The following is a 72,089-nucleotide window of genomic DNA, read 5'->3' as shown; positions in this document are numbered from 1 at the left end:
GTGTGAAAGAAGCTATCATATGAGACCGGAAGTGACATTCATTTAACCGGAAGTAGCATATTATCTCCCTTATATCACTCAAAAAAATAATTAAACCATTGTTTATCGCATCAGTATGAAAAAACTATCTTTCTATTTCTTTGATGTGGAAAGACTTTCAATTGTTCTCTGAACAATTGGTTTTTAATTATTATTATTATTATTATTATTATTATTATTATTATTATTATTATTGGTAGTATCATTATATATATTAAAAACGACCAACCAGCAAAGGAGTAGGTCCAGTAAATTTCAGGTTCATCTTACGAAAGATTTTGACCACTTTTTAAACACTTAAGTGTCTATTTCATTTGAATCAATTAGTTTACGTGAAAGATGTTAACTGATTTAGTCATTAAAAACGATCCGATTCAAGCTCAAATATGAAAAATCTACTAAATATGCCGAAAAATGTCACTTTTCAGATGGTTTTTGTCAAAAATGAAAGTGGCCGCATCCGTGTTCATCCTCAACCTTTATATATGTTATGTATTATCATAAAATACAACTTACATTTCAATTTCAAGGATGAACACGAATGCGGCCACTTTCGTTTCACACGAAAACCGTCTAAAATTTAACTAAAATGCTAGAATTGTGAAGATTTCAGCAATTTAGCATGACTTAATGGTGCTGGTAACCGATATATTTGCATTGTATTGTCAAAAAACAGCCCATATTTATGTAGCAGAAGCATTCTACTGTCCAATAAATAACTAAAACTTCACATGTTAACAATTTTGTAAAACTGCTATATTTTGGGGCCAAAAAGGGGTCTTACTGGACCTATTCCTTTACTATGTACCGGATCGTTTAGAATAGGCGATACTATGCAGATAAGGAAAAAATTATATCAGTCTAATGATTTGCACAACGGTACTGATATAAGATGTTATAATACGAAAATGTTGTTATTAAATCGTGTTGACAAATATTTCGGCTCAATTAATGGCCTTCTTCAAGTGTCACAAGTTTTAACAGCTGATCTGTAACAATAACATCTTCATGCCTTATATATCATGTACTGCAGTACGCCGCTAGATTAAAACTGACGTGGAAAGGTAACACACGGCCAGTAAAAGCTCTATTTATAAGAGCCTAGGTGGTCGTGTGGTCTAGCGGGACGGCTGCAGTGCAGGCGATTTGGTGTCACGATATCACAGTAGCATGGGTTCGAATCCCGGCGAGGGAAGAACCAAAAATTTGCGAAAGCAAATTTACAGATCTAACATTGTTGGGTTGATGTTTAGACGAGTTATATATATATATATCATCATTATTGGTATTATTATTATAATTATAATCAGTATCAGTAATATTAATATTAATTATCATGACAAGACTTACTAAAAAAATGGGACTTTTGTGGTTTTAATGCCATCGACCCAACTCTCAACAAGAGACCAAATGGCACTTAAATGAAAAACTATTTTTGAATTATTACTTATTTTGGGGTTACGCAAACAACGGTTTAAGTACATGGCTTAAATTGGCAAATTTGAGGTTCTTTCAAGCTTCCCCCTGTTTCGTGCCAAATTTTTACGTTGTTATTATGCCAAGTCAATGCACTCCTATTGTCCTAATAATACAATCTATGGGATTTTATTGTTATTGTTTTGTTTTTCAAAATCTGTTTTAAACTATGTTTGCAGGTTTATTTCTTATTTAAGCTATACTTCTAGGGAACAATAATGTTTCAAAATATGACCTGTTGAAATCTGTCCTATCATGAATTAATACAGCTGATTACGAACTAAAATGTCAACTAAAACCAATAAAAGTAGCATTTTTTTTAAATTATCAATTTTTGTTTTGTTTTAGCTATTATAATCTCAGCTGTTTTCCGCCTCGCAGAAATTGTTACATTTCATTTGACTAAAACATGAGTAGCTTGTCTCAGCGAAACCCAGGGTTAAATGCTTTATAATATCACTGGCTGTATCTCACACAAATGTTTGTAGTCAATCACGCTGATAGCTCTAAAAGATCGATTGAAATATACAATGTAACCAGTGTATAACGTCAAATTCGGTCAAAGTTCTTAACAGGGATAAATGTTTCTCTACTTTAATTTGGACGAACATTCGGAATGCACAAAAATATCTCAAGTTAAAAAAAAAATGATTTAACAAAATAAAAGGTTAAATGCCATTCCCTTCCAATCTACAAGCATGATTATAAGTATCTCACACAAATGTTTGTAGTCAATCACGCCTATAGCTCTAAAAGATCGATTGAAATATACAATGTAACCAGTGTATAACGTCAAATTCGGTCAATGTTCTTAACAGGGATAAATGTTTCTCTATTTTAATTTGGACGAACATCGGAATGCACAAAAATATCTCAAGTAAAAAAAAAAAAAATGATTTAACAAAATAAAAGGTTAAATGCCATTCCCTTCCAATCTACAAGCATGATTATAATTAACGAGAGATGCCGTATGATTCCAAAATAAGAAAGTATCCACCATAATTAAAATTAATTAGTTTTGACAATAAACTCATTATAGATACCAGGACAACTTTTAATATATACGCCAGACGCGCGTTTCGTCTACAAAAGACTCACGAGTGACGCTCGAATCCCAAAAAATTAAAAAGGCCAAATAAAGCACGAAGTTGAAGATCATTGCAATGTATGTCACCTTTAACAAAATGAAAATACGTAATACTGTTAAGTCAACAATAAAAGGCTTCACATGAAAAATATCAAAATACTCAAACGCATAAACCTAAAATACCAAATTTAGAATAATTTACGATAAACAAAGGGTAAGTTTGAATTGCAAAATGTGTTGTATTCATGAAACATTTGTCTTTTTTTAATGCTGTTTATCAGCTTAATACAAGTTAGTTATATGCTATGTTGTTGTGTTGCTAATATCGATTTGAAGTAAATTCTAAAAGTTTCAATTTATATAAAAAAGGTCCTAAACCATGTTTATTTGAATTTCTGTAGTTTCTGTTTTGATTGTGCTTGTTCCAACTTTCAGTAAACTGCAATATTTTTCACAATTTAATCATTAGATAGCTGGATTTCTGAACTTAAGCAATCAGCCAGAGGAAGTTCGAGTATCATAATTGTCATGACCGAAAAATCTTAATAATCATAATTTATATCTTTATTTTTAAACGTGTATGAGTTAATGGCGACAGCAACCTAACAGTGAGATAATAAAAGGACATATAATGGTTAATAAAGGCAACAGTAGAAATCTGTTGTTCGAAAGTAATAAATCGATTGAGAGAAAATGAATCCAAGCTACAAATTAAAACCGAGGGAGATACGGTAACACGTATTTCTTCAGATAAATTATTCATGTATACATGTAATGCCCCAACCTTTGCCTGACGTACTTTCACTGATATTTAGTCCAAAGAATATGTGAATATTTAGCTAGAAATGATGGTATTTTATATTTTATATTTTAATATTTATGTAAAAAAAAAATGCATTAATGACACATTTAGTAATTAACTCGTTTTGAACTCATTTCAACTGTTATTTGTTTTTTGAGTCAATTGTTTTGATAAATTAATAAAGATATATATCCAACAATTTTGTGAACACACTTTTTGTCATTTACTCAGTTGATGTACAAAAATAAAATGTAATAGTGTAAATATTGAAAAAAAGAAAATGTGATATGACTGTCAATACGACAGTGAGAAAAATACTAAGCTCGTCAGTTAAATACAAATAGAGATACATCTAAAATAAACACACATAGTAGACGGGGCCAAGTAATTGTACATCCTAACAACATAAAGACACAAGGTTCAGAACTGAGAATGTTTACAGATACTGACAAGCATTTTTCATACGCGAGTTCAAGTCTAAGAAGTTCATATGCAAGCTAAGGATAGTACATCAACCTATAATTATATGTGCACCTAAGAAAGCTTACCTGGCTTATAGGCAAGTGTAGAGCATTTTTGAAGAAGCAGTTAGGGCACTATCAGAAACTGTTGATCAGGAGGTCCTTCCATGTTCATGCAAAGGGTGTGCACCACTTATAAAATGTAAATATAAATATAAAAAGATGTTCACCTGCTCAAACAAACGATACTGGATTTGATTTTTTTAAATAAGGTGTCGTATTTAGTAACTATAATAAAATGTTTTTAAAGCTTTTTAAACCAAGTGCATATCATAAATTATTTTCAAAGTTATCTTAAATAAAAGTTTGGACAAATTACTTTGTACAAAGTCAAAATACAAATTATAATGTCCACAATTGTTAGGAACGTATTATAATTTGCACAAAATGATAACTTGCCAACAACATATACAAATATAATGTACATGTACCTGACAAAATTAGTGATCGATATGAGAACATAACTTGACAAGACTAGAAAGTCGTTAATTCAGCATTAACTAGTCTTATGATTTTGACGAATATTGTCATATTTTGACATAATACAATATGTAGGTTCCTGAACCAGTCAACTAATTAAAACATAAGTTAGTGATGATAATAAATAACTTACTTTTTCAATTCAATATCGTGTACACAATCATAATGGCGTGTATGGACATTACAGTAGTGCGTTTTGTTGATACTGTTTCCAATGAATAATTATTCGGGTATTGATATATGAATTTTCAATGAATTGACTGGTTTTACCCACACTAGTTTTAGTATACATTTTATTCAATTTTGAAAAAATCTATTTCAAAACAAATATAAACTTCCTCTTACGTTACCTGTATTGTCGACTTTTAAGTATTGATATTCACGTAAGTAACTCTTACTATAGAATATGTTCGTGCTGGAGTGTAAGTACGATTTAATACATTTTTCTTGACGATATCACTATGTGTATAACTATTACGACAGTTATGCAAATATAGTTTGATGTGACATATTTCCATATTATCGTAATGAAAACCCATATATCATTAGACAAGCATAAACAACTGAAGGACAGGTGATTGCATAACGACAGAAAAGTGATAATTATCTAATAGAAAAAAAAACTGAATTGTGTGCTGTGTTTATAACGTTCATAAAATTTAACATGATAAAAGTAAAACAAGGTGTGACATGATTCGTAAATGTGTTGTGGTTAAAATATACATGTAGTACAAATAATAAATCATAGATCAAAACTATATATTAGATTTTTTTGTAAAGTTGTTCAAAATATACATCGCTTCTTTTAAATATACAATGAATATTTGTGAAAAGTAAAATAACAAAAATACTTAACTCCATGGAAAATTCACATTTGAAAGTCCCTTATCAAATTGCAAACTCAATACTTCAAACAAATCAAAAGAATGGAAAACAGACTTGCTATTTTACATTAAGTCAAGGTATGTTGCTCATGATAGACTGGTTTGTATAACGTTCTATTGTAATTCAACAGCACCGGATGATGCTCTACCAATGTCGAAATTGTTCAATAATATACTTCTTGTATAGTAAACAAACTCATAATAGATACCAGGACTAAATTTTGTATATACGCCAGACGTCTACGAAAGACTCATCAGTGACGCTCGAATCTAAAAAAGTAAAAAAGGCCAAATAAAATACGAAGTTGAAGAGCATTGAGGACCAAAATTCCTAAAAGTTTTGCCAAATCTAGCTAAGGTAATCCATGCCAGAGGTAGTAAAGCCTTAGTATTTCAAAAAATCAAAATTTTGTAAACAGTTAATTTATAAATATAACCCTATCAATGATAATTCATGTCAGCGTACACAAAGTGCTAACTAGTTGTAGCAGTATCGTAAATTGGTGCTTATTCAGAATTATTACCTAACATAAAGTTATTGTTATAACAAAAGCACTATCTAAATGAAACATGTTCCATCTTTTCGATGCAAAATTATATATTGAAAAATTATCTGCTTTATAAATTGATGGTGGTTTACACTTTCAAAATTTTTCAATGTTCGTATAAAGGAAGAATTCTGATCACATACTGTTATTTCCTTGTGGTTTGGTACTTTTTTTTATTCCTAAAAAAAAGATTAAAATAAATTTGTCTTTTTTTTCTTAGATTTCATTTTACTTAAAGGACAATTAAACACATAACTTTTGAAGTTCGGATTTATTAGACGTGTAACGTATATACTCGATGCTAAGGTTGACAAATAAAATGTGGATACTGTGGCAAAACTTTTATTATCGATCTAAACCGGCAAAATGTAAATCATTTGCGTGTTTTTGACAGCTATTCTACACCTTACTTATATTAATTAAAAATATCTTGTTTAACACCGAACATATTCATTCTTTTATGATAACATTGATCGTGAAAGAATGACGGGAAATTGTGTATGTTTGTGTGTGTTAGGTTGGGGATTGATTGAGGGATTTATAATACAACTATTCACTTCAAAATTGATCAAATTCCCAAAGTAAGACAGTTTGAAATTTTTAATTACAGTTTTGGGAAAAGTTCAATTTGTCACTCATAGAAAAACAGTCTGATCGACTTTTACTTGGTCGCCCTTTTTTCCACAGGCTTCGAATGACTTTGACAATCTTTGAGGGCCTACATGTTCCCGACACTCTGATATTTGCAAGTTCATTTCCGTTTGTAATTAATCTTCCTGCTCTTAGCTAAGCTCTGTGTTTTTGAATATAAAAATTATTTTCTTTAGTCTTAATGTTATTTGTTATATTTGTGTTCTATTTATTGCTTTGTCATGACCATTTCTTTTTTTTCATTTGCCCTTTTCTTGTATATCGGAGCCTTTAATAACCTTTATTGTAGAACGTTGAAGATTAAACGGTGACCTTCAACTGATTCTGTTGAACATTTGTCTCATTTGCAATTATTACAGATCTCTTACATGTCTAAATCGTATTTTGTTACATCAAAGAATGATGGAGTAACTATTGCAGCATTATTGGCATATTTATACCGAGTTCCTAGTTATGTTATTCCTCTCTTGTTTTCGCCTGTTGATATACCGTAATTTAATCAATATTTGTAAATTTTAATTCATAATAAAGTGGATAAATAATTTTATATTTGGAACAACAAATGAGTCTACATTTAACCCAACAGAAAATGAAAAAAAGTACTAGCACTCAAGGTATGTGGAACATAAAAGATAGTTATTTATATCTGACGTGGCACAGGTATATTCGTTATGTTTACAAATTCGCGACATTTATATTACACTTCTGTAGAAAGAGAGACAACTTTCCTTCTCTAATTCACTTCTTACGTATAAAATAAGTTGCTAAATGGTTAACGAGTGTAATTTTTCTTCTCCGATATACCTTACGAAATGGTGAAAACATAGTATAGATTCTGGCCAGTATTTGTCACTATTTAGTCTTGATTTATATTTCGATGTTTCTAGTCTCATAGTCTTTATTTTAATAACCACAGACAATGCCTTTTTCAATTTTGATTAGGGACTTTCCGTTTTGATTTAAACTCAGAGTTCAGTATTTTTTTGATTTTACTTATTTTTTATGCATATATTGTTTAATTTGGTGATATATCTGATATGATTTCTAACGATTTTACACTACTTTGTATCAAAGATCATCATAAAGCATGTAAAAACATCATATCATTGTGATATTGTGCTATGGTAAGTTTTTGTATTCTTGTCTTTCATTTCTGCTAATGTGTTTTGTCATTAAGTAGTTTTGTTTTTCATTGTAACATATTTGTTAGTTTTTAAAGTTGTTAAGATTATAACACAATACTGACAGCTGTACCCAAATATTTTACATTTTTTTATGTTTGTTTGTTTCGTTGTCAAAAAAAGGAATTGTATGCGATTGTCATGCCTGTGAGATGTTTAGCTAGCTGTTAAACCAGGTTTTATCTACTATTTTCTACATAAAAAAGTGCATGTACCAAGTCGGCAATATGACAGTTGTTACCCATTCGTTTGGTGTATTTGAGCTTTTGATATTGTCATTTGATTAGGAACTATCCGTTTTGAATTTCCCTCGGAGTTCAGTGTTTTTGTAAATTCCTTTTTTTTGTATCTACTATTTAATCTGGTGATATACCTGATTATAGTTTCTAACGTATTTACATGTATTTGAACACCAATTTATATCAAATATTTAGGTTTCAGAGTTTGTGATGATGAGCAAACTAAAACATGAAAAAACATTTTGAACTGTTTAAATCGAACAGTTTATTAATTAGCTAAATGATTGTTTTAAAAAACTGAATGAGCAAAACAAACGTTTTTATTTAAGCGTGTTTTAATACACACTTAGTGTAAATTATATTTCAAATGTATATGTTTAGTGTATCTTGATTATACGACACTTTAAGAAATTTGTCTATTGTATCACAGCATGCTCACTTTTTGATTATCTTTAATTGTTCTGTTGAAACAAGTTGATCAATGTAACTGTTAGTTTATAATGATTCCGTGAGGGAATTTCATTTATTTAATCATTGGAGACAATTTATACACCTTTTGTAACAATTAAGGATATTTTCTCCTTTGGTTTTTGAATTTTTGCCAGATATCAGAATCCTCTAGGTTTATCCATGTAGTGCAATTAAAAATATTTCTCCGCTTACCAATACTTTTATTTTCATTATTTCATTAAATGCAGTTTAAATAGCCATAATTAAAATTCCTATAAAATCCTTGATTTTTTTCACATTTAAAAGAAAAAGGGTGTAAATAAAGGCAACAGTAGTATACCGCTGTTCAAAACTCATAAATGATAAATATACGAAAAGTCTACAGAGAATTAATTTATACCAAATTTTTAATGGTCTATACCTCGAAAACAAGCACACAAACCCTTCATTTTTTCTGTTGTTTAGTTCCTTTATCTATATTCTATCAAAACACGCTATAATTGTCTTTTAAATGGCTTGCTATTTTGAAACAGACTCGTTGCCATCCTTCACTCAACCAATCTCTGACAAAAGGTTAATGTAGGAGTTCTGTCAGTTATGGTGATTGACCAGACTTGAATTGTCTCTCTTTTCTCATTCCAAAGCTATAAACTCATTCGATAGACCTTTAAACAATATATATCACCCCTCAATAGGTTTTATTTGCAACATAACAATGAAAATATACCAAAGAGACATTCAAACTCCTAAGTCAAAACTAAACTGACAGCGTTATGGCTATAAAAAAAGAGAAGAAAAACATACCAAAAGACAACCAATAGTACGTAATACACAACTCAGAAAAAGACTCAGTAACACGAACCCAGACTATGGGAGACATCAGGAGCTCCGAAGTGTTAAGTAGATCAAGTCTAATTCGGTAGGTTTTGTTACAACATAAGGAATATATCCGCTAACATCTTTGAAACGGATATTACATAAAGAAAAACAAAAATATGGATTGCGCCAGTATTCACGAACGAATTATTTCAATTTCTACTGGGAACTCCTGGTTATGTTGTTATCGTATAGTTGTTATCTTAAAGTTCGTTTCTGTATGTGGTATTGTCGTTTTGGGGTTTTGTTGCACTTCAGTATTTCTGTTGTTTCGTTGTTTTCCTCTTATAGTTGATGTGTGCAAAAATCCTCTTTCAAAGAAATCATGACAGGAAATAAAAGTCCTGGGGTACCATATGGCCTGAAAAAAATATATATACTCCATATGCAGACATCGCTGGAATGTTGCTATATCAAATGGAAAGTTGGTCAGCTGAACATATCTGTTAACGTTATGTTTTCAGCCCACCACCATTTTCCATTTCTAGATGTAGGTCAAAATATGAAGCAGACTCTATTTTAACTGTATCTATTGTATCCTTTATCTCTAGTTCAAATAGATGCAGTCAACATAGTCACCAAGTTTTGAATTATTAGGTGAGAGAACATCATCTTCATCTATATGACGTCAGCTTCATATGAATACAGTAGCAAGTCAGCAAGAAGAAGGGCACAGTTGGTTTCCATGGAAATGCCTATTGTTTGTGAAAAAAACACGTCATTAAAACGTAACGAATATATTGTCAATCAAGACATCAAGCATCTTGATAGTGACAGCTTCGGATTTTTGTGGGGGTCAAAACCAGAGTATTTTTTTACAAAGAAGTATTTATCTCTTCTTAAGACAAGCTACTTGAATCTACGTCGGTCATTCTTTATGTATGAAACAAAGCAGGGCTTACTTTTTCAATTTTTTTTTAATTGCAATGGGGAATACTTGTATAAATTGTAGAAAAATCAAATGTTTTAGAACAATTGAAAAATGAATGAGTCTTACATTGACGTCTGGCATGCATCACTCGCTATTCGAATCACATTCAGTCAAAATTTTACATTCGGTAAAATTGCAATTAGGATGTTTTTTCTGTGATTCGAGCGTCTGGCATACACAAATTCAATCATGATATCTGTAATGCGTATACTTAATACTGACAAATAAGAAGTTGGAAAAAAAGAAGTATTCAATGTTGTTATAGATTCTAATTTGGACAGTTCTGTATGTGTTCATTTCGAGGACAAGATAAAAATGTAAAGGTTTCATTTCCGTAAATATTGACAATGCATTTTCCCATAGGAACTCTCTTGACGGCTTAAACTGTACCACTTTTACTATGAAGTTTTGAAAAAAATCATGTCTTTGAATAGAAAGTTCATATGCATTAAATTTTTTACAAAGGTCAAAATATAGGGCAGTGCGGCATATTTTCATTGTTTATATGCCCCGAACATCTAAGAGTTAAAACTATCACTAAATTTCTTAACTACCCCTACCTCGACTATAGAGTTACCCCAGATTTCAATATAAACTATTATTACATGTACATTTACTGGTAACATTCCCAAGTTATGTCTCTATGAGATGCAACTTACAGATTAGAACTAGGAACCATTATGTTAACAAAATTATTTATCTATGAAGATTCTATTTCTCCCCAAAAGAGGCGTGGTTTGAGAAACAGCTGAATTTACAAAGTTCAACCTATAGTAGATCTTTTGGTTTTATAAGGTGTACTGCGATATATGAGATACAATCGCTAATAAAATGTGGTTTATTAGGGTTGCACAATTGATACTAAATGGAATAACAATGTCTATTGAAATACCAATCCACAAAGAAATAAAACAACGTTGTCAAGGAATAGTCTAGCATGTTGATGATATCATCCTTTCACAAAGTTAGATTTTGATTACCGTTCATAGTATTTATTTAATCTTTCAATTGAACATAAGTAATAATTGTCTAAAGCGCAGAAATAGCAAATGTTTACAGTAGACTGTATATTTTTACAGAATCCACATCTGATTGACACCGCTGATGAGACTTAATAATTCGAAACATTCTTGTCGGTCAATTTTGACTGTGGAAAGAATGGTGATTATAAATTTGAAACGATGTGTACTCGATTATATTGACGACCCAGCCGCAATGTATTCTATTTTGTTCTTTTTTGTGAAAGTTTGGTTTATATATAAAAAAAAAGAGAAAATGAATATAAGAAGATGTGGCATGAGTGCCAACAAACCAAATCACAATCTAAGTTAAAATTGGTAAAAGAAAATCATTACGATAACGGGATGTCTTTCGTCTTCCATTTTAGTTTGTATACCTGAGAGAAGCGACTTTCTTAAAATTTTAACTATGAGCGATTCTAAATTAACATAACATTCCTCATCCTAATAAGGAAGAGAAAAAAGGATAGAACTAAAAATGCACTACTTTTAGAAAGGTTCTAATGTTGATACAGGCGCGTTCATTTTTAACCCTATGCCATACATCATATAACTTTAAAGTTGCAAATGTGAGTACGTTGTTTAAATTTCAATATATCAACAAAATATCGTGTTTTTCAAATATGTGATTCAAGAACTGTTGATAAAATCAATGCATATATATGAATAAGATGATATTACTGTATACCTCGATAGATGCAATGACCATACTCTAATGAAAATTAAAACCATTTACGCCAGAGCGGTCCAACATTTCTGTCCGTCGTACGATCTCCGTCTAAGTATGTCATAAAAACTTCAGGATTTAATCAGGGGTACATTTTCCTCTAATGATGATATATAAGATTAAAAGTAAAATTCATTGGTCATTGTGATGTGATGTCATGCATTGTGAAGTATTAATCTCGAGGGACTATCAATCTCCAATCAACGACTATAACATCTCGAAATAAATCGCATCAAATATCATTAACGTTGATTGACAGTCACATTACACCTTAATGCGGTATTTGATATTTTAGGAACTACAAGATTGCGGACGGAAACAATTCATTCGAGGGAATGTGTATTGATGTGACAGTAGTTTATTAACTAAAAAACATTTTAGATGACATTACATTCCAATTCTGTTGTCCATAAAATGGCATAGCTTAGAATTCACTAGATTAAATATTTATAGTGCATTGCATGATTATGTTAAGGCAATTATTCTATCATTACAGAACAACATTTAGCTGAATTAAAACCGACATAAATGCATTAAGCTATTCCATAAGTATCTCAAATTACTCAATTCTAATGACAATTTACAATTTACAATTTGTATTGAAGAATAGCTTTTAAAAATTTAAAGACTAGCTCTAAAATAACAGGTTGAATTTGGCATCACTACAGAAATAAGGTGAGTTGGTATGATAGCTACTGAGGTAGCTGTTCATTATAAGAGGGACGACAGATACATAAGGGAAACAGACAAATTTATGGCTAAAAAAGAAAACGACTAATACAAACAAAAAAAGGAACATAACATAGAAAACTAAAGAGGGGTCAACACAACCCGACCAAACACTGGTGTTGATCACAAGTGCTCCTGAAAGGGTAAGCAGATCCTGCTCCACATGAGGCACCCGTCGTAATCATGTGATTACAAACCCGGTTATCATTCAAATTCGGTACGTCACATTCGAGAAAAGGTTACAGGATGTTAGTTGCGACATGAGGAATATATCTGTTTACATCAGTTAAACGTAAATTCAATAACGTCAAATCATCATCACTTCCAACACCACTAGCACCACCGTCAATACTCCTCTTCCTCATTTTCCTCCATGAGCGGCAGCGGCAGCTGCATTATTTCAATCATAACATATTGTCAATTTATTATTAAAACCAACTGGAGGGAAATGAGTCTCTCTAGATTTCTATTTTACATATATAATTGATAATTTTCTTGTTAATACAATAATTTTATAAGAAACATGGCTTTTTTTTAAAAACTATACGAATTAAAACTGTGGAAGAAAATTAGCGGTCATTATTATGTCATATTTGTTTTAGTTGATTATTTTGTACACCAATCAGGCCGTTAGTCTTATCGTTTGAATAGTTTAACATCTGTCATTTCGGTGCCTTGTAGAGCTGACTGTGCGGGTTTTTTCTTATTGTTGAAGGTGATATATAGTTGTGAACTCTTGTTGGAAGTTTTCTAAGTGGCAATTATACCACATCTTTTTTGTTTTAAAAAAATGTTAATTTGGATAAAATTAGAGGATTCCAGAATTCGCTCAAAAAGTTAAAAGCAAGATAAGTTAATGTCAATAATATTCATTAATTTACTACATTTTGTCGTTTGTTTTTCGTACTTTATCATTAAAGTATTGCTTTTCGAATTGTTAACTGGTTTTTCCTTTTCATATAGTTTGGGATTTAAGTCAACTAACGGTCAAATTTAGAACATGTCAACTTACGGAAACCAAATATGACATATATGAACCAACAGAATCACTGATTTTCTATATCGTTTTTCTCTGTTTAGTTTTGGCGTGGATAACAATTAATATGGTCTACATTTCAGAACAAATTTCCTCTGCATACGTGTTCAGAAGTTTTTGTGTATTGTCTGTTTTGATATTTTACTTGTACACAGCTACTTTAGTACAAGTAATCTTGATGTACAGTTCTAAAGATGCATATCAAATGTACATATTTGAAGCTGTATATAAACTGTTCATCTGTAAAGCTGTATATAAATTGTATAAAAATTATCTATTTAGCTGTATATTAACTGTACATCTGTAAAACTGTATATAAACTGTACATTTATAAAGCTGTATATAAACTGCAACAATGTACATTAACTACATTTTTTAAAAAATCTGTGTAAGCTAAAAATATAGATTCTGCCACTGCATATTTTGTTAAACGAAATCTATCCACACTTTATATACAGCTTTACAGAGTTGCAGTTTATATACAGCTTGACAGCTGTACTGTTGATATACAGCTTTACATATGTACAGTTTATATACAGCTTTACAGAGGTACAGTTTATATACAGCTTTACAGTTGATATACAGCTTTACAGATGTACAGTGTATATACAGCTATAAAAATGCACATTTGATATGCATCTTTACAACTGTACATCAAGATTATTTGTACTAAAGTAGCTGTGTATGTTATTAAAATTAAGACAAAAACATAGAAGTCTAAGCTTTATTTTTAAATGATATATAACTTCAGATTTTTAAATTAAACACAGTAAAGTACCAGTTGATATATCACGTATTTCAGATGATCTTTAAACGATCATCAAATATCTTAAAATTTGATATGTACTTCAATTTCCAATCCAATCAGTAATTTCATTCTTGTGATCACTTCACTTTCCATCTGCAAAGATACATGTTTATGATATAAACAACAAATAATACATGAAGCTTTTTTAAATGGATTTGTTCTAAGATATTGATGCTTCCTCCTTTTCACAGAGTGTTTTTTCATGATAGTTGTCATATTACAGCATGACTTGATGAAGGTCAAATTTCACATGTACGCGGACAGTAGAGAAATGAGTTTAAGCTATCGAAACAGTGTATTTGTATAAGTGCAGATGACCTTTGATAAAAAGTTGTTTGACGGTTTTATCGGATTTTTAACGAGGTGGTCATAATGCATTTGTTTAGTGTATGTTCAATGCAATTCATAATACCAAACCTTAATAATATTCTGCAATATTTAAGCAAATATTGCCAGTTAAATGTTGGTGGTGTTTAAGCTTTGGCCGACTATATATATATATATATATATATATATATATAAGTCTTAAAATTACACCAAACAGTGTTAGAGTTAGATTTTTATATTGACAAATTTTTGTCCGTCCCTCAGCGGGATTCGAACTCACACCTTTGATACACTACAGCACCAATCGCTTAGCCTCATGTCCAGCGCTCTAGACCACTCGACCACATCCGCTATATTAAAATATAACTTCAATAGTCGTAGTGTTACCTTGTCACGGAAGGTGAATCTAGAGATAGACATGAGACACGTGTTTTTTAAGCGTGTGTAGATGTTATATTATTATTTTCATACACAATGTATTCATTATTTGTCAGCAATCTAACTCAACAATTTTTATATATCATATAGGATCATGATTCATTTCATTATACAGTCACTAAAACATGTACTTGCATTTAGCCCGTTTAGCTGTCATTTGTTTTAAAATTCGTAAAAAAGACATAAACATTTATTTGGTAGGCTCCGACGAAACAATCAAGAGCATGTCTGACACTAGAGCAGACTCAGTGATTGATATACACTTGGGAGGTAGGGCTTATTCATCGATGAAATTGTACGATTTCGATTACCCAAATTTTTGGGTCATGCATTCCTAACATTTACATATCATTTACGTATATCGCTATATATCAACTGTAGTATTTGCTTCATTTGTTTTAATATTTTGCAGATGGTGATATATCTTTAAGGACCAACTGTTAAAATAATATGTCTATGAAGAAATATCATAAAAATTGTGGTGAACACTGAATTATTGAAGAGCGGGATATTTGAAAGTGTGCACCAAATTTTTTAAGTTATTTAGAAGAGACGGTAAAAATACTGCGGCCGTTCCATACATTTTAATTGTAAACTCATTATTTAAGGAGTAAATCGTGAACAAAACGTTGATAACGTCACGGTCAAATAACAAACGTATGTCTTTGAGCTGCTCAACAAAAAACTGTCAGCCTATAAGAAGACGTGTTTCATCCAATGTTAAATTATTTTTCAAGATACATGTAATTCTAATTTGTTTGTCTACCTGAATTACAACGTCCCATAACTTGTTGAATTATCTGTAATTAGTGTTGTAACGTCTCCACTTGATTTGTAACTGACCAGCGTATTGATACTATGTCTCGAATCTATAAAAAGGAAAGGCTTGGATAAAGTTGTTCAAATTGTCAAATTTGGAGTTAACTAATAACTATGTAGTTAGATAATTAACTTTACAGTGCATTGCTTTTATTGATTAATCATTTTTGTAAACTTGCTCGAACTACTCAAGTTATTTCGCAATCTAGACTTCATTTGATGAAATGCATCAAAAACATGTAGTTCGTTACTGTTTCCATAAATTGTCATAGCAGTTTTAAGAATTTTCACTGGTAGTTAGTAATATAAACATTGCCATTTGTTATATAATATAGTGTAAAAATTTGCATGACAAAAGTATCTGTTTAAAATTGAGATGCTAGCTAAAAAAAAAACAACAAGAAAAAACCCATTTGAATGCATGAATGTTGTTTTTCGATTGCTGTTGCATTGACGTATACCCTAAGTAAATTTGCTTACAATATTATTTTGTTTGAACTTTTTTTGGTTATAAAACGAAATTCGTTGAATATGAACTTTGGAGTATTTCAATGTATTTCTGTTGTTTCTTATATTTATTTTTCGTTTATTATTTTGCTTTGTTTTTTCTTATGTTAAGCTGTTACACCAATGACCTAATCAAGGATGAAGGGAGGTGGTATGGCACAAACATACTACCGCTACATTCTTTATGTGCCTATCCCTAGTCAGGAGCATGACAATCAGTGGTTGTTGTTTGTTGCTGTATATCATATTTGTTTGTCATTCATTATTTTATTATTTTGTACTTAAATCGGGCCGTTAGTTTTCTCTTTTTAATTGTTTAACATTTGTATCTGAATCTGCCATATGAATGTATCTCATTGTTCAAGGCCGATTAGTCACCAATAGTTGTTAATTTCTGTGTCATTTGGTATCTTGTGGAATGTTATCACATTGGCAATCATAAATGAACTCACAAAAGTACACATCAGTGATGCTCGAATCAAAAAATTAAAAGGGACCAAATAATGTGCGAAATTGAAGAGCATTTGGGATCAAAAGTACCACATTTTTTTTTAAATTACCAACATTGCCGCTTACCACTTTGTCCTAACATATGACCATAACCCCTGTACGGTGACGTGTCAGCAATCAAACTGTATCGAGTATCTTTACAGCTAAGCTTTCTGTGTAACTAAAAAAGAAAGTTCGATATAAACAATAATTCTGATTCAAATAAAGTATGCACTATTCATATAACAATAAGTATGTTCATAAACTCATCAATGAGGTGTCCAGTTATTCGTCCCATATCATACACTCGGTTCTTTTGTATATCCGTTTAGGGACAATGATAGGTGATTAGAAATCAATAATAATTTTAACAGGAATCATCCTAATCGCACACATCTTCAAATAGACTATCCTTATTCAAATTAAAACGTAAGCTCCGCCCGATCAGTTGAAATAACACTAGTAATACTCGTACGCATGCTTGTACTCAAAAATAAAACAATACGCACACTTGGTTTGATGTTCCGAGCAAACAATTTTGATCTGAGTTCTGAGTAAAGTTTCATGACTGAAAGGCCTGTTATGTATATAAATAAAAGAGGGACAAAAGATACCAAAGGGACAGTCAAACTCGTAAATCTAAAACAAACTGACAACGCCATGGCTAAAAATGAAAAAGACAAACAGAAAAACAATAGTACACATGACACAACATAGAAAACTAAAGAATAAACAACACGAACCCTACCAAAAACTAGGGGGATCTCAGGTGCTCCGGAAGGGTAAGCAGATCCTGCTCCACATGTGGCACCCGTCGTGTTGCTTATGTGATTACAAATCCGGTAAATAGTCTAATTCGGTAGGTCACATTCATGAAAGGGAAGGGGATTGTAGTTACGACGTAAGGAACATATCCGATATCATTTGTGAAACGGTTATTCCATAACGGTCAACCAACTCGTGATGATATTATCACATATGTTAGAATTTTATATCATTGAAAAAGTATAAAATTATGCCTTTAATTTGTTTATCAAACGTAATAGTCTGTGTATTAAATAACTTTGAATAAGGAATTAAATACCAATTTTTGAAAATATTTCAGATGATTGTTATCATACAAATCGGAAACGTATGACAGAATCAATAATTCTTTTTCAGTAAACAACATAAAAAAGTAAAATCACAAAACAGTTTATATAAATGTGAAAATAAATATTTTTACACTTTTCGGTCAAAATATTTAAAGTCCTAAAATAAAATGGATGTGTCTGTTGTAACGGGTGAATGTGATACGGATATACTTTTAGAATATTCTACACATAATCCCTTTAAAAAAAGAACAACTTTAGGTACTTTCACACATAGTTTGGAAGTACCTCTAGTATATTTTGAAAACAACGAAGTTATGATCCGAAATAAGTACTTACGAAATACCAAGGAGCAGACAGTAACCAACATGGTCCGAAAAACAACCACCATCTCGGACTACAGTCAAAACAATGCATATATGGTTTATAATTTGTTAATGTTATTCTACAGTTTTTTGTTTTAGTTGTTTGAAAATCATCACAACCGGAGAGAACTTCATTGTGCTGTAAATACCAGGCTTCTACTATATCTGATAGGTCAATCTGTGAAGAAGAAAAAACTAGTTAAAATTTGAGAAATAACCATACACGAAAATGTTGCCATATGTCACAACGAGATAGCAATCAAAAGCCAAAATACGGATCACAATGTTCGTTCATGACGTTGCTTTCATGATCCTGACATATGTGAACTATTGTTACTGTAGTGATTGTTCTGTCCTAAGTATTTTTACTTTCTTAAGTGTGTCGTTTTCTTTTTAGATTTGATGGTGCGATAATTAGACTGATGTTTTCTAACCTTTTTATTGTTTTATATATAGTGTTTACATGAAAAGAGGTAATTAAGTGGTCAACATTTGTTCACTGGACATAGTTATACCTGTGTTCGGTACTTTTCTGGCCTTGTTATTTCTTTCCTGGGTTTAACCCTAAAATTGTAAGATGTGTGGTGCATCTTTAGCCGGTGATGTTAATCACATCGTCCCCTTAGTGCGTTTTAGGCTCATGCGATTCATTACATATTGTGATCGCTCTTAGGATTGTCGTCAGCTAGATTTCGATTATGACATTTTATTAGACAGAGATATATCTATATTGGTAATTGCATGATTATAGAGTAACTGATTTCGATAGATTATATTTTTATCAAATTTTTTTTTAGCAATTATAATCAAATGCATGTAATTGCATAACCCTAGGCTTTTTATATTATATTCCAATACAGTTAATTCTAACGCCTGAGGGATATCCGGATTAAAGATTGCTAATCACTTGTACCTAAGTTTGTACAGGTAGATCAACAAATCAGACAGGAGAATACTATCTGAAGATCGACGATTGATTCGTCGAATTATTCAACTAAGTTTCCACAAATGCTAATGATAATTTGGATTAAATAACTAGATGAATAATCCAGTTATAAAGAAAACAGTTCAACAAGTCAAACACGTGCTTTTATTTTGACTTATGCAATCAACATCCCCCTTTTAAGAAGTACAGAATATTAAAGACGTAAAACAGTTATTATTATTTCATCGCAAATAACTCGAGTTCTGCAGTAAGGGTACTATAGAATTACTTTAAAAGTTAAAGATTGAAAACTTGATATTTCCTTAAAGAAATTTCGTATCGTTATTCGGAATTCATTTCGTAGTTTACAATCGAAATGATACATCCGCGTTTCCGGTTTTTATTCAAACTGGAAAGATGCATGTTGCATAGCATCAATTTGCTAGATAAAGTCATTAAAAACCTTTTCATTTGTCAACGTTTGCTTTACAAATCTCTTTAATCTTTTACATAACCCGTACGAATCGTTTTGTTGTTGCTGCAAATGAGCCATACCGGTAATGCCTAATGGGTTCATGACTTCTGAATTTGACAGTGTCCGTGAAAAATAAGCTCCACATGATTTTTAATCCCCATAACAATTACCAAAATTAGCAAGAAAACTACATAGGGACCTTCATGACAGCTTTTGGCCATTATCTACTCAAAAGGGGAGGGGGGCATAACGGCTTGGCAGTTACGGTTACAAACGGCAATTATTGAAAATTCAAATAAATATAATTAGAATAAGCAATGAATAAGCATATTCACCATTCCTGATATGGAGGGATGAAATACTTTCGATCTCGCTGCGCTGTATGGCGTATACACGGTTTGTGATGGTGAAAGTCCCTCCATCGTTCAATTTTCATCCATGGAGATCCCTGTTTTAAAAGTAAGTCAATGTCTTGCAATTTTAAGAAACGAAAACAACTATAACGAAATCTTTCAAACAGAAGACGTAAATGAATGATACGAATTTTACCAGTAACCTCTACACTGTAGTTCCATCCAGTGTCGATGTTAATTCTGGCATCGGTGAACACTTTATCAAACTGGTTCTGGACCTTGGAATTCTTTGTGTTTATAATAACTGCATAGTCGCCTGCAAAATGATAAAGACAAATTGTGTGGAAACCAATTATGAATTCTAATGAATAATCAAAATATACTGCAATTGCATTTATGTTTTCAATATAGAAGTGTATATAGTATAAGGATACGATTATACGCAATAATTTACAAAGAACACTAGTCCAATAAATGCATCTTATTGTTACGGTACTTCATCACAGGTACATATAAATAAGTATCAATTATTAAGTAGGTTTTTTTCTAACAAATTAGTTCCGTACAACTATCAGCTGCCATTCACAATATGAAGCTTTTGCGCCAAGCAGCATTTATTGAATATGAAGAAAATTATTTATTTCGAAGTCATATATCATGTTTTTCACTATAGAAACAGTATTATTTTCCAACTCAAACATAATGAAAATAACCAGGTCATGGATAATAAGGCCGGGTCAAAAGCAATGAGGCCGTACCAAGCGTATTTGACGCAAAAAAGCCGGAATAAATAATTAGTTTTATGAAGAACTCAGCAAAGTCATAAAGGCAAATTGATGACGAATAATTATAAAGATCATATTTAAGATCAGACTTCACAGGAAATGAGACCATTAAACGTTTTAACCGTGAAATGAATATAGTAAAATGATATATAAGTACGAAGTACAGCTCTGTTACTTCGATAGCCTTAAAAGTTTTTTTTAAATCAAGGTCCAGGGTTATGCTTTAGTTTTTGAACAGTTCACTTGCTTGCATTTTCTATCGCTTTCATTTCCTAGCTAGAGAGTTTCTGCTTACAAATAGTCACAAGCGGGACATTCCCTTTCGAAAATTTGACAGACACCTTTAAAGAATTGGTTGACCGTTATGGAATATCTGTTGCACAAATAACAAATGATATGTTACTAACCGGGTCCGAATAAGACTTATCAACGGGTTTGTACTTAGAGTAGCAACACGACGTGTGGAACAGGACAAGATTACCTTTCCAGAGCACCTGAGATCAACCAAGGTTTCAAAAGGAGTTCGTATGACCCCGTTTTCAGTTTGTTTTCTGTGTTGTGTTTGTGTTATGAGTATTATTGTATGTCTTTTCTTTTTTTATTCGATATTTGCGTTGGCATTTTCACGCAGTTTGTTTTCTACTTATTAATTCAAAGATCAATTTTGTATCGTTTGCTACTTTTCACTTCAAGAACGAGAACATGTGTTTTGTTTACGTGGAATCGACAGAAAGTGGACTCAAACAAAATTTGATTAATTATTTCATCGACAAAATGAGTGTTTCAAGATATGGGGGAACAAGCCACATAGATATTCAAACACAAAGTCGAAGATAATCTGACAACTGGAAATAAAAAAGAACGAGAGAAAAACAACAATCTACAAAATACAACACGGAAAACTGAAACCCGAGCAACGCAAACCCCACAAAATTTCAGAGTGATGTCAAGTGTTCCTAGTCAAATGTAATTTTTTTTATTGATTGCGAGATATTGTCTGTTTTTGTTAAACTATTGAATGTATGTATCTCCCAATCAATAGAAAAACAATCACACATGACTAGGATGGGTTTGTGTTGGTATGTTGTTTTGTTAGTTTTCTATGTTGCGATTTGTATGTTATTGTTTTCTGTTCGCTGAATTTTATTTTCAGCGTTAAATTGTCTTTGTATTGCTGTCTTCATTTGTGTTGAATAGTTGTATTTTCCATGATAATTGGGTTTTTAAGTCTTTTATTGGCTCACTGCTTAATTAATTAATTTGTTCGGGTTTTGAGTCAAATGTCACTTTCAATTCCCTGTCATAACGTTATGCTCATACACATATAATAAAACTAACTACAAATGTATTAAAATATAAACATTATTGTTGAACATCAAATCCATTGTCTAGCAACACTTGTTAAATTTTAGCTTGCCGATTTCCTAGATTCCATTACCGTTCACTGTTTCTCTAACACCAAAGTAACGGCTGTATTCAGGAAATACACTTTTTCAATTAGTATAAATTGACAGAGAAGATGCTACTTGTTGTCTATACTACATTACTAAAGTACGTCTGTATTTGTAGTTCCATTAGATTTATTACGTTTTGTCATTTCCACATTTATAGGGAGATATATTTATTATTCAATTACTTTGGTCTCGAAAAGGATTACTTCAAGTCTGCTTTTGTGTGATAATCACATATTCTCGTATGATAGAAATACGAATTATTTACTATGTGGAAATAATTCATTATCCTTTGTTTATTCAACTGACAATCAAAATTTAATCTCCGCATGATTTATACAGAGTCTCGAACGTAAGTCCTAGGATAATTGGCAGCCTAATTTAAGTGGAACATCTCGTCAATGAGAAAATCGTTTAACAATGTTTAATATTGTGCTAGTATTAATAAACCCTTAAATAGAGATTAAACAAAATTTATCAAGTTTTGTATGCACTGGTTAATACATGACAATATAAAAGCAATCAAGCTTCTATAAAAAGCAATAATCATATGAATTAAAGATGACGTGGTGTATACGTCAATGAAACAGCAACCTAACGGAACAAAAATCATAAAAAAAAAATCATATACATATACATATGTCTAAACAATATGTCAAACTCTAAATCACCACAGTTTTCTTAAAGTCGAAATAAAAAAAAACGAGAAACAGTTCACGATCTACCATCAAGCCTTCTTTAAATTACGACGAAAGAAACATCAAGATAAACCGTACAGCAACTACATGTATTTAAGAGATGCATGACTCAGGAATATGAAAATGCAACTTTGAATTTCTTTATGTTTATGAACTAATAAAGCTTAATTTATAATTGTTGACTATATTAAAAGAGATCGATACTGGTAAGATGATATCTTAAATAAAAAAAAGAAGAAACTATCATTCATTATATAGATTGCAATCATCATGTGACTTTATTTCTAGATTTCAAATTGATTGTTTTATTTCATAGCAGCTTAAAACATATATTCTACTAATTATAGAATATTTATGGTTTTGAAGACAAGAGTGAGTATGTTGGTTTTAATCTTATCGAAGTGCGATATTTGAAGAAGAAAAAAAAACATTATCTTTCGAGTCACTTGAAATGGAAAATAATGTATTTAAAAAAGCTATATTTTAATAAATATTGCGATTACTTAAGATTACACTTGGGCCAAATAGAATACGATTAGATAAAAAGAGAATATTTCACCGAAATCATTTCGAAGGCAGGTAAAAAATATATAACGCAATTGTAAGTTTTTAATAATAAAACGAAAACAATCTGAAAATAATGTGACATCCATAATTTAATTAAATGTTCATTTTATATATTAAAATTTACATTTTTAAGTTGATACAAATAGTGTTGTTCTAGAAACATTCTCATCTTTTTTTCCTTTAATTAGTACACATAGCCATGTTCACATTTCATCATTATATGTGTTATTCGTGCTTGGATATACAATTGAATGTTAACCCCAGTTGACTCTGTGAACAACGTCGACGCCGTTTTACGGCTTTTGATGTTGCTATTTGATTAGGGAATCTACATTTTGAATTTTCCCCGATATTCGGTATTTTAGTGATTTTACTTTTTGCAAAACATTATTTTCTTTGTAATGTAAAAAATAGTAGCGTTTATGGTCTCCCTGTATATATAAGACTCGTCAAATCAATTATAAAGTAAAGTTAATAAACATTTCAAATATGATTTGAAAAACAGAAAGCATAACATCAGACCAAGGCATTTCATGCTGGTAAACATCAAGTTATTTTACATTTAGGCAGTTATTAACTTATTCTATAAACGCCTTTGACCGTTTGTGCGCCTTTAAAATTGTAGACTTATAATTGGCAGGCTTATTAAAAGTCGTCGTTTTTTTCGCTTAGTAGTAAAATTTCAAGCGCATGTGTATATTGTTAACTTTTCTATATTTTCTTTCGATAACCAAGATTTATATAACTATACTGCCGAAAGATAATCCGAAATATAAGTATTGTCACTTTATAACGTAGATATTTGGAATGCCGAAGGGAAACTCTATTAATAATTAGAGGCACCAGTAGATAGCCGATGTTAAAATCTCATCAATTCAATAAGAAGATATAAATCAATGCTAAAACATCAACATATATAATCGCACGACGCCTGACGGCGCAAGATCGGGTTCGTATACACGGTAAGCGTTTTCTATACCGCATTTATTAATCAAACAACAATTAGGAATAGGATAAAAGTCGCTAAATTTACAGATTAGAAGATGATTCTGGTATCTGAAGATAGCGAAAATATGTTTAGAATGATTTCAGTTGGAGACATCGTATCGGTGAACAAATTCATAATTATAATGGGTTAAAGTTTTTTTTAGTCATAATATTCGCATTCCTAAATCTGTAAGGAGCACTCTCTATGACAGAGATACAACCCGATTTATGAAGTCCGTAAAGTATCAACAGTCATAAGGGTAACGTGTTATTAGTTACATACCATCCAATGAAGCGGGGTTATTTAACTGGTTAAACATTAAGAATTTTGACTATTAGAAAGACGAAGTTCAAATTCTTCAATTTGTGTCAATATCGAGGGAAACACAAGATATGAAGCAGACCATTTTTCTTTCAGAAGTGTCCTCAATTACTGCATCGTATTCACTGGGATATATCAGATGCAAGCATCCACTGAATTATTGATCATGAGAAGCCACTGTAAGAAGACAGTTGTCTTAAAAGAATAGTTCTAAGTTGACAAGAAGGTGAGGGCACAGCTAGCACAGGTGGTCTATGTCAGTTGAGACAAACATCTACCAAAATGGGAGAAAATAAAGTGTTTTCAAAAAACCAATTAGGCATCATAATGATGTCAGATGCAGAAAACATTTAGCAACAACTTTGGCTACCTTTTCCTGAATAAAACAACGTAAATATGCAAATGTAATTTGTACGAAGAAAAATTGTTGTACTGGTTATTCAAATCCGTCTTTTATTGAGCATTGGTATTAATTTTTTGTCTTATGCCTGCACCGCTAACAAATTTTCTTAGTATCTGATTACATTTTAACTTAAATGATTTCAGCCATACCACGATTGAATTCTTCATTCATTGAGAGCAGAGATTATAATTATTATTTGAAGAGGCACACATGCAAATGGAGCACCAGACAGAAAATATAACATTAATATATGATGTAATATTCATATGGCGAGTATTGATTCACCAAATCTAGGACAAAACTTCACAAAACACATGTATTCGCCTGTTGCAAGTTATGAACCCCAAGTTTTTGTTAGTCTTGTGCATTTTTTGTATTCAAGTTCATTTTTGCGTGTTTTGCCAATTATGCTGAACTAATATATAGCACATATATAAATGTGAGTACAAAAAAATTTATCCTTACCGTTGTTAGAAGATATTAACTACTACGTAAACACCAAACAACACATAAACCATTACAATATGAATGTATCGTAGCTGTGATAATTATTATATGTACCTTCCCATATGGTAACACTATCACTAGCGTATCTGCTGCCCACTTGTGTATGAATGAGAGTCACCCTCAAAATAATATATTTACTAAGGAGTAAACTACTAATGTCTTCTAAATCAGATTTTGAGGAGACTCGAAATACAGCACCATTTCTATAATTATATAAAATAGTAGATATTCATTAGATTTATATCCCTGTATTAAATAAGTTCAAATTACATGACCAATGATATACATGTTCTTGTCATATACTTAGACTAAATAACATATGATTTTTACTGTATCATAATAGCATTGAATTAATGTAAATTCCATATTTTTTCGAATTGGTGCTTAGCGGGCTGATATGACAATTTATCACGTTCTTCGATTGTTATCACATGCCTTTCCATAACGTTATCGCATGGCATTCCGTTGATACTCGGCAAATTCCGGAAAATACACCTCAATGCTACGTTTTCAGTGAAAAATCATTACAAAGTAGTGTACAAAACAATTAATTGGACATTGAAAAGTATATTGTTTCAACATCAATAAATAAATGCACTTTTTAAAAGTTTCAAACATAATTTAGAAAGTTACTTTAAAAAAAGTTGACTTTTCCAAACAGTGTTCATTATGTCTATTGTTAAATGTTATTTTTGTCGTTTCGTCCATATTCAAATGTTTTTTTCTTCTGTTGAGGCATATGGTAGAAAAATTTCATATCAAATGTAATAAATTTAAAGTCCGACGTCCGTGAACGTTTCACTCTTTGAACTTCTATTCGGAAACCACGTAAAATGATCAATATATGAATCTGTTATGTTTCTCCATTGTTGAAGCATATGATAAAAAGATCATAACATGTCATTTTTCATATCGCATGTATTATCAGCCCTCAGTCAATATCAGCCCTCGAGCCATGGGCTGATATTGAACCTAGGGCTGATAGTACATGCGATATGAAAAATACCATGTAATAATCTGATAACATCAACATCTATACAAGTTAAAGGAAATCTCACTGACTAAGAGAAGTCAAATTGTTTACAATTGATATGGACATTCGCATCACGTTTTTCTGCAAAAATAAGTATACTTTTTGTAGTAATAAACCAGATGACAGAAAATAAAAAAAAAAATAACCAAAAATGACCAAAGTAAATCAGTCAGAACAAACATTCTCATAATCCAACATTGCAATTTACCATAAACGGAAAATAATTAACAAATGCAATGTATAATTTGAATAAACACAAATATAGTAAAAAGCAAAGTCACCATTATGCATCAAGTTAAATCTAAATCTAAAAACTTCAGATAGAGTCGATGACAAAATTATGTTTTAAATTTTGAACGTCTGTAGTCTAGTAGTGACATTTTATATTGATACATTTTATTATTATTATTTTGCTTTAAAGCAAATACAATAAGATGTGATTGAAGTTATTATCACGAAATGTGATTTCCATCATGTACTTTGAAATAATATAGGGTTATTGCATGAATATTAGGAAATATTGTCCCGAGTAGAATTTTATATTGCGCGAGTTTGCGAGTGCAATATATGTTCTACGAGAGACAATAATCCCCAATATTCATGCAAAAACCCTTTTATTGTATAGCAATATAATATTTGAATGTAAAAATTGGTTTAAACTAAGATTTTGTCGTTGATGACGTCATAAATATTGAAGCTTTATTGCACTAGTGCAATATTAGTATTTATTGCACGCTAACTGTTGGTTACTTTCTTTGGGAAATATTGTATTGTTATGCAATAATACTTTTTATTGATACAAAATTTCATATAAGATGGTATTTATAAACTTACACAAATAAAGTCAGGAAAATAAGCAATTGAAATTGTTTCTTTATTGTATATGTATTAATTCGGCAATTGCAATAATTAGACGTGCTTCGGTGTATACAATTATAAAGCAGAACGAAACCATGAAAGAGGGACGAAAGATACCAGAGGAACAGTCAAACTCATAGATTGAAAATAAAACTGACAACGCCATGGCCAAAAATAAAAAGACAAACAGACAAAAAATAGGACAGTAGACTGTCGAATGTTTGGATTTGAGCGTTCCTGATGAAGTTTATTCAAATAAAGAGCTTTGATCAAATTCGTTTTGTGTACTATTATTTTAATTCATTTGCTTATGAAATGATTTACAATTTACAATGCTTGAGCAACAATTCATACAAACAAGATAAGTAAGCCAACCAAACCTTCAAACTACAAGCATTATGAAAATAGCTCTCAAACAATAATTTTATTTTGCGACTTTTATAAGACAAAAAAAAAAAGATTCGAAAAATTGTCAGTGGAAGAGAATCATCCTTTTCAACAGGCAAATAAATACCTAAAATGTAGATGATAGGAGATGATGAGAAAACTCATCCCTACATCGCAATAATAGCACACAAAAAACTAAACATTAAAAGGTCAATGTTTTTGAAAACGTAAAATTAACGCTTTCACTTCATTCCAAAATTTAGTCCTACTGAGTTACAAAAATATTAGTCAGAATTATATATTGTAGATCTCGTGTCAAGATCTTTATTCTAGAAAGAAAACACTTAAGATATAGTAGAGACAACATGTTTATGATTACGAACGTTGAAAAGTATTGACAACATTATTGTAATATTTTTCAAGTAATTCTTAAATATATCTTCTTCTTAAACGATGTTAGGTCGAGACATATAACACCTTGTACAATTATGTTTTTGACTGCTTTAAAAAATTAAAAAAAAAGCAAACAATTTAAAATTCTTAATCCTTAATTTCAATCAGTAGATGCAGCCGGAATAACAATCATTTTGTAATTACTATTGATTTATGTGAAGAAGAAAAAAAAAATAAATGATGTAAATAATCAGCTGTCAGTTCATATAAATTATTGTTCAATTATTATTCATTTTTCTCGTTTTCTTATATCTAATCTAAGATTATATCAAATCATAATATGAAAATTATAAAAATAAGTCAGTGATAGGAATTATATGTTTCAAAATAATTTTTCGTTATATTTAAAATCCGATTATTGCTTTAAGTTTCTAAAAATATGTCGCATTAAGGTGTCTTCAACTGAGCGCAATATGGTTTAATTCCGGATAAAAAAAAAACAAAAATAAAACAAACATATATGCACGCCAAAATGTAATCGACGTGATTTAAGGATGTTCGCTACTCTGTAGAAAAATAACAAGCTTTTTAAAAGACTATTATGAATTGATAGTATATAAATAAAGAAACTTAAAATGTAGAAAAAAATGGAGGGTCCGTGTGCTCTTTTTCGAGATATAAGCCATTGAAAATTTGGCGGGAAATAATTCTCTCTGGATTTTCTATATGGTTAACATTGACACCTTATTTGTTTTAAAAACTATGAAAAAATAACAAGAATTTTATAAAATTTTGAAATATGGCTTTTTAAACTTCATGTAATAAAATTATGAAAAGAAAAGTAGGGGTTAGTGGGCAAATTGTTTTAATGACAATACATGGATAAAACCAGAGGATTCCGAAAATCTGCCAAAAATCAAAAAATGGAGGAGCAAACATCCTTAATCTCTGGACGATACATGCTTTATTAACAATTATATCACAAGACATTCTTCATTTATATGCATAGTTAGAAATATATGGGACAATGCACGAATGTGAAGCTGTACTAAAATACATTATGTGCAGGCTATAGATTCATTATGTTACTGACAAATATTTAATTCGTAGTATTTCAAACTTATTAACATACCGGACCTGCATATTGGGAACGAATGGCTCGTGTTTTGTTTAAATGATACTAATCAATGGCGCCCGCATTATAATGGTTGGAAGGCAAATACATACGAAGTTGAACAGCATTTAAAACAAAAATTCAAAACAAATATTCTAATAAAATGCCACTATGGAGATATAATCCAAGATATCGAACCGTTGTGTTTTATATGTCAACTTTTTCTAAACATTAATTAATGGAATATTAGCATTTCAATTGTATTTCACGTCAACAAAAATAACCCAATTTTGGGCTAATGATACCAGTCGGGATGAAAGTTTCACCAGCAGTGGCGTATACTCAGTGGTTGTTAAAACTCATCAAAATATAAGGATCTTAATTTTGAACGCTCAACACAAATTCGTCGTCATCAGACTCATCATGTGCATCGCACCACGATTTATGAGAACTTGAAACACCAGATTAGTCGGATGATCTTTGATTTGAGAATTGTGTGCTTTTGAAATATATTTAATAACGTTTCGATCCGTTAAAGATGATACAATTATTCAATGGACGCACCCATTTTTAAGTGTTTGTAGTTTACTTGTTTTTCTCATTGCCTATATTTTAAATAGAATACTAAGATTAAAAAACAAAACACAACCAGTATGAAGCAATGGTTGAAATTCATTAGGCAATATATAATCTCTTACTTTTCGCTGTTTTTTTTCGCGTAGTTTTAAGTTGATATTCCATTTTATATTAAATCTTTTGTCACATGTATGCAAAAACGAATTTGCTGTTTATTAACGTCTCGAGCATAGCAGAATTTAATCATATTGTCGTGATTGTGATGTGCGTGTTATAAAATTTTAAAATCGTAGTCCTACTGTTATGAAACACATTTTTTTTATTAAACATAATTAGAATATAATTTTGTTTTTTAATTTCTAAGGACTTTGAATCTTGATTTCTGAAATACAATAACTACATCGAAATGCTGCAGTGTTAATGTTCTTTCAGTTCGCCTAAGATGTCATGTTCTGCTGAAAGTCTATCTGCTATTTATTTAACACAACCAGGAAACATGGCTGGAAAATTGATATTCAGTTTCCTCGTTATTGTCCAAATAATTAACTTGTTCAACATTTACGATGTTTGAAATTAATGCATGGGTAAATAAAACTTTAAAATGCATGTAATTGATTAACTAATAGCACGACAGTTTTGCTTGTTTATGCTAAAGTAACGTACTTATCTGATTTTATCCTGTGTTTTATGTCCGGAGTTTCTTTTGATAAATCTAGTCTACCGTCGCGATCACACCAGGCCCTAGTTGTATTGCACGTTAGGTAATCACACCATGGAATTATTTCTATAGCATGTTCCATTCTGAAAATGAAGAAGTTATGTTTTCAAGATAAGTTATGCAATATATAGTACACATTGATAATGCAGATCGGCTGATAACTTAACTCAGTAACAAACAAAGTGACAGAAACTTCCAAGTTAATATATTCAGTTCAACAGCGCCTGCTTATGCATGATCTTTCTTAAAAGGGTCAAACAGGAAACAATATAAGCATTCCTTTTGTTGATCGTAAATGTATTTCGTTGTGCAAAAGGACCATGAATAAAGTTCAAATACCGTATCCATAATCCCGTCCTCTTTCCTTCGATTTTGAAATAACTAAATGCGACTTTTAACTTACATTTTAACTGCCATTACCAACATAACTGTTTTAATTACTGACAAGGTAACATAACCGTTCCAAAGGCACTTGCAATTGTCCAGATTTGGTTATGAGGTTTGTGTTGATCAAGTTTTTAATGTATATTTTTTTATACTTTTTGGTAGATTGTTTGGGGCTTTCCAGCACTTGTGTTATAGGTGTTGAAATCAACTGTGCTTTCTTTGAATTTTAGGAAAACAACACAAAATAAAAAAACAGCCTTGTACAAAAATACATATTATTTATATAAGACGTTACAATATGCAGCAAATTAATGTTCAGTGTACTATTGCATTTCATATATATAGCTATATATAATGACAAAAGTTGTTTGCAGTTGTTTTTTTATTATGAAATGCAAGACACTATATGCACTCAATCACATGTATAAGGCTTTACTTCTAAGAAAAAATTAATCACTATTATCTGACAAACCATTGTCTTGTGAACATCTCGGGACGGTTTGGTAAATTTTAAATACGTTTAATCAATCAAAAGGGCTCAATTGAAAGTAGTGACTTTACCTTACATTCTTTTATTTGCTTGTAGCATGTTGATTTTTGTTTTGTATGTATTAAACCTAGTAAGAATCGACACCGAGTGCTATCAAGATAAAGGAAAGAATACTAGCTCGACAACATGACCATACTTGCTAAAGAAATTTATATCTACGCTGTTATTCTGGATGTTGGTCGTTCTCTATATCATAGAAAAGAAATTATAATATGTTAACGTAATAATTATTGACACAAATTCAAACCTGCAAATAAGACAAGCGAGAAGAAAGGAAAAATTCATTAACTGTTGTTCAGTAACACGTGTTTCTTGCCAGTAGCATTGATACATGTAGAAATAACATGATTTGGTTAACTTGCGAATTAGACAATTATCCATCTAAATAAACACTAATCAAAAGTAAACAATTATAGGTAAAAGTACGGCCTTCAACAAAGAGCCTTGGCTCACACCGTTCATACTTATATGATTAAAATATGACAACTGCATACTTTGTGACAAAATGATAATCTATGTTGTCACTGCGAATAAATAGATTAGACAATTGAATCATATAGCGGTTAAGATTATAACACAATGTCAATTACAGTTCCCCTATTTTCTACATGTTTACCTATTATGTCTGTTTGTTGTGTTACACATTATTGTCATTATAAAAGAAATTTTATGGAACTATCATACAAGTCAGACGTTGGGCTAGCTATAAAACCAGGTTTAATCCACTATTTTTTTTACATAAAATGTCTGTACCAAGTCGGGAATATGACAGTTTGATTCCATTCGTTTGAGGTGTTTGAACTTTTGATTTTGTCTTTTCTTTAGGGATTTCCGTTTACAATTTTTTTTCATAGTTCGGTTTATGTGTTATTTTACTTTTTGGAAGTATGTATATGTTTTACAATTATTTGTAACGAAAACTAAGTACGATACAAGATAAAAAACGATTTACGTAGGAACCACCATCTAGCTAGTAATATTATCGGTGTGTACAGCTTTTCGTTCTTAGTTTTATGTCAGAATACAATAGAAAAAAGTCTTCTTACTAGGTACATTTAAAAATAATTTCTAAAATAAATATATTACAACAAGGAAACATGATTCATGAACGTATTTGAAACCATATTTAGTTTACCAGCATGAGACATGTACTCTTGGGAAATTAAAACCTATCTTATTAAAACAACAATTAACATTAAAGCTTCCTTTAAATATTATTTGTCAAAAGTTCACTGATAAATAATCGCAATCTACAATCATCAAATGTCATGTTATGAAGAAAACGAGCTGCTGTAAATTTTCAATGGTATGCTATTTTAGAACATTTCTCTCATTTAAACGTACGAGGTTTCTGCAGCAACGCAATATGTGCAGTTTTATTTAAAAATCAAAACAGAGATGATGAATGTCATTGAGACAGCATAACGACAAAAGATATATAAATAATTTTAAAGTAGAAGAAAAGTGAAAAGTGAAAAGATTTTTCAAAAGGAATAAATTGAAAATATCGAGCGTTAAGTATAATCTGAAGTTTGAAATTGTGCACAGCGCTATGGAAACATTATAATAAACCGTATTATGACAAATATACATATGTATTAGATATTGTTAACCGCATCTTCTAAATTAAAGATGAATTATAAACCTATATGTAACTACGGTCGGTCTTTCATTTGACCAATCCCTGACAACCCTCGGTGTGTTATACGAAAAGAAAAAAACTTAAAATATGCATTACATAACTTGAAAATGAAAATTAAAATTGTAAGTTACAAACGAATATAGATTAATAAGATAAAAGATTCTCTATCAAAATAGGCTGAACTTGTGGGTCGAGTAAATACGTTTTCGTTATATATAAAAAAGAAGATGTGGTATGATTGCCTATGCGAAAACTGTCCACCAGAGACCAAATGACACAGTCATTAACAACTATAGGTCACCGTACGGCCTTCAACAATGAGCAACACCAGTACCGCATAGTCAGCTATAAAAGGCCCCGATAAGACAATGTAAAACATTTTAATGTCGGTATGACTTAATCTCGAAAATAAAGTACAATTAAAACATCAAACCGATAAAAACCCTAATATATGCTTCAAATGAATGGTTATGTGTTTAATAACCGTATGTTCTTTATTTGTCTGTCTTTAGGTATCTAAATTTAGTTGTAATGTGGCCCTTTTTTATTTTGTTTCTTGACTTAAAATCTATAGAGATTGCTTGAAGGTTCCCACCTAAAATTCTTTTCCTTAATTGCCTCATTCGACTTAGGCATTATTGCTCAGACATATAACGTCAAATCGCACAAAGAATATAGGTATTTTATGAATGTTATGTGCTTTGAACAATGTATTCTATATGTATTTCAGTTGTCATATATACTTGAACACAAGTAAGACCGTTTCCTTACACATTCAAATGTGTTTGTTGACGATGCTACCTCATTGAAGTACACACCATACCTATTATTATGCACAGCCTTTATTGGTAGTAACTTGTCATCGGACTTGCTCTGCTAGCAAAAAGGTTGGATATACTGATACATAGTTGCGTCAAACCGAAGGGCTGAAAATGATAATATTTGAAGCATCTGTGAATATCAGGATTTTAAGCATTTGTTGATTCAGTAAATGCTAGGGCTTGTTTTTAATTTCTATACACCGGTTAGACTATATTTGTATTGTTTATTCATCTATAATCGAAACATAACGGCGAGATATACTTTTATAAATAATACCAAACAAGACGTTTTATTATACTACGTCATTGACACGCGTGTAACGTCATTGTCAATAAGTTGGGTTTGTAATTATTAGTCTACAGAAATTAAAGACAACCCGGCTGTATTTCACTTCTATAAGAAAGTTAAAACCAAATCATTTCAACTTCCGATAATTGGTGTGTCCGAAGTGTAACTGATAATTACATACATGTGTATAACGTTATTGCAGTTGATAGTAAACTTGACAGCTGCGCAGAGACACAAATACAAAAAGAGTTTATACAAGTTTATTGCAATAGAATGTCAAACTTGGTTATACTTTCTCGATAAAGTACAATTTGAGTAAAATATAGATACAAGGGAAGACAAAATGCAAATGAACATTGTGAAAACCTTTTCAGTTCAAAACCCACTATTTGGCCCAAATGCAACATGAATGACCAAAGTTAATCTGGTTTTTGGATCTGGTTTTTGGAAGAAGAATATTCCTAAATGCGGTTCTTATTTTCCAAATTAGAAATTTAAGTTGATGAGATTATTCATAATACATGGTTTTCAAACTCTTTTCTAAAAGAACTTCACAAAGGGAGTTCCTGAAATATAACTCGCATGCATAAACGAGTGTTTTATGTTTTGGTGACTGTTCTTCAAACCTATCTAGGTGCTACTGCTTTCAAAACGATTGGCTGTTTTAATGACACAATGATGCATTTTAGTCAAAACAAAAGACATTAGACTTTGTATGTTTCAATCTAAATGAAAAAAGTATAAAATTGTTTCAAAAGACATGCAACACAATAAGAAGGCAAATAAATTTTCAACCTCGACAGGAAAATGCGTCTAAAAAAATGTTACAAAATAATATGCAACTTTTGTTAAAGTCAGGGCTTTTCGAAAAAACCTAAAACTGTTTTACAAGTATTAAATCTAGTTTTGATAATGGTAGTGCAGTTCAACTATCATGTTTCTTGTTAGGTATTATTAGGATTAAACCGCTGATCTTGTTTCCTGTTTGGTTTATAATTTTACTAGAAGTTAACTCATTAAAGATTGATGGTCAAAACTTTGGCGAAGAAATATAGAAAATAACAAGTAGTTTTAAATGGACATATTCAAAAAGTATTACCTTAATGATTTATGTCCTGAGTAAATTCTTCACAGCAATAATGTAATAATATTCCAAAAAACTTAACACAACATTACTCTACCAGAATTCCTGAAAGAGACTTCGAATCAATAACAAAATTTATCTTATAATCTGACAAATACCTGGTGTTTTCAATTAGTACTTTTAAATCCTCACTGCATGTAAGCTGAATCAGTTCATTTGTGTGATTAACAATGTTAAATTTTGTAACGAACTATTCGACTGTAAAATTGATTTATTCAGGAAAAAGCATAACATGGCGAGCTAAACTGTTTGAGTGTTCATAAATAATAATGTTATTCGTTAAAGAAATAAACACTTTTCTCCAATCATCATTGTCTTGCGGGATGTTGTTTGTTGTTATAAAGCACACACTTGCAATGACGATTTGGAACGACAACGAACATCTATAAACCAGCTGTTATTTTGTTTTATGAAGATCAATATCAATTCCTAGTTGTAGAAACGATATAACATTTTTATACCAATACATCATCAATGTCAAAATATATTCGATTAATGAACAAGATAGGACATGTATCCTAGCGCATTTTGGCAAGATTGTGAAATACCAATACATATTATGCAAGATCTATTATTTTAAGAGCATTGACTTTTTTCTGTATGTATGCCTGTTAGAGAATAAGACGAATCAAACTATAAGTAATTTCTGTCATAAAAACCCGCTTGAGTTGTTCGATCTAACTTGCAATAATTGGGACCAACATTGCAAGTGGCGGATAATATGTAATCTCCACGTAAAGGACCAGAGTAAAAGACTAATGTCAATAAATCTGAAGTATTATTACGAAATACGGATGACGGTGTTCGAAGAAAATAAGTCCTGGCATATATTGAAGATGACACCTTCAGAGAGAAAACAATACAGAATTAATTTAACTGCATCAATAAAGATGTTATATGGTCTTTAGGAAAAACCATGTGAGTAACCAAAAAGCATAATTTGTGAAAGAGAAGACAAGCTTACAATAGTAGTTTTCTATTTGTTTGAAGAGTCTGAGCTTCTGATTTTGTCATTTAATAGGGAACTTTACCTTTTGAATTCATCTTGAAGTTTGTTTTGTTTATTATCTTTTTTTTACATGAAAAAAACACAAATTGAGCAGTACATCATGTACATGTTCAACCAAAACCTAAAAGTGTGGAACATGATCTGCCTACCCTTCCGGAGCACATGAGATCACAACCAAAATAAATCGATTCATTCAATACGAAATCAAACCCTGTTGGATCGGAATAATCTAGTTAAAAGAGAGATTAAGCAATTCCCCAACCTCTTCCTTTACCATTTATACTACTGTTAAAAACTACTATGATAGCATACATAGGACAATTAAGAGAAAATGGCATAGTTATGAATTATACCATACATCTAAGAGAGTATCATACATGCGAACAACGTTATTATCGTTGAATAAAAATTGACCAATCCAAAAGAGAAAATAAGTGTTTAGTTTTGAAATTCGGTGACTAGAAAATACTAGTCTTAGAACGAACAGAAATATTAATATTTATCTTGTGATTAAGCGATATTCAATTCTCACTAATTATGAATTCTATAAATATCACATTTCATTTTTCTGTCCTCACTGTGTAAAGTCAACTAGATCTTCAAAGCTGACAAAAGATCGTGTTTACTGATTAAACCATTATAGGTTAATAAAAATCAAACTGAAAATTTCTGAGGAGCTGAATTTCATTTCATTTTACAACTTTGATTAGGTTAATTCGCAAATCAAGCAGTCGAATAGTTTGACTCACGTGTGACATTAACAAGTCATGTGATTCGTTAATAAATAACAATAACGGTATCAATTTCATATTCCGCAGAAAATGATTTTTTTTATTTGTTTTGTAGTAATTCGAGATCGACTGCTAAATTACAAAATGTGAAAATATTTCCGGAAAGGTAAAACCACATAAATTTTGAGATACTTATGTGTTTCGTACGAATTTGTTTTCAAATGTTCTTTAAAAATAACAAAAATGATGCTGAAAAAAATACAGAACTCCCAGTTTAATTCAAAAAGATGTATAGGAAGTCCATGAAACCTTACAGAACCAAACGATTACCAATATCAACCAATGAAACGACTAAAAGCACCTGTTATAGTTGTGTTTTAGTACAGGTACTTTCCAATGAAACAACTACAATTTAATTCTTTATATAAATTTCAAACATGTTTTGTTCATATATATCATGACACTTATTGTTAACAAAATGTCAAACATTCACATCTCTGTATATAAAATTTGTTGTACAGTACGTGTTGAAAAGGTTAAATAGCTGTTATGAAGAATAACATGTAATGAACATTTTAAGCTTTAGTGAGTATCACAGGCTAATAAGATACTGTCAGTATGTCTGCTGAATTAATTACATTTATTTTCTTTCTTGATGCCTAGTGTACCATAGACATTTTATTAATCTGCATTTCTATTTCTTACAAATTGTAATCAATGATATTATTGAAGCGTGATTTTACTCCGATTGATACAATGAACGTCAATTATAATTAAGTATATACGTTCTGCTGAACCATAATATATTGACTAAAAAGTCGGATAGAAATTGAAAAAATACGATTACAAATAATCGGTGTGTATTTCATATCACTGCTAAGCATTTCTTGAAGGAATAAATTGGAATTATGGCATTAGCTGTGTCGTTTGAACTTACTGATCTTGATCATTGACCTACAGTAATAGATAGGAGTAAAGCATACACAATCTGTCAATTGTCAATTCCAAATACACTTCAGATTAGAACTCGTCTTTTTTATCATCCTTTCTTTCTGTTGATAATATTGAAACACATTTTTAAAATTGAAACAATAAATTACAAATATGCAAGACTGTTTCAACCAGTCAATTCGTCAACATGCTAAGGTATATATCGATCTTTGATCTTCGAATATATGTATCATTTTTTTGATTTTTCAACAATGTACTTGTGAAAAAATATGATTTCTGTTAAAGAAGTGAAAACTATGAATAGTGAACAAATGTTTCATGTTTTTATAATAGGCACTCATGTAAATGTAAAACATGTTTAAGTATTTGTATCCTTGATAAAACTTCATCATAACAAGGAATATCATATTTACTGATGCAAACAATGTGTGCCTATAAATCAATCTCCAAACACTTGCTAGTTATATGCATATCTTTTTAAACGACTTCCTTAGGAACAATAAATATATTCAAGCAAACGTCATCAGCATTTAGAAAAAAAATACATATTGCATTTTAGAGAGATAAAGTCATAAACCTGTTACATTGCCGAGGTTATACACCAGGACACTGTATAACTCTTGCACTTTAAAAAGATACAATGTTTAACACGACAAAAGCCAAAAGTACAATGCAAAAAGTAATATCACAAAAAATCTCTTGCGTGCATATCTTTCAAAATGACTCCCTTAGGAACAATAAATATATTAAAACAAACGTCATCAATATTTAGAAAAAAATACATATATTTTAGTGGGATAAACCTGTTAAATTGCCAGGGTTATAAACTAGGAAACTGTCTAACTCTTGCATTGAAACAGATAAACAATTTGATACGACGAATACCAAAAACTACAATGACAAAGTTAAATCACAAAAATATTGAGCTCCAAGGACAATTCATAACGGACAATCCCTAATAAAATGGTATCATCAAAAGCTCAAATCAACAAACGAATGGATAGCAACTGTCATATTCCTGTCATATTCTAGACTTGGTACAGGCATTTTCCAATGTTGTACATGGTGGTAATGTTACTATTTGTGTAGTGTCAAACATAAAGTTAATAAAAGTTCTTAAACAATTTGTTGATTGTTATTATTGTTTACAATCCTGGTTTGTGCTGATAATATTTGATGCATGTTGTTCGGTTCTCATTTAACAAGAAAGAATATAAATATATCATATTTTAGGAATGGTGGATAGCAGTGTATGTATAAGTTTAAACGCTCTTAGATATGCATTTGACCTTGGTGAAGAGGTCATTATTACAGCTATTTATAGAATATGCTCACGTGGTTCTTTTGTCGATTTTCGTTTTTAGAGTCTATTGTATAGACTCCCAGTAAAGTCTCCGATAGTTTTATGGGACATTCTAAGCTATCAATGGACACATAAATAGAATACTGCCTACAACTTTTTTTAATCTTGAAAAATGTATTTCACAAACGTGTTGATTTGTAAAAGGAAAGTAAAATGTAACGTTTAGAAGGACATTTGTTTTAAATACGGATAAATGTCAAAAGTACGTGCATAAGTGAGAAACGTTCATTCCATAAATGGTTCAAATTAAATCGACAATTTGCATTTTATCAATCAGAACTAATTTAAGTAATGTGCAGTATCAAAATCCTTTTTTGAACTTCACCATTTATCACGATACTAATACTCATACATTTGTACTTTGTCATTTCGCAATGAAAAGCTGTCTACATCAATCAGCGATTCACACCAATAAAAGAATATATTAGAGACATTCTATATTGACAATCGATATTAACTGTCGTCATTTGTGGTGAAAAGCTGATTTGAATCTAATCAGAACATAATTTGGTAATCAGTTAAAGATGAGCCCTCTCCGCTTAGTGTTTTCTACTTTCCATGCACAGCACACTTGTTCATGTTGTTGTCAAAGAATTAAACGGAAATGAAAACTGATGAATAGCATTTGTCTGCTTCGATGTTTATTTCTTTTAATAAAAGATTTAGATGCTTTTAAACCGATACAAAAAAATGTGTTATGAGAATGCTTTTATAATGTTATAGGTTCTTAGTTCAGTCAAACAAACACTAACTGAAACATAACGTGACAAACATGGCAAACAGAATCTTCATATACATGTGTACTTTGCCGGGGTATATAAAGAACGACAATAGAAGTATACACTGGTCAATAGTCATGTTTCTTCCTGCTCTTCGGTCTAGCTTTTGTTTTTATGACACATTCCCTATTTCCATTTTCAATTTCATAAATCAATTTATATGAAAAAAAATCCGGGTCACAAATCAAAACAAAGGAAAACACATGAAAAATAAGAGGGACAAAATATCAACAGTTATCTAAAAAATGCCAAATTGCTTTTTTTATGCTAAACAAAATGATCAAGTAACAGACTACAAACGACATTAACAGTTGTTTGTCAATTATTATTAACATCAATAGAAGAAGTGTATTAAACCGGCTGTTATACTCACGAAATTTAAAAAAGTGTGTTATACAGATACTATTAATGTATAGAAATATTTTCCAGCTAAAGAGAATGGACAATGAAATACACCATTAGTTCGAGTGTTTGCGTTAGTAGTATTTGACTAAACCTGTGGTCCTGAAAATATTTTCGTGAGTACGGTATCAAGCCAAATACTCTTCCTGTAATAGTGTTGTGGCCATACCTTCGGTAATTGGTTTAAACGCCTTTCCGTTTGATGTGTTTGAGCTTTTGATTTTGCAATTTGCAAAGTGATTTTCCGTTTTTAATTTTTCTCAGAATTTTGTATTTTTGTGATTTTACCTGTAATCTATCATTTAAGATGTTACCTTCAAACATTACATTTTAATTTAATTTCAATGTTAGTATACCACCAAATTTACTACAACGTTCTTTATTCAGTATTCATGAACGTCAATACACATGGTTAGATTTTAAGCTTAAGAACACAAAGGCAGTGGTATTGTTAGGACCACAATGTAGGTCCTTTAAACCAAAAATTAAAAACAAAGTGCTTTAAACTTTTCAATTGGATTGCTATAGATGTCGACAAGAGAAGTACGTCAATTGCAAAGGATTCCATTTATGGAATTTAAAACAAACACTTGCTCTAAAAGCTCACACATCTTGAATCTTATGAAAATTGCAAGAACTGTCAAACAATCCACGTTTCAGATCTTGACATATCTACTTCGATATTAGCCAGGGCTACAAAACAATGTCTTGTTCACATTATAGTTATTTTGGTAGAATTTTGACTCTGAGTATATAGATCACTTTATGTTACATGTGTTAATTTTAATATATCAAGTCGAAAGTCTGAAGATATTTACTATTTATGGGGAGGTTTTCATGTACCAGATAAAAGTACTACTCACAAGTCCTTCTTTACCAGTTTATATTGTTCACGATATATTTGAAACTTAAACTTCATAGGTGACTAACGGCTAACTTCCCCTGTGTATTGCATTGATTGTACAAAACTCACATTCAGATAACAAAAAAAATTCTGATAGATTGAATAGTATTAACAACTCAGCAGATATTGTCCATTTTTATTTCACAAGGTATCAATTTCCAGACAATCACATTAAAAATGCATTAATATATCGAATATTAATACACTACAAACATATTTCAGTTTTCGAATCATAAAGCAGCTATGACGTATATCCTATCGATTTTACTTATTTGTTAAAGAACATAAATTGTTCCACAATTATTAATTTCTTAGTTCTCCCAGTTAGCCTATTAATATTTATAATGATATCCCATCAACTTATAATATTTGTGTATGCAACTAGATTACTTGTTCGTGGAATGGTGATATATATTCTGCTTATAATAAAAAGAAGAAGCCCAACACAGAGGAAATTATAGACAACATGCATCTGTTTTGAAAACAAATTAAAGTTTTTGCAATTGAATTTGGCTCTACGTGATTGTTATTTTTTGGAATAAAAATATTTAAAAAAAATTGGCGTTTTAAAAAGTAACTAGAAATAAACATCTGCTATAGTATAAGTTAGAATGCGTCTTTCAATAAAAACCGATCTTGTTGGACATTTATAGAAATCTATTTAGTAAAAGCAATAAAACCAAAAAGGAATATTTGGCAGGGCTTGACAATCAAAACGTATGTAATCAATTTATACATGTAGATGCGAAAACAGTCTAAGAACATGTACTTGTAAATTCTAGTAAGAACTTTGGGATTAAACCTTAATTTGTTAAGTGTCTTGTTCACCATCATTCGATAAAAGTCTGCATTTCAAAACAAGATCAGACAAATAATTGAAAACATGTTGAATAATAAATATTTACGTTTTCAATTATGTCTGCCGGAATTACTAACGTTTGTCAATATAGATTTCTTATTGATCATTTTAAAAGATCAAGCGATTGAGAAGATCAAAACAATAATTTACTCTTTGAAATTAAGTCGTGTCCAGGAAATATTGTAATGCCAAAGGTATTGTCTTTTTCTGGTTGCTTTGTGATCAAATAAATACAAAGTTGATGAAACTGTCTGTCTTTTCAACGAGTTAGTTAAAGTGCGCAAATTAAATATAGAAATGAAATGTTTACAGTCACTTTAATGAATATATAGTATTAAATGAGTAAAAAATCATCCTTTGTGACTTCAACTTGGAATCACCAACGGTAATAGGTAAAAAAAACAGCTTGAAGACAAATTCACACATATTTACAATATAATAAGCATAGCATCTGGTTCAATAAAGACCTTTATCATGTTTATCATTTACAATTATTTCTCAGTGGTTTTTACATATCTACAAATATTGTTACCACTGTGTCGATTCGTGTATAAGAAACGCTTAGATGCAATCCAGACGTTTTAGCTCTACTGATTTTGTTACAACATCACATGTTGTATAAAACACAAATTAGTTTGAATATAATTAACAGATAAGCACTACACAATTCAAAAATGGATTTCTGTTGTAAGAATTTTTTTTTTATTAACATGTTTAAATAAAAATTAAAGAATGAATACGTGTTTGCTTAACAAAAAGATCATCCTTTACAAAATTTTAACTTAATATTTCCTGCTTCTATTTTAGATTGATACTTTTTTTTTAAATTATACTTTTTTTCATGATGCTTAATTTTCTTTTTGTTGCACGTCTACAGATCTTGCTTCTGGCATATGCATTATTATTCAATTGTGATTTCAAATCATCTTTTGTTAAAAAACAGAATGAAATCACATTCATTATGCTGTTTGAAAGAAAACTTTTTCAATATTTATTGCACTGAAATCAAATAGTAGAAACACTTTCTCTTCATATATAAACAGGAAATGGAATTTTTAATTTCTTTTGTTCCATACGATCATATTCGTGCCAGAATAGTTCACGTTGACGATGGCAAAACATACTGTTACATTTTTGTTATTGTTATATTAAACATTGTTTACCATACATAGCAATGTGTACCGTACATATGCATGTATCTTATTGTTTGTATCCTTTTAGATGTTTTGTTTTCAAGTTCAGTATGGATTGCAACGTTTGATGCGTTATTGGTAAGCGGCGATGCGTTGGTTATATCAAATCTAGAGTTTCAGTTCTGATTCGGTATTTTACAAATTATTATTTCAGTCTTGGTGATATCAAATTTTGAACAAAATCATTTATTTCTATTATTTTCTCTGCATTCTTTGTCATAATCTCATACTCTATCATTAGTTTTTTAATTTTTGACAAATAATCATGATAATATACCAATAGATAAATACCTAACATAACGATAAACAATTTAACAGGAACAGATAAACTTCATATTAATTCAGTTTTGACGACAGTCTGTAAATTCAAAACAAATATTATCGCTATAGTTGATTTAACGCTATACTTTTCAGTTTTCAAGTACGTATCTGTCATGTTAAGAAGCATTTGACACAAAAGACATTTATGCAATGTAAAAGGCTTTTATGGATTCAAATGTAATTGCATTTTCAAGAGGATGAGTTGTAGCATTAAATTTTCTAAACGTAGACATCAGCAAAGCGGCATTCAGAAGTGATAATTCGTTTAAGTTACTTGACTCTAATCAATGTCACTTGACGTCAATAGCATTGCATTGCTGTGATCAATTCATCAGTGATTTGCAGTGTTCTTCTGTATCAGTGGTTTCACCAAATGTCGTCTAGCTCTAAATAAAATCAAACGGAAGCTATTATTTTCATTACGACTTTGGTAGAATTCACTGTCATTCACCGAAGCAGCACAAACAGGTCTCAATAGTAATAAGCAATGGACTAATAACATCTGTTTTGATATTATCAATAAAAAGCTATCAACTGAAGGTCCCAGTTCGTACATGCATCTTTGTACCAAAAGATCAAGCAATCCTTAGGTAGATAAACTGCTTGATTAAAGTTGTTTACAAAAAAAAATAATGAATAAATTCATATTTTACGTACTTGTATCATCATAATTGATTGATTATTTGATTGATGTTTTATGGCACTTTCATCATTATTAGTCTATACTATTGTGGTCAGCTTTCATTGTTGAACGGAGCCGGAGTGCCGAGTGAGAACAATCAATCTTCGAAATTTCGAAGGAACCGACAATAGGTGTCAAAGACATCTGTCAAATGCGTGAATCTATCTCAAAACCTCAGTGTTGACAGGCTAGGGATACAGTAGTTCGACAATTTAGACCACCCAGCCACCGAGGTTCTTTTGTATCATTATAATATATAACCATTGTTTTTTATCATGATAAACATTATGTTCAGACAATTTTACTCGAATCTTGATTTTAATCTATACAGTTATGCAACTCGAAAATTTAAACATTAGTTGAATCATTTATCATCTCTATAAGTATATCTCGAAGAATTTGAATTAGCGGCTTAAATCATGGAAATAAAAGGATTCATTTTCAGATTGACATGGGACGTCTGTGTGTTTTCTATAAAAAACGAGATACAAACGGCTATAAACGATGAATCAATGACACTTGAAATAATTTTTGTTAAAAGGGCTAGCAAAACCAATTGTGTACCCCGCAATTTCGGATGGTACTGAAAATACAGCTTCGGTGTTCTTGTATCACAATTGTGTAAGCCAGTCGCACATTTCATCTTCAAAATACTCATCGGTGAAGCTCGAGATAAAAAAAAAAATATAACAAATGTGAGCATAGGTCATTGAGACAAACACTTCTACTCAAGTTCTAGTTTTACTTCTAGGGAGGCAAAATGATGCTGATATATATTCATTCGTTTTTTTTTTTAATCAGTATTCTTTATTTTTCTCAATACAGAATTAATGTACATTAGCTTTAACACCTAAATACATACTGCTCATAGTTTTGTTCCGCGTAATTGTCATCCATTCATTTCCTTGTAGTAATGGTACTTGTTTTAATTGCGTACATATTTGTTACTGATTTGTAATGAAGATATCATACTATATTATTGATACACCAGAAAATCGTTTTGATCTTAAAAGTACTTTTGAATGTTCTTGCATTATTAGGTACAAATTTGATATTGTGAGCACATTTATGTAATGCTTATTTATGGTAGTGACTGTACTTTAGGTGGAATGGTTGTTTTCGTAGCGGAACAATTTTCCCTTTCTATGTTGTGTTTCGCAAGGGTGTTGTCTGATTTTGCTGGATTGGTCGTGTTATTGTTGATTTGTTAACTTCTTACCTTTGATACGCTAAAGCAGTCCGTTTATTTTTCGGAACATTTCTATACTCATTGTTTGTTTTGCTTTCTATTACAAATACAAACATTGAACTTTTTCTATTTCTTACAAAATTTGAAGCATTACTGATCAGAGAAAATGTCTGTGATTGACTGACGCTTTGTAGTATAAGCATTATATTAATTTTATTCTATATCGATATATAAATTGTGATCAAAGTATTACACAGATGAAATCAACAAAACTAATACAAATACAAGCATTGTCTTTAGCATATGTTTTATATTTTGAAAGGTGTGCAATAAAAGCCCTTTTTAGTAACACATCGTTGAGTAGTCTTTACATCAATGAAAATTATTTTGTTTTCATGTTAATAACAAAAAAATGGAGTGTCTTATAATCATTATATCTATACTTTTGTTGCAATAAATATTTGCACCCTTTTCTTTATGAAATTATGAAATAGAAATAGGATTTTACATGATTTTCAAATATGTCTTAAAATATATGCAATAAAATTATGAGAAGAAATGATCAGGGAAGTGAGGAAAATTTTTCAAATGGCACAACATTGATTCTTTTTTTTCAAACCAGAGGATTCCGAATATATACAAAAAAAAATCAAAAACAAGAGGAGAGAACATCTTAAATGCAGAACATTATCTTTAAAAAAAACACAACCGAAGAAGCATAACATATACAAATGAATTATACACAATACAAAGATCCTAGAACAAAATATACAATAAAATATTCTTTTAAATCACAGAATGATAATCATACATATTATAACGTGTAACCAGGCGTTTATACATGTATCTCAAACGAACGTTCCAGTAAATAGTTGGATCCAAGTTGTCCATAAACAATACGGCAATGCAAAACACTACAACTATCTATGTTATGCACAATGAACTAAAATATACACACTGACTCTTGGCCGATAAAAAGTATAAACAATGAACAATATTGTCTGTCTCTACCAAACAGTGCGGCAGTGCGTGCTGGTACAACTTGTCCTTCGAATAGAACAGTCTGTCACTACCAGACAGTGCAGGCTGGTACAACTTGTCCTCCGAATGGACAGTCTGTCAGTACCAGACAGTGCGGTCTGGTACAATTTGTTCTCCAAATGGAACAGTCTGTCACTACCAGACAGTGCCTTTTGATCACCCCTATAACCTTCGACCCGGCCACTAACTTTCCCGCCAAACGTCTACATCAACACAACACTTTTCTTCTGTGTGAAACATGTATTGATACAACCAGATTATCCTTGTTTGTAACCATAACGACCAATACACATTACAATATGTTCGTCTTACTAACTCAAAGATCAACAGCAATTCTGGTGTAAGGTGTCGAGTCTTTTTGTTTAATTTCTATGATCTAGGAAACGACCGCTATATTCAAATTTAACATAGTTGCCTGGTGTACTAAACTTAATGGGAGAAAACATTGAAATCGTTGAATCTTTATCAACTGGAGCTATTGCCAAATTCATGTTAATTTATTTTTTCATTAATTTTGACTGTTTTCGACACTTCCATCAGCGTATTTCAACGGGTCCAAACAAATTATTTAACGTGTAATTTTATGACCGAAATTCTATTTCAGTAAATGACATCCTTTATTGGTTGTTTTATTTAAGTTATAACACAATAATTGAATTCATATACTGTCATAATTATCGACTTTTATTTTAGGCAACGGATATCGTAGGGCGATAACCGTAAAAGATGAGCAAAATTGTTCTTTTGAATCCTCAAGAGGAAGACACAGTTGCATTTAATTGTGATTCATTGCATTGGGAACAGTAAGATACATAGACTTGTTATAATGAATACAATCATATATCTGCCATCAAATTACAGACAAAACACGTTTCATAAAAAAGGGAATGACAAAACATGCAAGCACGTGATTTGGTTGTCAAAAATAAAACTTCATGGGCTGCTGCAAACACAGTACAACAAACTCAAAATTAATATGACTATAACAATGATAAATGAAGAAGCAATGAAGAAAACAAAAAACAACATGAATACATGATTTAAGGGAGCACTTGTTCATATTTTAAATGCTTCGCTTCCTTATCAGAGGAGTTTAGAAACATCCAACATTCTTAAAAACACGGACCTCATATTAAACCAAAACTTTTTCCCATCATTGCCATGTTGTACCCATTTTGTTTTGTGCGTTATCTACATTTTTATTTGCCATCTTTAACCGTCCACAAATACCAGTATGTTACATATATAGCAATTTCGTACCATAGTGTCCAACTTTATTGATATCGTTTCGTTTGATAAAAAATACAAACTTTATTACTTATGCTTTTATATGAATGTTAATGATGAAAAATTAAATAATATAAACACAAATTGAATATTTCTAATTTAAGTGGAATTTGGGAACATGTTTTCAGATGGCTGTTGAAATGTTTGATATTTAATCGAATAGTTTGATTGCAATCACCTTCTATATATAAACCTTTGATTTTCTATAGAACTGATCCAATCTCCAAGATAATAATTTTATATTATTCACATTAAAAATATTTAATGAATAACTCATATAAAGATATTTTTATTACCAACACCATGAGTTATTGAAATAATGTGTTGATAGTTATCAAAGGTACCCGGATTATAATTAAACACGCCAGATGCGCGTTTCGTCTATATTACACTCATCAGTGACGCTCATATCAAAACTGTTAAAAAACAAAACAAGTACGAAGTTGAAGAGCATTGAAGGCCCAAAATACCAAAAGGTTGTGCCAGATACGGCTAAGGTAATCTAATTCTGGAATAAGGAAATCCTTAGTTTTTTTTCAAAAAATTCAAAGTTTGGTAAACAGGAAATTTATAAAAATGACCATATAATTGATATTCATGGCAACACCGAAGTGCTGACTACTGGGCTGGTGATACCCTCGGGGACGAAATTTCCACCAGCCGTGGCATCGATTTCATTGACAAAGATCTCTGAATTACCATCATATAGATGTTTCCAAATGTCAAAAATAAAAGGTGTGCGATCCATTTTTGCCAGACAATTCTGATACCTTCTCATCCATCATTTGTAGGTTTTCATGTACATGTTCATGAACATGTAGAGCTCGTTCAATAGCGTTCGGTGAAGATTTGATCTTGAGAATGCCAAATCTAACCAGGTATTTATAACCAACTATATTTACAGCATGAATAAAAGGGATACTTTGTATGTATAGGTAAATCACCAATTAGACACCGATCTTGAATAAAATGGCATAAACATGGAGATTAGAAATAATCGGTCAAAATGGTCTCATTTTCTTAATATTTTATAATCTATTAATATGATACAATATTATACAAATATAGCCTTTGTATGAGGTCGATACAAGGATATATTGACCTGAAAGAAGTATATAGACTGAGGACGAAGTCCGAGGTCGATATACTTCTTTGGGTCGATATATCCTGTATTGACCTCATACAAAGGCTATATTTGTTATATTATTATTTTCCGACCATGTTTGTATCAAAATCGTCATTTAGGTTTGTTGGAACTTTATAGATATTACATTGTCTCCTTGACAATAACACCATATTAGTTGTTATTTCATTAACTTTTTTTTTGTTGACATCTTATGTATTTGAAGATTTTTTTTTGTCAAATAATCGATCACAGATATCATTTGTTTCAAAACGTTAAACAATATCCTGAAATTCATTACATGACGTCACAAAGTATATCGGTTTTTAGATATTCTAAAAATAACCGTGCAATATGCTTTTTGCGGGTCAATATGCTTTTTGCTATCCGCCGTTTTCTCTCTACCTTCGAAAATATAGTTTAACATGTGACTATCCCTAAACGAATCAAATTTGTTAAACTATATGAATTAATAATATTATGTTTTATTATAAATTGTCTATAAAATTATACGTGGGTACACATCAACGAGACAGTAATTAATCGACAAATTAATAAACATATATTCTTAGGAATACAGACTTGTTTTAACAATAAAAATGTGTCTTTATAACATGTCAAATTATTAATCGTTCAGAATTTATTATCACCTAGATCTTTATCTAACAGTTTAAACTATTACAAAAGAAAACAAATACGGTTGCTAAATACTTGGAAATTTGACGTAACTGTAGTTTGTAAAATGTAAAATACGAAATGTCGAGTATATGGTAAATGGAACACACTACAGATTTTTTTTTGTATGTCAAGAAATGGCAAACAGATAAGTCTTTATATATGGTACATATTTTTTTATATGTACACTACTTGCATAAATAACGAAATGGCACTGTTATCAGTTTTCAATATATATATATATATATATATATATATATATAAAGGTAACAGTAGTATAGCGCTGTTCAAAATTCATAAATCGATAGAGGAAAGGCAAATCCGAGTTACAAACTAAAACTGAGGGAAACGCATCAAATATAAGAAAACTACGACACAACAAAACACAATATGAAACATATAATTAAAAGAACTTCTCGTGGTCAGAAATAATTATGGCACACCAAAATTAATTGGTTTTTTTGCAATTGTCCAGACTGATAACGGTACAACACTACCATAATTCGCTCATTGTACAAATAATGAATATAAAAAGTTGTCATATAAGTAGAATTTGTATTTTATTGTAATCAAAATAAGCACTTTAAGTTTTACTGGAATAAGACAGTAGTTTGCATTAATAAGAATATGATACAAGTTTCAAATCATGTCAAAGAATTATAATATCTTGTCTCATTATGGAATACTAACCTGGTCTGTTTACACCCATTAAAATATCGTACTTCATTTGTCTTTATATCTTTTATAATCAACGACTTAGTAATGGCTGTTGGTTATAAGTGCAACTACCCAACATTTCCAGAATTAGACTGTTATAATACCTTCAGACATAAAACGCACTTGATTGACTCAACGAAATTTTGTTTTATATAGACTACGCTAAATGACATACTGTTAGGTTGATCTTTTAATTAAATAAATTCATTTGTTCCATAAAATTGTCTTTCAAAGGGCAATTTTGAATGAGTCATTCATTTCCTTAAAGTCGGGAGTGTTAGCTGTCTTAATTGGTCGTTGTGAGACAAACACGGTTTAAACAAATAAGCCCAATGTATTATAATTGTTTTCAATTGTCATCCATTTATTCCAGTAGCTTCAAGTATGATTTTATCTTATATCATATTTTAAGGAATAATGCATCATGCATTTTGTCTCATGCATAAGACTAAATTTCTAAAGTGAAATCACTTGTACATGTATAAAATTATCTATAAATGAATGACCGACTTTATAAAGACAATGTATAATTACGCCGACTATTGATTTTATTTTGGGTCCTCTTTAAATGGAAATAACTTGTATGACAATTTTCAAATAGGCATTGTTCTCTGTAAGTTAACAAAAAAAATTTGGGAAATTTGTGAAGAGATTTTCGAAGTCATTTTAAATGGATTTTTTTTTTCTAACTTGCATGACAGATCTGTATCTATATCAGTTCTTAAAAATCATTTCAGTTTAAAATAGATTCAAAATTTTGAAAAAAACAGAAAATCTATGATAATCTTATACATTAACTGGATGAATATAATGTAAGCTGTGTTAATATTTATTTCACGATAAAAACAAATGTATATTTTTCAAGTGCGACTTGTATAAAACGAAAATAAAACAGATTTTGACTGATAAAAACTACTCCATTTGTTTCTAAAAAATTTGGTTATGTTTTGTTTATAAAGCTATTCAACTGTTCCGGTTCTTATACATCCTTGATCTTTAAATATTGACTTTGAGAGTAACAAAATTTATAAACGTAGGTGCATGTGTAAGTCGGAAAAGCATGACACTTATAACGTGTTGTTTTAATTTTATATCCACTTAATATATAATATCGTAATTTTCAACCTTTAAATTGCAAGGTTATCCAAGTACATCAGAATTTAAAAAACTTTTCGATCGAAGGTGCGTATATATTGTAAACAAAAGGTCAACCGCATATATGTTTCTCTACCGATTTGAACCAAAATGATTAGTACAATTCTTTTTATGTATATGGCGGGAAATTTCGCCTATTCAATATATCAACGAGCTAGAACGGAACATCAGCATGCACACAATAATCAGAACTGATGCTTACGGAATTGATGAACAATCCTCTTACAAACTGCTTTATAGGTTTCGAAAAAATGTAATACGTTGCAACTTAGTTACTTTTTCGTCTTAAACCTACATATTTAAATCGATAATTCGACTCTAGAAGTTATGTTTGCAAATACAAACAAATAGTTACTGCATTGGCAAAGAAGGGACAAAAGATACCAGGGAGCCATTTCAACTCATAGTAGAGGGTTATTTGTTATGACACATAATTATAAACGCATTGACTAGAATTAAGATATTTGTAAAATCATCAAATACATAAATGGTTTATCAAAACATTGTAGAATTATTATTGATTATGATATATGTATTAGTATTGCAACACAAAAAAGCGGGAATTAATTTTGCGAAACGATTACGTAATTGAGATACATTTCTCTTCTTAATTACACTGAATACTTCACCATATCTCACCAGAACGTGATAGACATACGAGAGATATCTCTTACACATGCATTTTATCTTAAGTTAATAAGAGTAGTGTCAAGAATACTTCAAAATATACTAAATTTTGTTTTTAAAATACTTACTAACAATTGTCATTTAGAGAAAAGGTAATGCAGTGCAGAAACCAAAAAAATGCATACAGAAAAAGATGATTTGGTTATATTTTTCAAATGAGATCTCATGTCGTGAAGCAATATTTGTATACACAAATATCTTTTCATGGGGAAATTTGTTTCCTGGACGACACACATACGCCGACTTCATAAGATAATCTGAGCGAGAAAAAAATATAGTTGCCTTCAACACATTAATTGTCTGTATCAAATAAGGCTATTCAACTCCTGATTTTTTTCTGCAGCCCTTTCATGTCTTTCGTGAAGAAGTTGGTTTTGTTGTTAGGTGTTAGTGACGAAAAAGAATTTCACTAATATACTATGCAAATCTAGTAAGATGTCGTTTTATATAAAATGTAATTTCAAGATCATACAAGCGAATTTAAGATAATTAGTATTTAAACATTTTTGCGACTAGACTTTCAAGTGAAACAAAGCATGCTTTGTTATCATTAACCATGGAAAAATTGTTGTCCATACAAAATGACTTCAAATCTTTCAATCTCTGATAGTCAAGGAGAAAAAAAAATCCGTTAATCTCAAACAATATATAACATGCAATAACAGATTTGTGTATTAACAAAAAATATAAACTATTTAAAATATATATATTGATTAAATAAGTTAACATACCTTGATTTCCAATGTTGATAGCTTCTTTAGCCAATATGCAGTTTTATAGCCGATCGCTTAACTTTCATAGCAGCATTTTCCTCAAATTTGTCAATTGATTTTTCAACGTGTTGATCACTGTGGTCTAACTACATTAACATTCATAGGACTGTCTGTAAGTTAATTACCTAAACATCTTTAAAACTAAATACATAATGCTTTTATCTAATTAACTGTGCACTTATCTAAATAACTTCACCTGTTGCTATTGATGAACAGATGCACATTAATGAGAAGTATATTGACATAAAAGCATTTTTCAAAGATAGTGTACACTATTTATACATTTCTTAACAGCTTAATTACTTTCTACCATTACGGTAACGATAAACATGTTAAAAGAGGAACAGGAACGCGAGTATACACGTAAGCGTCAGGTAATACAAAATACTGTTACCATCAAATTTTAATGGTTTACTGTTTGTTTTAATATAGTGATTGATTTAAACAAGCTACTACTAATGGATATGATAGCAGCAACCTGAGCGTCTGCCTTAGTTATATATAGTAAGAGTAGAAGAAAAAATATCCGTGTTTGTCCTTTAATAATTTGAACGCCATTCGCTCGTAACAAATGTACAAAAGATGATAAGCTGTTGATATTTAAGTATGACAGACTTAGAATCAGCAGGTTGTAATTCTAATTACAATATGAAAAATGGTACCTTATCATATTATTTAGTGATTTTTTTGTCATTCAGACAATTGTATACCTATCTTATATTGCACGAATTGTGAGATTGCAAATGATTATCTGAACACTTCTGATTAACCACAAAGACACTTGGTCTACAAACACTGCAAACCGAGTCTCATCGAGATTTTCGACTAGTTAGAAGAGGATTTGTTTTCGTCAGCTGTTGTAATCTATGGTTTGCTATCTTTAATGCACATGTATAATTATTGTTATCAAGCAACGATCTGCTTAAACCTGGTCTAGAGGATGTCGCCAACTTACAATTAGTTGTTAGCTTTGTGTCAATGTCCTTACTGTGATGTTTACATGTGAAATAACAATTAAATTATTGTTACTTTGTTTATGAATTCGAATAATGCGCTTATGATTCTTGTGTCATTTTACACAAGGTATATATTAGTCAAATTATGTCTGTGTATATAAAACACTAAACAATTCCTAAATTTGAAAAATTGATACATTTTAATTATTTCGATCTTTGATTAAGTGTAAAAATATCATATTTCCAAATTGTTTAAATTTTGAAGAAATTTAAATATTTTCAGCAAATAGTATGAAATTCAAAACAGTGTAGCTGTGGCCATTGATTGACACATTAAAATCATTCATTGACTGGGACAATTTAGGTGAACGTTTGTATGTAACGACCAATGCTCACTATGTACTTTTTAAAGACACTTAAACTATGGGGTCACCAAAGTAAAGTAATTCGAAAAATTAATCAGAAATAACACGATATTTTGATTTATATCAATTATATAAATCAAAACACAAAGGTTATTCCTGATTAATTTTTCGAATTATTTTATAATTAAAGGCGTTAAGAAACCTTTGTTGACCCCACAGTTTAAATGTCTATCGTAGGTACGTCATGAACAGTGGTTGTTACAGACAAACGTTCACGTAAATTGTCCCAGTCAATGGATGATTTTGATGGGTCAATCAATGGCCACAGCTACACTGTTTTGAATTTCATACTAATTAAAACAAATGACTATTATAAAAAAAACCTTTTAAATTTGCTTTAAAATTTGTAAGGTTAGATATATGATCAAACTTTTTAAAAGACTTTCCTCGAATTGCAGCTTTCATCACTTCTTTTTGCTCGCCTCAGACGAAAACGAATTCCAATGTGCAATTACAGAACAGTTTTATTCTGTTTAAATTTTATCTAATGGACCACAGGGTAATCATAGTATGATATCATAAAATAATTTTTTATGATTTGCATATTAGGAAATACGTTTGTATGATTGGTTGAGATGGCTTCCGGTAGTGGCTCTTAACTTTTTTTATTTTTCTTATGAACGACGTTGACAGAACTACTTTTTGTAACTAATGTAAACAAAATGGATGCATGCATAACATAAACCGGCTCTACTTTGAAAATATTTCATTACTTGGCCTTCATCGTGAATTTCGCCGCGATATAGCCTTTTTGTGCTAATGCGGCGTAAAGCAACCAACAATTAATCAATCATCGTTAATTTGAATAATAAACACAACACATTCCTATGAATAATAACTAGATATTGTTGTAGTAAATTACTTATCATAATATATCCAAGTGAACTTGAAATCCAAGATACTACCGACACAGATAAATCTGCTTCATATATACACCTTTTTTCTCGAAATGACTACTGATGGTAGGTTGAATATCAAAATTTATGACAAACACAATGATTTTAATTTTCCTATAGTCAACTTTTCATTTATGTGTAGCAACATCACAGCGGCACCAGCATATCGAGTATATGTGTCTCAATTGATACGTTACTCTAGAGATAGCTCAAACTACGTTGATTTTGTTGAACGAGGAATACTGCTTTCTGAAAAGTTGCTAAGACAGGGCTATCAATCAATCAAATTAAGGTCATCACTCAAGAAATTTTACGGTCGCTTTCATGAGCTGATTGACCATTATGACAAAAGTGTGTCAGAAATCATCTCTGATATTCTTCCATCATTACCGAACTGAACAAAGAAAAAACACTACAGGTGCTGTATACGGTGCAGGAAATGCTTACCCTTCAGAAGCACCGGCTTTCACTCCCGTTTTTTTTTAGTGGAGTTCGTGTTGGTTCTCAATTATTATTCATAACTGTTGATGTAAATGTCCTTTGGTTCTGATGAGTCTTTGTTTACTCCTTGGTTTTGGCTGTCATTGTCTTATCAAATAGCCAGATTCATAGAGTATAGTTTGTTTGCGTTAAACAAAATATGTATTAATGCGCCATGTGAATTCAACGACACAAATATACAGTTAATGTGTGATATAGTCTACAAGTGCGAAAATAAAATTCCTTATCTCATTTTTTAAAGAATTATAATGATTAAGGAATTTTTTGGTGTATACATTGGGTCAGGTCTCCTCTCAAAAACATAGATAAGTCATTCAAACTTTAACTTTTTGTTTGTTATCGTTTTCTACCCAAATCTGTGTTTGTATGTAATTGTTAGGTTCTTTTTTCATTTAATTGAATTCAGTTTGAGGTTATGTTAAGACATTGCACACTTCGAACCTTTCTTGAATAAATCGACAATATTAGGTGATGTTTGTTTACCGGCCAAACAGAGCATGCAGAGTGCAATGATATGTTTTGTTTTAGGTTTGCGTGCATAACAATCAAGATTTAAATTTGACTCTTCTTTTGTGTAAAACATATTCTTCAGTTTTGAAAAGATCCAATGTTTTACATTTCTTCAATTCGTCACTTAAAAAATTAAACATATTTATGGATTTTCTCTTTCTGGATGATTATATAATCGAAATGTATTCACTTCAAGAAATCTGTTCTGTCGTTGCAAAACAAATGAACGATGAAAGAGTGAATGTTTACAAAATAACATAACAAAATATCCATATCGTGTTTAACTTGAAATTTAATACTTATTATAGAAAATATGAGATATGTCAGTTTTAAACCAAAGAAGAGCTTATCATTGTTTATAGGTCAACGCTCAAATTGAATTTCATCACGAATTCAATATGTGTACTATAATCCTGTCAAATAATGTTGTCCTTTTAGTGTTATATTTAACATTGACATCAAAGCGCGAAGTTTGGTTACCAAAAAACCAGGCGCAACCCACCATTTTTTTTTAAAATGTCCTGTGCAAATCAAGAAAACGGCAGTTGTTATCTTATTGTTCGTTTCTCTGTGTGTTACATTGTCGAATGGTTTTTTGTTGCACTTAAGTGTTTCTGTTTTCGTTGTTTTCCTCTCTTAGTTGATATGTTTACTTCGGTTTTAGTTTGTAACCCGGTTATGTTTTCTCTCAATCGATTTATGACTTTCAAACAGCGGTATCCTACTGTTGCCTTTATTCTATGAACATCAAATTATCGTATGGATTTGCAATTAAATGTGTAAAAGAGTTTAATAATGAAGTGCAAAATATATCAAATATATAGAGATACAAATGAACTATGTGAATCAAAACACTTATTTTGGGAATAACAAATTAGGTTCATTCGATAATGAATTATGGAAAACAAACTTTCAAATATGTTGAACAGCTACATATATTACATGGACACGGTGTCGTCTAATACGGCAGGTGTCCCCTCATCACCAGACATGACAAATATTACAAACATGACTCATTCAGATCATCGTCCTAATGACAACAGCAATATTACACATATACAGCCATGTTCAGTTCTCCCTTAAAGACATTTTGGTTTTTGATGACACAGTACAACACTGTTGCATTTCGAAATGTGAGACCAAAGGCTGCAAAACTTGTGCAATTTTAATTTCAGATGCTGAATTCACTAGCAATTTGACCAAGAGGTCATATTTTACCAGAAGTTAAGATGATCTGAATTGTAAATGGATAAATGTCGTCTACGGATTAGAGTGCAACCTTTGCAAATTGGTATACGTCGGTGAAACGAAAGGAAGGCTTAACAAACGTATGTGCGGTCATAGATCAGACATTAACCTCAATGCTAACGACATTCTATACCAGCATTTCAATCAGCCCGATCATTCCATCGTTTCCATGACAGTTCGCATTATCGAAAAGATATACCATAGCTCTAACAATCCTGATCCTTCAACAACTCTACGTAGACAAAAAGAGGACTACTGGATTAGACAATTGGGAACTGCGACACCTTATGGTTGCAATGACAAAATTGATGGTAAAGGTATTCTACCTAGTCCTTCGTGTTACTCGGTGAATGTGATGAATATTTTCAACTCGACTCCTCGACGTAGACGCAGTCATGGTCATCGTCATTATACATCACCTTCTCTGCATGATGTATCTATTAATGACTTGCTACCATTTATACAAAAGCCGTTAGGTATTCATCACATTCGCACGAAACTTTATTCATTACCCCTTTCAAAACTTCATTCTCTGTTCAATTTATGTTTAGAATCCACTGTTACAAACCCTCATTCAAACCAATACAAAATTACAGCTATAATTTCGGATATTGCAAGTCACAGACTTTTTAAGCCAGTCCGCATTGGCAAGATGAAAAAGAGAAAAGATCTTTCCTTAATCTTTCCTTTGCCAACAAAGGTATCGATGGCGTCAACTTAGGCAATATCCTTCATCATAAATTAGTTCAATCGAAAATACCTCCTTATTTCAAAGACAAGTCTGTACCAATCATTTCTTATACCTATATCAAACATATTGCAACTAAAATTTTCAATTAAAAACACGTTTTGGAGGATCTCGATATTGACGACTTCAAGTATAAACCTCCTGATTACACTTGTGCTAGTTCCTAATTTACATATAATCCTGCTGGCCACGTTATTACCGGTGACCTCAACATTGTTAATAACACTTCTCTACGAAATGTGTTATCGAAAGGTCCGAAATATCTTGAGCCTAAATCCATCAATTGGAAATACAACTTTAAAATTTTGATGGATTCAGTTGAGGATTATGCCAGGCAATGGGCTAAGCGCGAGAAGAACGAAGACGTAGACACTCTTTCCAAATGAATTAAGGCAGTGAGGTTGTTGATACAAATCAGAATTAAGAAACTGAATGGGTCTATCAATGCCCATGCTACGTCAATCTTTAAAGACCCAAATGTTGCAAAACACCTATCCTACCTCCATGACAAATATGTTGTTGTCCCCGCAGATAAAGCCCCAAACAACATCGTTTTTGTATGTAAAACTCATTACATTAACTGCTTGATAAACGAATTAGGTATTGACAATTCACTTGGAAACTCAACATATACCTTCACGACACTTACCAAAGAGGAAATCCTGGATAATCATAGGTCTGTTCTGTGCTCCTTTTGAATTTCAACCAAAGATGAAGAACTGGATCTGCCATCACTGTATTGGATACCTAAACTACATAAGTGTCCTTACAAACAACGGTATATTGCTGGGTCTTCCAAGTGCTCCACGAAACCTCTTTCTAAATTATTAACACCTATTTTATCAGCAATCAAAGATGGGCTTCAAAGTTATTGTGAAACTGCCTATTCTAGAGGGGGCGTGAATCAGATGTGGATACTTAAAAATTCCAGAGATCTTTTAAAGTACATACAATCTAACTCTCTTTCATCTTGTAACAGTATTAAAACCTTTGACTTTTCTACTCTGTACACTAGTATTCCACATTCCAAACTAAAAGACAAATTGAAAGAGTTGGTATTGCTTTGCTTCGTAAAAAAGAATGGCCAACGTAGATACAAGTATCTTGTCTTAAGGAGGGATAAATCCTACTGTGTAAAGGATCACTCTGATTCAAACCAAAAATTCTCTGAAACTGATATTATCAAGATGCTTGATTTCTTGATTGACAACATATTTGTTACGTTCGGAGGACGTGTTTTTCAATAGACTGTCGGCATTCCAATGGGAACAAACTGTGTTCCTCTAATTGCCGACTTGTTTCTTTATTATTATGAGGCTAACTTCATGCAGAAACTTCTTAGGAAAAAAGATAAGAAGTTAGCAATATCCTTTAACTCTACTTTTCGCTATATAGATGATGTTCTTTCACCAAATAATTCAAAATTTGGTGACTATGTGGAACGCATCTATCCAATCGAGCTAGAGATAAAGGATACTACAGATACAGTTAAGTCGGCCTCATATCTTGACTTACATCTAGAAATTGACAACGAGGGTCGGTTGAAAACAATTTACAACAAAAGAGATGATTTCATCTTTCCAATTGTGAATTTTCCATTTCTAAGTAGCAAAATTCCAGCAGCACCTGCATACGGGGTATATATCTTCCAATTGATACGATATTCCCGTGCTTGCATTTGCTATCATGATTTTCTTGATAGAGGGTTGCTGCTCACAAGGAAGCTATTAAACCAAGAGTTCCAAATGGTGAAGTTGAAATCATCCCTTCGTAAATTTTACGGACGCCATCACGAGTTGGTTGACCGTTATGGAATAACCGTTTCACAAATGATATCGGATATGTTTCTTACGTCGTAACTACAATCCCCTTCCCTTTCCTGAATGTGACCTACCGAATTAGACTACTTACCGGATTTGTTATCACATAAGCAACACGATGGGTGCCGCATGTGGAGCAAGATCTGCTTACCCTTCCGGAGCATCCGAGATCACCCGTAGTTTTTTGGTGGGGTTCGTGTTGTTTATTCTTTAGTTTCCTATGTTGTGTCGTGTGTGCTGTTGTTTGTTTGTCTTTTTCATTTTTAGCCATGACGTTGTCAGTTTGTTTTAGATTTATGAGTTTGACTGTCCCTTTGGTATCTTTCGTCCCTCCTGTTAATTATAACACTATCTTATGCTTGAGATAAACAAAAATACGAAAATAACATTAATATAAATAGTTTAATAAAATTATCTTTGATAAACCGATAAAAAAAATAAAAAAAATGGAGTTAAGTAGCAAAAGTAAGTAGTTATTTTTTGTAGATAAAGCCGGCAATTATCATTATCGAACCTTTCTTACAGGATTATCTATTGTTTAGTTTAAGGAAATAGATATCGAAATAGGATGTTATGTGTGTAGAACCATTAATGATACAACATATAGAGAAATTAATGTCAGTAAAGTACCATGATGTACCGATGGATGTTACGATATGTTCAATTCTTTGGGCTTGATATCCATGGTTATTCTTGCATTTAGAATATAGAACACTTTGTTTTTTTTCTAGATAGCAAACAACGACTGCACGGTCACAAAACACAAATGTCGTTGATTTAGTTCAGTGTTTTTAGCTTGGTGAGTTTACCTTTGGGATGACTTAAAACAAAACACACATTTGCTGAGCATATATATATATATATATATATATATATATAAAGGCAATAGTAGTATACCGCTTTTCGAAATTCATAAATATATATATGTATAATCAAGATAGCCGGATTGGATACAGCCATGTGTTGTCCATACTCTAACAACTGGAAATACTTAGTTCTAAATAAAAAATAATTAATAAATTAATAAAATAAAAAATAATTAAAAATGTAGTTCTAATTTCTAATTGATCATTTGTGTGAGCTGTTAGAAACTTTCGGTTTGGAAACGAAGTAATTGTTAACATACATTTATGGTTGTCTTCCTATGTTTTTTTTTTCGTCGTGTAACTTAATCATACTTTTGTCAGATTATTTTTAATCTAATATAAATGTTCTGTTTTAGTTCACAGAAGACAGCTTTCTACTCAGCTTGATTGCATCACAGTGATTCGTTTATCAATGGATTGACGTTATTCGTTTATGTCCCTAATTTCGTCAAATTTCGTTTAATTTAAAATACAATTTATTTGGAACTTTTATTTTTCAGTTTGACTGTTAGACGGATGGTTTTAACAATACTCCCAAAGGCGTTACTAAAAATACAAAATTGTAAATCTAACCATGATAAGGCATCTTTCAAATCATGGAGCATTTGTTAAGTATAATATAAAAGCCGTATTATAATAACGCAAAGAATAAGTTGATAAAATAATGAGAAAATGTGTGTAAATTGTAACTAACAGTTAACTCCTTGTAATTGTCAGTATTTTTGTGATTTTACTTTTTTTATTGCATGTATTGACTCACTGCCCATGCAATTGATTATATGTTGTCAGGGTGTTAAACATTTTGAAAATTGAAATTTGGAAGTAATTTCAGTGGGAGGCATATATTTATCCTGAAATACAAATGTAAGCCCAACTGGAGAAAAATGTATACATTAACGTTATCGCCAAACTCAACATTATTTTTTGTTTGTATTGACGTACACTAATTATTAGCACACTACACAAGTATGACAAAACGTTAGTATGTGCTGGTTTCTCCGCTCGACTACAAACAAAACGTTATTAGATACTACGATTGAGGATATGTGCTGCTTAGGTTCAAAATAAATAGGTCACTATAACTCTAGTATATACAGCGTATTGATAGGGGATTCATGGAGGAATTTAAAAAGCAAAAAAATATAAAGGTCAATGTGCTTGTTTTTGAGATATTAGCCATTGGAAATTTGGCGGGAAAATGTTCTCTCTTGATTTTTCGTAGCTTTATTATTGACCAGTTATATTTCTCAAAAAACATTAAAATATAAATAAAATTTTATAAAAGGCTTATAATTAAACATGTAAAAGATTTATAAAAAGAAAAATGGGGGTCCATGGGTAAATTTGTTTTAGGCATTCAAATAAAACCAGAGGATTTCGAAATTCTGACAAAAAATCCAAAACATGACAAACACACATTCTTAAGTGTTTATGTCATATAGTCTCCGGTTTATATATGTATGTTTTAAAGTGGTACTTGTATCCGATTATGACTTTATCCTTTTGTATTAACACAGTGTTCGTAATAAATGATCTTATGTTAACCATCAGATCTTTATATTCATGTATACTATTTCCTCATAACTTTCACGTTAACTATCAAGCTAAGTATCACTGTATAGATTTCGAACAAATGAAATAAATTTTAAAAACATTTTTTCTTCTTCACGGAACTTACAATTGAAAGAAGATTTCGCTTTCAATCTTGATTTTTAACAACTTGAAGGTTTCATTTCAAGGACATACAAAAGCTTTTATATCCTGGGAAAAGATGGTGTGTCTTAAATCTTTTAATGCTTTAAAATTCTGTTGGAATCACTAGAGACTATACAAGACAAAATCTTATTTGAAATGAAATGACAAGAATTATGTTTAAATATATGCATGCCATGTACGGCACGATAACTGTAAAGTTAAGATCTGATCTCCCATGGGAGTGTTTAGTTCCAAGTCACAGAAATTCCGTTTTATATCAATATTATTGTTACGTCTATACAATGTGCTATATGATTAAAATTTGAAAATTTGAAAATACAAATGTATTATTACGCTAAGCAACTTTGGTTATGATTGCAGCTAGTTTCACTTATAACAACTCTACTTACGATCAAACAGTAGATATTCATTAAAAGGTGTTGGAAACATTAAAGGCACTGATTGCATGAATTTGCTAACGATGATAATGTAGCGAATGCATTATCACATATAGGTGTTCATATCTATTGGTTCCTTTTGATATACTCTAACTTGAAGAATGGTCCTAAATGATCATAAAGTGATGATCAAAAGAAAGAGAAAACCGGTATTTATCTAAATCTAACCTTTCCTGACACAATGTCCAAACAATGTAATAATTATGTGGTTTCCGATGCTTTTGGTAGATAATTGTTAAAACATTATGTTTTCCAAGTCTCGAACTTGCGATCATGTAACTATCGAGAATTAATAAATCCGATAGTCTACTATCATCAATGTATGAATCTATATTTATATAAAGATATTTGATTAGATTTGCTTATTATTTTCTTGGTTTTTTTTTTTGTTTTTGTTTCTTTTCGACATTTAATAAACAAACATTATATTGATTTAAGACTTTCATGAATATCTATTAGTACGCATTCCTGTACTTTGATAATCAAAGCTAGCTATTTTATAAATATATTGACACATAACGTATTAATGTCTTTTCTTTATAGATTAATATAATTATCCTTTATCATCCAATCATCTACAATCCGAGAGCGTACAATGTCATTTGTATTGAGTTAGTAATGCATATACTAAATTGGATAAAGAATGATTCGCACTGGTAGTACAGTTGTCTTAATTTTGTTTTGTAGTAAAGTACCAGTAGCTGCACTCATTTCATATGATAATTTACATATTTACGTGACAAAGTTTCGTAATGAATCAATTCTTCAATACCCTTAGGAAACATTTGTTCGCAGCAGTTCTAGAAAGTGCGCTTGATCATATTGAAGCATGCACAAAAGAAAACGTGTGTTACACAGAATAATTCATTTTCAGAACGGCACGATTACAAAAATTTAGAACACTTGGCGATCATTTACATTATATGTTATGTAATTGTTTATTTGTAAAGTTTCCCAATTCATCAACATGGTTAAATTTCAAACTATTAAGTTTAATTACTGAAAGCTTTTTTAAAACCCATAGCAACTAATAAAAAAAACCCAAGTTCAAATAAAAAAAAAATTGAAAATGTCATGAAACAATGATCACGGGTTATGCGCTCTTCGGATTCAGAGTTGCAGATTTGGTGCAATCACTGTGATATATAAAATTATTAGATAAACTTCTAGTCATATAGTGACAAAAAATTTGAAAAATAACAACTTTGATGATTTAATCAACTTGATATTGACAGGAATTGTTCCTTTTCTACATTTTTTTTTGTGTTGTTTGTATACCTTTGTTGATCACATGACTGTTCTTGAATAGTTGTTTAAAATTCTTAAAATATTAGAAAATTTTTTTTATAAGACATCAAAGACCTTAAACAATGGACATTATTCCAAATAATATAACGGTACCAACCAAGTTGATCAAATAAACGCAATGAAAGAATTATTTGATTTTCTATGGCATTTATATCATCAACATGAAAGTGATCAAAGGATTACAGAAATGATTTGTTTTCTTGTAGATCATTGTATATCTTATCACAAACGTTATGTCAAGAAAAATTTTTTGCACTTTTTTTTATCTTATTGGATAGAAGTTGTAAATCAGTTTTACAACAACAGTCGAATCAATGTCTGTCCGTAGATCAGAACAGTTTAAATTATGACGTTGCTGCGAATTAATAATGATGTTAATCCTTACTAATTTGTTAAATTCAACAGTGAAATTTCGAACATTGTACATAAAGTAAAACACGTATGAATATATTTGAAGAAAATATGCCAAACTCAAAATGGAAAGTCTGTTCGCAAATAGAAAAATCAAAAGTTCGTTTTAGGTGTTTGAGCTTTTGATTTTGTTATTTGATGAGAGACCTTCCGGTTTGAATATTCTACGAACTCGGTATTTGTGTTATTTTCAAATAATTTAATTTTGGATGTAACGCGTCTTCTGAATGGCTGACGTTATTTTGTTATGAGTCCATAGACATAATTTAGTCATGTGACCGTGAAGTCATCAACGTTTTTTCATGGTTTTCTACGGTTTAAAATGAAAAGTAGAATTATGTTATAAGAAATGACTGTAATATTTTTTCTGTCTATTCGAAATAACATAAAAATAAAAAATATGGTGCACACTGTTAAACAACGCGTGTTATTCAGTGTGCACCAAATTTTTTATGTTATTCCTGCAAAAAATCCAATGATATTGAAAGTAATTGAAATATAGTTGATAGCTACTTGGCAAAATAGTTTATTTCTATCAAATACATGACATTTAACATTTGCTCGAACAAATTCCATTAAATGGCAAGGACGGTTTTTTTTATAAATTCAATTTCAATAACGATTGGGCCTCAATCGCTGTTGTCTAATCATTTCTTTAAAGGGTTATCATATCACTGTTTCTAATAAACCTGATAATCATTTCTTAAAAGGGAGCATACAAATTTATTATGAAAATCATACTAACAAGTTTAATATTTGTAAAGGCAATTACGGGCGATTACGGGATATTATCTGTAGCGAACAGAAGTGAGTCTATGACTATGATAAGTTAAGGAAGGCCTGATCCACTTTTAAATCTTGATAGCAGCATATTGCTTATGTTCAACTGGTATATGTATCTCGTTAAGTGTTTGAGAGTAAAACACCCTTTTAAAACAAATGTAGCAATTTCTCATTTTTGAAGCTGTGTGTGCTTCGAGTCGTGCCTTTAAAACATTGTATAACATATGTTGATAGTGGTGGTGAAAAAAAATAACTTAACCCCATGCGTAATCATAGTTGATAATATCTAAATTTCTGTGTGTTGACAACTTTAAAGTCTATTGAAGGTTCCTTTGAGTGAAGTGTTGTATCATTGGGCGCATCACTTATTTTTTTAATCAGAGTAAATCATAAGCATTCGAAGAGCAATACGACGCGGGTCGCATGTTAATCAGGATCTGCTAACCCCTTTCAAAGCACCTGAGATCACCCTTTGTTTTGTTTAAAAGGGGTTAATGTTGCTCTTGCTGTAGTTTTAAGTGTTAATATTTGTGCTTTTTGTAATACCCACTGAACATAGTTCTGCATGGTTTAATAATTTTGACCTGTCTGTATGTCCTGTCAGTACTTGTCAAACTCTTCTGTGTTGATAACAAGGACATACTATATACAAGCTTATATCGATTTTATTCTAGAAAAAACACTATAAAATCGGAACTGTCCTCTAAAAAAACTACTGCAACAGTTTTTCTTCGCAACTTCAACCATTCTTCAAAACAGAGAATCCGAGATCCCCTCTGGGTTTTTGATAGGGTTCGTGTTGCTCAGTCTCTAATTTTATTTGAAGTGTTGTGTGTACTGCTCATATTCTGCCGTTTTCTTTTTTACAAAGGCATTGTTAGTTTGTTTTTGAGTATAACCTTATCTTTCGTAGCTCTTACTAGTTTAAGTGTGATCAAACTTAAAATAAAACAACTCTTTCTTCTTCATCATGTTCATTTGAATTTGTCTCTATATACACCATTATTTCATCATCATAAGCGTTTATATTACGACGTAACAGTACCCTTACACCAAGTCAAAGCAAGCTGAATGGCATCCTGCAAGTATTTTAGTGTATATTTGGAATATCGTTCGATTCATTTCTGTATATAAATTACCTGTTAGAACAAACCCATTTTGATCAAAGTACAACACAGTATGTCTACTCACAAAAGCTTCAGCTTGATTTCGATGATGCAATTTGAAGAGACACGAAAGGATTTATTTAGCTGAAGTAATAAGTGGTGTTGGTAGAATAAAATGAAGATGTTCATTAATCAACAAAATGACACATCAACAGTTTATTTGATTTTCATTATCTTTTCATAAATTGAAAATCAATAATGTCATATTCGTAAAACGTATAGCATTGTATAAGAATATTACTGGTTAATCAACTCCCATTGTATACATTATAAAAGTGATTTTTCATGTCTATCCAAGTACTATATTGTGTTACTTTTTGTTACTACACATAATGTGCGTTATATTAAAGGACTTTTATTGTAAAGTTATGTCAATGTGTAATTTGATTTAGAATTTGACTTGTCATAGTCTCAAAGGGGTATAAAATTTTATTTCATTAAATAAAGTTTAATCTTAATTTCTGCTGTGTTGCTTGTATGTGTTTAAATTTTCCTTTCGTCTTCATTTTTAACTTTTGTTTTGTCTTTCTTTGTTTATCCTTTCCTGTTTTGTCCAAACACTCATCATGGATGCCAGGAATAAAAAAAAAATGTGTATGCCAGACCTCATCTTCAAAAGACTCACCAATTATACTCGAATAGAATAATTAAAAATTTGAAGTTAAAGAGCATTAAGGATAAATAATTTTTATTTTCAAAATAAGATTTTCAGTTACAACTTTAAATTTACTTATCTATTCCTCGGGTGGAAAATCCGAAGTATTTAAAAAATTAATAATTTTATTAACAGTTGATTATAATTTTGACCATATCAAACCCGATGGTCGGATGCATAAATATCGAGTCAAGTCGAAAGTCATACGCACACAGGAAAAATAATAGCGTGCAGACAAATAACGGAGACACAATCGTATAATAAGAAAATACAAATATTCAGTACCAATAATCTATACCTCAAGAATGTCTTATATTATTTTAGACACTTAATATTCATCTATTAGGTATGGGTACTTTTCAATGAACTTTTTGAGAGAAAAAATAGACATTCTTTAACAAAATCATGGTTCATTAATGTTTTTTGAATAATCTCTTAATTTGTCAACTTGAAATTTGAGATATGTTTATTTTAAATCAGATCAGTACCGAAGCAGTTACTACTGAGCTGATAATACCAGCGGCTATTTAATGTTCACAACAGCATCGGTGTAAATTCAAGTCCCCAAAAATTAACGTTGCTGTTAAAAATAAAATGGCAAAAAAACTTACGGAAGAAATGTTTTAAAACAAAATGTGAAAATGGCCTAGGAATAAGTCTGATTCACACGGAATCTCCTTTTCTTTGGCAATCCATACTCCACCAGAGAGAGAGACAGTTGGACAATTCACCCTCAACTCTGTAAATTATCAGGAAAACTACATGTTACATTAATCATTCCTTTTAATGACAGTTCTGTGTTTACCAAAAAGAGGTCAATGTGGATAAATATGACTTTGTACCAATTTATCAAATGACTGTACATTGTCTAGACCGATAATGACGAACAATTAATAAAAATGAAGCGTAGTATTGAATATGAGGGCTAACACAAATTTGAATGGGTAAATCTAGCTAATAAGCATGCAGACAGCAGTGCAGTACGACATCATTATTGATAAATAATATAAATCATCTGTGCTAAACTTAGCATGATTATTATCTGATTTTTGTGACACTAAATGGATAATTGACATGCATGGTTGCAGACATAAGATGAGCTCCTTACAGTCTGGTAATACATTTTACTAGTAAGTGACTGAAATAACGAACAGTACATCAATATATAATAGCATTTCGTACAGAAAAATAAACAACTAAAATGAGAACAACATGTCAACAAAACTTGACAACTTAATAGATGTTGAACACTGATATTGGCCGTAGCAGAGTTATAGGATCCTCCACACCCAAAATTGAAAATGAAGACCTAATTATATTCAATGACATAGAAGAATTGCAATGAATACCTCAATTACTTAATATAATGATTCATTTATGACGAAACACGATGAGATGAGGTTTAAATACTTTATTATTAGTTATTCACGACGAAAGAAAAGATTTTATTGTAGTGAACAGATATTGAAAGGAAGAAAGGCAGTAGTCCCAAAAGAGAAATAAAAAACTCGTAAGTCGAGATCAAAGGCCACGTCACTGAAAACAGCGAATGAGGACGTAACGACAAATTCACTAACCTTAACAACGCGGTCAATACAAATTGTTGTGAATATCATCTAGTAAAATATATCGAATTGAATTCCAGCAGTGAGAGGTTATTTATAGCAAATATTAAGCATATATCAATGTTTGAAAATTTATTCCAATTAGTCGAGCAACACGTTTCCAACAGCACCTGCATATGCTTTGTACAATGTATAATATATACATGTAGAACTCGAAGATGCAATGGGGGCACTTATGTGCGATATTTTGCGGTCCTTTCGCCATCATTAGTCGTTACATTGTGTTAAATTTCCACCTCCATAAAGCATTTGTTACTCTTGTTATCATGGTTATATATCCCAGATGCCTACTAAAGTATTACAGTAATACCAGTTGTCTTAAGTTGCTGGCTTTACGAGAGTTTTATAATGTACAGTTTTAAATACAAAGACAAGTAATGCTTCCATAAGATTAACCTGTTGAAACAGCTGGAGTTGTTTGTTAGGAGTTCATGCGATTCCGTTTGTTTTACTACTGTCTTTTTCCGCTTTTAAACAGGACTTAACAAATCTGAAATTATCTAAGATGTAAGTATACCCAATTTTAAATATATCATTTGCGGAATCAGCGCTCTTATCACACCATAGATTTAGCACTATGAATATGGATAACATTTGTTTAACCTGATTTTCCCCCTATAAAGATGCATTAATGCTGATCAATAGTCATAAATTGATTTAAATGAAATAAATCCTGCTCAAAAACCACAACTGAGGGAAACACATTAACTATAATAGGGAAAAATTATCATGAAACAACAGAACCCTGAACTGCTAGAAAAAAAAAAAAAAAACGCCAACATACATGTAAACGGAATATTACATAACACCTGCCATATTACTGTTTTGGTACAGGATTGTTGTAGAAAAATGGTTGGTTGAATCTGGTTTAATGGCTAGCCAAACTTTCCGCCTATATGGCAATGTTGAAAATGCCGCTAAAATAACATCTTTACGTGACAGGAACAGCACAAATACATGCAGTAACAATCAGGACAGAGAAATACCTAAATAAATAATTTAATATTTTATTTCAACTGTAAACAACAGAATAGCAACGAACACCTTAATTTGATGCACGACAGTACTTAAATACAGCAAAATAAGACTATGAACTGTGCGTCACACGAATGTGACGTCACATGTTAATTTCAAAACATTAAATATAACATTGGGATTATGTTGGTAATGATGTTATTTGATGTGTTTTCTGACAATTACAAGAATATTGATAAAGAACAAATATAGTTATGATGTTATGAATTGTATTTCTAACCGATGTCGGGTTTTCTTCTAAATCAAACAGTTTTAATAAATCCTGTGCATATGGTTGCTTTAACAAAAAATCTTATTGATGAATAAAGGCAACAGTAGTATACCGCTGTTCAAAACTCATAAATCTATGGACAAAAAAACAAAATCGGGGTAACAAACTAAAACTGAGGGAAACGCATTAAATATTAGAGGGGAACAACGACACAACATTAAAATGTAACACACACAGCAACGGACTAAGCATTAGACAAAATCCGATGAGAATAACCAATATCACATCAAAACCAAATACATGAATTTGGGATAGAAAAGTACCGTGACACGTCTTATAGTACACTCAAATATAGGAGAAAACAAAGGACACAACGGAAACACAACATAAAAATGTTACACACACAGGAACGAACTATGATATAACAATGGCCATTTTCCTGACTTGGTTCAGGACATTTTTAAAGAAAAAAAATGGTGGGTTGAACCTGGTTTTGTGGCATGCCAAACCTCGCACTTTGATGGCATTGTTAAATATAATATCAAAATGACAACATAATAATACAGGACCACAATACAAACAAATAGGAGAACGTATTAGAAACACACGAACAACAGATAACAAAAGGCATCAGGTTTAAAATTCATTACGTCAAAAACGCGCCTCGTCCAAACAAGAATTACCAGTGACGCCCAGATATAAAAGCTCGAAAGTCAAAAAAAGGGGGTGGGGTACAAAGTTGTACAGCTCTGAGGATCAAAAGTTGAAAAAGGTTGTGCAAAATACGGCTAGGGTTTTCTGCTTGTGATAAGAACATCCTTATTATATAGAACAATTTATGCTATTGCAAACAGTAAATTTAATCAAATGAATATAAAAGATTTACATAATAAAACTGACGTCTAAACTAACTACAGAAAACAAAACCCGAATACATAATACATTGAAGACCAACACGAAGGCCTGAACGCAAAAAGTTATAACCATGACGTCACATACGAACGAAATGGTGAAAAGGCACAATAT

The 72,089-nt window shown here is 31.0% G+C and overlaps 2 protein-coding genes across 5 annotated transcripts in view; both read right to left on the bottom strand.

Annotated features, from left to right (window-relative positions):
* Positions 1-4,669, bottom strand: part of LOC143080548 (uncharacterized) — a 19,390-nt gene extending 14,721 nt beyond the window's left edge. Inside the window, exons 1-2 of the mRNA XM_076256436.1 lie at positions 4,539-4,669; positions 3,953-4,057 (exon numbers count right to left, since the gene is read on the bottom strand). The gene's annotated coding sequence lies outside the window, so the exon portion shown is untranslated. The remainder of the gene's footprint in view (positions 1-3,952; positions 4,058-4,538) is intronic.
* Positions 4,670-14,386: 9,717 nt separating this feature from the next.
* LOC143080546 (uncharacterized) lies at positions 14,387-53,883 on the bottom strand. Of its 4 annotated transcripts, none has more exons than XM_076256432.1 (8): positions 53,705-53,876; positions 31,018-31,155; positions 26,048-26,196; positions 20,477-20,589; positions 18,495-18,698; positions 17,152-17,245; positions 16,016-16,118; positions 14,387-14,577 (listed from the first exon to the last, which is right to left on the bottom strand). In XM_076256432.1, the coding sequence occupies exons 2-7, from the start codon at positions 31,152-31,154 to the stop codon at positions 16,021-16,023; spliced, it is 795 nt and encodes a 264-aa protein (XP_076112547.1). In that variant the 5' UTR covers position 31,155; positions 53,705-53,876; the 3' UTR covers positions 14,387-14,577; positions 16,016-16,020. The 4 variants fall into 4 exon arrangements, with proteins under 4 accessions (XP_076112547.1, XP_076112549.1, XP_076112548.1 ...); XM_076256434.1 differs by lacking the exon at positions 53,705-53,876 and adding an exon at positions 36,004-36,243; XM_076256433.1 differs by lacking the exon at positions 53,705-53,876 and adding an exon at positions 35,861-35,987.
* Between the last annotated feature and the right edge of the window lie 18,206 nt (positions 53,884-72,089).

Source organism: Mytilus galloprovincialis, chromosome 6, assembly GCF_965363235.1.
Source record: "Mytilus galloprovincialis chromosome 6, xbMytGall1.hap1.1, whole genome shotgun sequence".
NCBI lineage: Eukaryota > Metazoa > Mollusca > Bivalvia > Mytilida > Mytilidae > Mytilus > Mytilus galloprovincialis.
This window is presented reverse-complemented; position numbering and strand designations above follow the sequence as displayed.

Bases quoted from the DNA above. Each gene is read 5' to 3' on its own strand.
- LOC143080546 (XM_076256432.1), bottom strand. From the start codon at position 31,154: ATGGAACATGCTATAGAAATAATTCCATGGTGTGATTACCTAACGTGC. The intron at 26,197-31,017 runs GTACGTTACTTT...ATATAATTATAG, and splicing joins CACAGGATAAAATCAGATAA to AAATGGTGCTGTATTTCGAG. The intron at 16,119-17,151 runs GTAAGCGGCAAT...TCCTTTTTATAG, and splicing joins TCATATGTTAGGACAAAGTG to ATTCGAGACATAGTATCAAT.